Genomic DNA, 72089 nt, shown 5'->3' with positions numbered 1-72089 from the left:
CTGTAGTTCCTTTACCTGTTTCATCCCACTGTAGTTCCTTCACCTGTTTCATCCCACTGTAGTTCCTACACCTGTTTCATCCCACTGTAGTTCCTACACCTGTTTCATCCCACTGTAGTCCCCCCACATGGTGTTTCACCTCCTGGGTGACCTATACTGTGGTCATTGTTTGTTTTCCTGTTTTAGTCAAACTTACTTTTGTTCATACTTCTTTTCCTCTGTCTTCTTTTGTCTTTTTTAAATTATTAAAATAATCATTGTTAAAAAAACGTTGAATATAGAAATATAGGAAGCTATTTTGTCTCCCCCTCTCTTGCTAACATCTACTTCCTCCTCTCCTGAAGGACCTCCCTCGTTCCCCGGTGGCTCCACCCCTGGAGTCGTGTTTCCTGCGTCCGGCGAGGCCAGCCAACCGTCGCCCCCCCTCCCGCTGGGCAGCCCGTTCACCCTCCTCCTCCCCCCGAGGCTGGCACGACGTCACAGTGCGGAGGTTCACCTTCCCCATGTTGATTGGGACCAGTAAGACTGAAGCCACCTGTATGCTGGAGCTGGACGAGACTGGACCAGGAACAGGACTGGAACCATCGTCTTCTGCATGATAGAATCGTTGCCCGTTACCCTGTCCTCCTTTACTCCCTTAACTTGCTCAACTCTTCTCCTCTTCTCCTCCCTCCCCTCCTCCTCTCCTCCCTCCCCTCCTCCTCTCCTCCTCCCATCTGCTCCTCCCTACTCCTCTCCTCCCTCCCCTCCTCCTCTCCTAATCTCCTCTCTCCCCTCCTCCTCTCCTCCTCTCCTCTTCCCTACTCCTCTCATCCCTCCGCCTCTCCTCCCTCCTCCTCTTCTCCTCTCCTCCCTCCTCCTCTCCTCCTCCCTACTCCTCTCCTCCCTCCCCTCCTCATCCTCTCCTCTTCCCTCCTCCTCTCCTCCTCCCTCCCCTCCTCCTCCCTACTCCTCTCCTCCCTCCTCATCCTCTCCTCCCTCCCCTCCTCATCCTCTCCTCTTCCCTACTCCTCTCCTCCCTCACCTCTTCCTCTCCTAATCTCTACCCTCTCCTCCTCCTCTCCTCCTCCCTGAGCCTGTCCAGACTGGGTACCTCAGACCCCCCCCCCCTCCCTTCCCCCTTCGTAGGAAGGAGTTGTAAAGGAGGGGCTGAGACCCTGTAGCACCAGCTGACCAACCAGGAACAAAAAGAACTGGAACATAGAACTCTGGAATGAAAATGTGAAAATGACCTGGAATGTACTGTAACAATAACAACCATGACATCCTCAAAAACATTGTCATCAGAGGTGCCTGTACTTGATTTACTCGTAGTTCTAGCTGATATATGTGTAATATGTATACAATACATATATATATATCTCTCTATCTATATTTTAGTCTTATAATGGAAACCGTTTTGAGGTGTTGAAAGAAAACGTTAAAACCGTTATTATAATACTTGTACCAACATGAAGGTTTTACAAAATGTTTTGTCTTGTTTACGTTTTTGTTTATTTTGCATTACATATCATTTGTTATATTCTGTGTTGTGTAAATACTCGGGTAAAACTATTTTCTTATTAAGTTGACCATAACTTTATGTTACTGTTTGTTCCTTTCGAAGCTTGAAGTCAGACTACTCAGTTGTCCTGGTAGAAGAAACAAACGAAACAAACACTACTGTTTCATGATGTCATTTACGATGCTAAATGTATGTTTTTATTTCTACATGTTGACGTGAATGTTCAACTCTGTAAACGTGTAGGAGACAGGGAAAATAGCAACTGAATAACATTTTAAATTTTTTACATTTTAGTCATTTAGCAGACGCTCTTATCCAGAGCGACTTACAGTAGTGAATGCATACATTTCATACATTTTTTTTCCCCGTACTGGTCCCCCGTGGGAATCGAACCCACAACCCTGGTGTTGCAAACACCATGCTCTACCAACTGAGCCACACTTTTCTGCATATGTGGGGGAGGCAGTTGTTGAGTGGCCCCCTACTCCCACATTCAAAAAACATTTTTGGGGGGGGGTTGTTTGGTTGAATTATTATATATTTTTCTTTAATGAGCAAGGTTGGGTTGTTGATGTTGGGTTATTGGTGCTGGGTTATTGAGATATGACCCAGCGGGTCAGATCAGAAGACTGGAGGCGTAGTTTAGTACGGCGTGGCATTCCGATAGTTATTTTTAGCCACCCGTGTGAGTAAATGTCATTATTGTTAATCTGTTCTGTTGTATAGTTATCACATGTAAAAGTTGAACATGAGCTTCAATGAGGTTTACAGAAATGTACAAGTTCCCTAAAAGCCTATGCAAATCCAATTGCTAGAATAGATTCCACCTTATTATAATATGTAATGAATAATCTTCATATTCTAGAAGAATGTGTAAAATACAAAAAAAATGAACAATTTAATATGCGGTATGTAAACTTGCTCTGGGCTGGATGTGTCAATGTGTAATTCATACATGCATATTCTAGGACTAGACTTACTGTCTTACCTCAATTAGCCACGAAATCCCTAGTTTGAAAGTGACCGTTTTTTTTGGGAAGCTCTGCAGTGCCATTTTCCCAAAATTTTCCCCCCACGTGGGCCAGACCCCATGCAATTTGAGTTCTAGCTAATGATCTTCAGAGCCTCGCCATTTGAGTGACAGCTAGCAAGATGCACAGTGTCAGTGTCATGGTGCATATATGTGAGGTAGTATGCAATTTTCGGGGACCACTTTTGGCTTTTGAGCGCTACTTTCAGAACTACTGGCTAAAATGTATACAAAAGTACCCGGAGAATCTTTAACACGATAGACCGGAATGACATTTACTATCACGGGTGGCCAATAAAATCTAACTGAAAGCCAAGGCCCTAATAAGCCACGCTTCCTGAAAATAACCGAAGGATAACATCCCAGCATACCCAACTGATGATTAAATTAACCCATGTTTTGGGTAATCCCAAAACCCAAAGATGTTGTGTTTATTTATGCAACCCATATGTTCTGGGTCAAAAATAACCCAGCGTGTGTTCTGTCTAATATTTACCCAGCACTGGGTTACCAAAGAACCCAAATGTAGTTATTTTTAACACAGCATTTAAAAAAAATTTTTTTTGGCTATGGTCAAAGGTAGTGCACTAGGTAGAGAATAGGGGACCATTTGGGATGCAATCATATTTGCATGCCTTTGGAAAACACACTTTAGTGCACGTACATACAAGCTGCTGTTACTGCTGTCATAGTGCATGTACATACAAGCTGCTGCTACTGCTCTCATTTTGCTAGATCACCCAGCTTAGATATAAAAACTAAACTGAGGCTAGGATTTCATTATTTACCTTAATTTAATCAGGGAGTCACCGTTGAGACCAGTGTCTCTTTTATAAGGGAGCCCCAGGGAGTCCCCGTTGAGACCAGTATCTCTTTTATGAGGGAGCCCTATATATACAATAAAAAAAATATGTATCAAAATACAATATAACATAAATGTACACAATATACAGAAAACAATATACAGAAAACTAAAACAAACACATTGTTCATGATAGAAATACTCTTGTCCGCTGCCTGAACTGCCCGAGAGACTCTAACGCATCTATTCTACATTTATATTGGAGATTATTCCAAACATGTGGAGCAAGACTGCTAAAGGCTGACTTATCTAACTCTGTAGCCACCCAATGGGGTCTCCAGAGTTAACACTGTAGCCACCCAATGGGGTCTCCAGAGTTAAAACTGTAGCCACCCAATGGGGTCTCCAGAGTTAAAACTGTAGCCACCCAATGGGGTCTCCAGAGTTAAAACTGTAGCCACCCCATGGGGTATTCAGAGTTAACGCTGTAGCCACCCAATGGGGTCTCTAGAGATAACTCTGTAGCCACCCAATGGGGTCTCTAGAGATAACTCTGTAGCTACCCAATGGGGTCTCTAGAGTTAACGCTGTAGCTACCCAATGGGGTCTCTATAGTTAACACTGTAGCCACCCAATGGGGTCTCTAGAGATAGCTCTGTAGCCACCCAATGTGGTCTCTATAGTTAACGCTGTAGCCACCCAATGGGGTCTCTAGAGAAGTCTGTAGCTACCCAATGGGGTCTCCAGAGTTAACACTGTAGCCACCCAATGGGGTCTCCAGAGTTAACATTGTAGCCACCCAATGGGGTCTCTATAGTTAACTCTGTAGCCACCCAATGGGGTCTTCAGAGTTAACACTGTAGCCACCCAATGGGGTCTTCAGAGTTAACACTGTAGCCACCCAATGGGGTCTCCAGAGGTAACTACTGTAGCCACTCAATGGGGTCTCTATAGTTAACACTGTAGCCACCCAATGGGGTCTCTATAGTTAACACTGTAGCCACCCAATGGGGTCTCTAGAGTTAACACTGTAGCTACCCAATGGGGTATCTATAGTTAACGCTGTAGCCACCCAATGGGGTTTCTAGAGTTAACACTGTAGCCACCCAATGGGGTCTCTATAGTTAACTCTGTAGCCACCCAATGGGGTATCTATAGTTAACGCTGTAGCCACCCAATGGGGTTTCTAGAGTTAACACTGTAGCCACCCAATGGGGTCTCTATAGTTAACACTGTAGCCACCCAATGGGGTCTCTATAGTTAACACTGTAGCCACCCAATGGGGTCTCCAGAGTTAACCAACCCTGGGAACGGGTTTGATAACTTTTCATTTTAAATCTTAACAGTTTGTTAAGTATGTCGGAAGCTTGTGTAGCAGGGCTTTGTAAACCAGAAGAAGCTAATGATGTGATCTACGTGACCTTAAAGAGGTCCAGCCAACCTTTCGGTAATGAATACAGTGACGAGTAATAAAACTGTGTCCTGTGATGAAATGAAAGGCGGTATGATGAAATGTCATCCAGGGGGTTTAAGAGTAGAGACACTTTGATAAATATTATCACCATAATCAACAACAGTCAGAAAGGTTTCACAATATGCTTCCTGCTGATTTACAGAGAAACATATATTTGTTTCTGTTAATTTTTTTTTTTAAAGCCCACATTAAATCTTAATTTCTTAACAAGCTCATAGTTATGTGTGTTTTTTAAAACGATAAGTCATTGTCAAATCTAAATACCAAGGTATTGGTATGCAGGGACTCGTTCGATTATAGAACCGTCCGATGAGTACAGACGTAATCCAATCGCAATGGCACGTCTTAAAGGCGTTTAAGCGACGACCACATTGACAGTAATTAAAAGCTGCATTACGTCGACGTAAATAACCTTTAAATGGCGCATTGCCCAAATAACCCACGATTGTTTTGAATCTCTCTACATTAAACATGAAGTTACTCATTCTGTATTTATTACTGATCTTATTGTCTTTCTATTATTGTCTCTTTCGTTCTCTCTGCATTGTTGGGAAGGTAAGCATTTCACTGTTAGTCTACACCTGTTGTTTACCACGCATGTGACAAATAAAATTTAATTTGATTTGATTATGAGGGTGGTGATATCTTGAACTGCCATTTTGTTGTCAATTAATTCCAATAAACTAAAACTTTTACTATGATATAAATAAAGAGAGAAACAGTTGTTGCTTTGATATATATATATATATGTATATATATATATCATAGTAAACTGTTTATTTATATATATATATATATATATATATACACTGCTCAAAAAAATAAAGGGAACACTTAAACAACACAATGTAACTCCAAGTCAATCACACTTCTGTGAAATCAAACTGTCCACTTAGGAAGCAACACTGATTGACAATAAATTGCACATGCTGTTGTGCAAATGGAATAGACAACAGGTGGAAATTATAGGCAATTAGCAAGACACCCCCAAAAAACGAGTGGTTCTGCAGGTAGTAACCACAGACCACTTCTCAGTTCCTATGCTTTCTGGCTGATGTTTTGGTCACTTTTGAATGCTGGCGGTGCTTTCACTCTAGTGGTAGCATGAGACGGAGTCTACAACCCACACAAGTGGCTCAGGTAGTGCAGCTCATCCAGGATGGCACATCAATGCGAGCTGTGGCAAGAAGGTTTGCTGTGTCTGTCAGCGTAGTGTCCAGAGCATGGAGGCGCTACCAGGAGACAGGCCAGTACATCAGGAGACGTGGAGGAGGCCGTAGGAGGGCAAAAACCCAGCAGCAGGACCGCTACCTCCGCCTTTGTGCAAGGAGGAGCAGAAGAAGCACTGCCAGAGCGCTGCAAAATGACCTCCAGCAGGCCACAAATGTGCATGTGTCTGCTCAAATGGTCAGAAACAGACTCCATGAGGGTGGTATGAGGGCCCGACGTCCACAGATGGGGGTTGTGCTTACAGCCCAACACCGTGCAGGACGTTTGGCATTTGCCAGAGAACACCAAGATTGGCAAATTCGCCACTGGCGCCCTGTGCTCTTCACAGATGAAAGCAGGTTCACACTGAGCACGTGTGACAGACGTGACAGAGTCTGGAGATGCCGTGGAGAACGTTCTGCTGCCTGCAACATCCTCCAGCATGACCGGTTTGGCGGTGGGTCAGTCATGATGTGGGGTGGCATTTCTTTGGGGGGCCGCACAGCCCTCCATGTGCTCGCCAGAGGTAGCCTGACTGCCATTAGGTACCGAGATGAGATCGTCAGACCCCTTGTGAGACCATATGCTGGTGCGGTTGGCCCTGGGTTCCTCCTAATGCAAGACAATGCTAGACCTTATGTGGCTGGAGTGGGTCAGCAGTTCCTGCAAGAGGAAGACATTGATGCTATGGACTGGCCCGCCCGTTCCCCAGACCTGAATCCAATTGAGCACATCTGGGACATCATGTCTCGCTCCATCCACCAACGCCACGTTGCACCACAGACTGTCCAGGAGTTGGCGGATGCTTTAGTCCAGGTCTGGGAGGAGATCCCTCAGGAGACCATCCGCCACCTCATCAGGAGCATGCCCAGGCGTTGTAGGGAGGTCATACAGGCACGTGGAGGCCACACACACTACTGAGCCTCATTTTGACTTGTTTTAAGGACATTACATCAAAGTTGGATCAGCCTGTAGTGTGGTTTTCCACTTTAATTTTGAGTGTGACTCCAAATCCAGACCTCCATGGGTTGATAAATTGGATTTCCATTGATTATTTTTGTGTGATTTTGTTGTCAGCACATTCAACTATGTAAAGAGAAAAGTATTTAATAAGATTATTTATTTCATTCAGATCTAGGATGTGTTGTTTAAGTGTTCCCTTTATTTTTTTGAGCAGTATATATATATAAACAGTTTCCTATGATATATATATATAGAGAAACAGTTTCCTATGATATATATATAGAGAAACAGTTTCCTATGATATATATATAGAGAAACAGTTTCCTATGATATATATATAGAGAAACAGTTTCCTATGATATATATATAGAGAGAGAAAATAAAAATGGACAAACTAAAATAAACAAGTAAAACAGTACTAACCTTTGTTGAAACCATTTGACATGTCTATTTTCAGTCCCTCCAACCTCCATCCCCAAACTGCAGAGTTCATTGAAATGTCATTTACACACTATATTAATCAGTAATAGAACATGGACCTCTGGTCCTCTTCAGAGAGATAGTTAGTGACATTAATCAGTAACACAACATGGACATCTGGTCCTCTTCAGAGAGATAGTTAGTGACATTAATGAGTAATAGAACATGGACCTCTGGTCCTCTTCAGAGAGATAGTTAGTGACATTAATCAGTAACACAACATGGACCTCTAGTCCTCTTCAGAGAGATAGTTAGTGACATTAATCAGTAACACAACATGGACCTCTGGTCCTCTTCAGAGAGATAGTTAGTGACATTAATAAGCTCTTCATCAGAAAGAGGCAGAAAGCTGGATAAAATAAAACCACTCAAGATTACACAGCCATGAAAAATAAGATTACCATTTTCGATTGATTTCCGAACAACATTCCTCAATTTATTTGACCCCTAGAAATGACATTGTGACTTATAATACAATGACTTTAAAATCGAATTAAATAATGAGAAATACACTCAAAAGTGAATTAGGCCTCTCATCGTCTCGTCTCGTTTCAACACACTGGATGTTATTAACTGTTCAGCAGGATAAATAACAATCTTTCTTCAGCGTTTGACTTATTCACTGCCGGTTGTCATTTCAACTCAAGTCAGTCACGTTACTTATTTACAGGCTACAGCCTGACGGAAGTATTGCCCTGTAGTCTCTGCTGAATTCTCCAACTGGTAGCTATGAGCTAAGATATTACCCCCCCCCCACACACACACACACACACACACACACACACACACACACACACACACACACACACACACACACACACACACACACACACACACACACACACACACACACACACACACACACACACACACACGTATTGAAACTTGCTTTTAATAAACCGATGCATAAAATATAAACAAGATGTAAGTGTCGCATGTGTATTAGTGTACTACTGAGGCCAATATTCAGCTGTAGAATAAACCACGTCTAGATATTCTCTATGAATCACTCTCTCTGGAAACAAAATGGCTGTGACAGGTACATTCGTTCAGAATTGTGAAGTATGTTTCCTCAGTTGAAAAGTAATTCTGATAATGGTTTGATTTACTACGACAACAAGTCGACAGCGGTGCCTGATGCCAGTACAAAATAGGTAAACAGTAGTGCCTATGTAGGGAATAGGGTCCCAGTGTTGTAGTAGTGCACTATATAGGGAATAGGGTCCCAGTGTTGTAGTAGTGCACTATATAGGAAATAGGGTCCCAGTGTCGTAGTAGTGCACTATATAGGGAATAGGGTCCCAGTGTTGTAGTAGTGCACTATATAGGGAATAGGGTCCCAGTGTTGTAGTAGTGCACTATATAGGGTCCCAGTGTTGTAGTAGTGCACTATATAGGGAATAGGGTCCCAGTGTTGTAGTAGTGCACTATATAGGGTCCCAGTGTTGTAGTAGTGCACTACATAGGAAATAGGGTCCCAGTGTTGTAGTAGTGCACTATATAGGGTCCCAGTGTTGTAGTAGTGCACTATATAGGAAATAGGGTCCCAGTGGTGTAGTAGTGCACTATATAGGGAATAGGGTCCCAGTGTTGTAGTAGTGCACTATATAGGGTCCCAGTGTTGTAGTAGTGCACTATATATAGGGAATAGGGTCCCAGTGTTGTAGTAGTGCACTATATAGGGTTCCAGTGTTGTAGTAGTGCACTATATAGGGAATAGGGTCCCAGTGTTGTAGTAGTGCACTATATAGGGTCCCAGTGTTGTAGTAGTGCACTATATAGGGTCTCAGTGTTGTAGTAGTGCACTATATAGGGTCCCAGTGTTGTAGTAGTGCGCTATATAGGGTCCCAGTGTTGTAGTAGTGCACTATATAGGGTCCCAGTGTTGTAGTAGTGCACTATATAGGGTCCCAGTGTTGTAGTAGTGCACTATATAGGGTCCCAGTGTTGTAGTAGTGCACTATGTAGGGTCCCAGTGTTGTAGTAGTGCACTATGTAGAGTCCCAGTGTTGTAGTAGTGCACTATATAGGGTCCCAGTGTTGTAGTAGTGCACTATGTAGGGAATAGGGTCCCAGTGTTGTAGTAGTGCACTATATAGGGTCCCAGTGTTGTAGTAGTGCACTATATAGGGTCCCAGTGTTGTAGTAGTGCACTATATAGGGTCCCAGTGTTGTAGTAGTGCACTATGTAGGGTCCCAGTGTTGTTGTAGTGCACTATATAGGGTCCCAGTGTTGTAGTAGTGCACTATATAGGGTCCCAGTGTTGTAGTAGTGCACTATATAGGGTTCCAGTGTTGTAGTAGTACACTATATAGGGTCCCAGTGTTGTAGTAGTGCACTATATAGGGAATAGGGCCCCAGTGTTGTAGTAGTGCACTATGTAGGGTCCCAGTGTTGTAGTAGTGCACTATATAGGGCCCCAGTGTTGTAGTAGTGCACTATGTAGGGTCCCAGTGTTGTAGTAGTGCACTATATAGGGAATAGGGTCCCAGTGTTGTAGTAGTGCACTATATAGGGTCCCAGTGTTGTAGTAGTGCACTATATAGGGTCCCAGTGTTGTAGTAGTGCACTATATAGGGTCCCAGTGTTGTAGTAGTACACTATATAGGGTCCCAGTGGTGTAGTAGTGCACTATATAGGGAATAGGGCCCCAGTGTTGTAGTAGTGCACTATATAGGGAATAGGGCCCCAGTGTTGTAGTAGTGCACTATATAGGGAATAGGTTCCCAGTGTTGTAGTAGTGCGCTATATAGGAAATAGGGTCCCAGTGTTGTAGTAGTGCACTATGTAGGGTCCCAGTGTTGTAGTAGTGCACTATATAGGGCCCCAGTGTTGTAGTAGTGCACTATGTAGGGTCCCAGTGTTGTAGTAGTGCACTATATAGGGAATAGGGTCCCAGTGTTGTAGTAGTGCACTATATAGGGTCCCAGTGTTGTAGTAGTGCACTATATAGGGTCCCAGTGTTGTAGTAGTGCACTATATAGGGTCCCAGCATTGTAGTAGTGCACTATATAGGGTCCCAGTGTTGTAGTAGTGCACTATATAGGGTCCCAGTGTTGTAGTAGTGCACTATGTAGGGTCCCAGTGTTGTAGTAGTGCACTATGTAGAGTCCCAGTGTTGTAGTAGTGCACTATGTAGGGTCCCAGTGTTGTAGTAGTGCACTATGTAGGGTCCCAGTGTTGTAGTAGTGCACTATGTAGAGTCCCAGTGTTGTAGTAGTGCACTATGTAGGGTCCCAGTGTTGTAGTAGTGCTGTGTAGACGGACTAAAGAGGCACTGTACACTCCGCTTCGGGTTTAGATGGACTGTAGCGGATCTCATCCATAATCCTACTGAAGGTGTGGTAGTCTTGTCTGGACATGTTTTTAGTTGAGGTAGTCCCTGTTATTCTCTTCTGATGGCTTCAACACAGCTGCCATACAATCTTTTTTTTTTTTTTTTTTTTTTTTTTTTTTAGAGAGTGTGATTACAGTTTTGTGTTTTATTGCAGAAGCCAGGAGATCAACAGCTGAGGTATGTCATAAACATTGTCAGAACAAATGCTTTCAGGCGATGCTTTCAGTCAATGAAAACGGATGTCTGCATTCGAATGATACACGACTATTCCGTATGATGACAGCAGCAACACCTACAACAGACAATCTATGAATTTTACATGAGGCTTCCGCCCTGTTCTGCGTTTTTATGGATGATTCTACAGTTACCAGGTCATTTGTTTCAAAAACGTTATGACATTTTAATATCTGTTTAAATATCCCACAAATCATGTCTCCAATGTTTTCAGACTTTCTCTTTCCTCTTCTCTCTGTTTTCTCTCGCTCGTGTTGTGGGGTTGAAAGTGTCAACGGTTTTGAGACTTTCATGCTTTCACAGGTCCCCGATCTGTTAGGTTAAAATTACTCTGAAACACAAAAGCACAAACTGCAGCTGTGTGCAAAGTCTGTCACATCGAAAGACTCCTACTGACAACACAACAACACAACAACACAACAACACAACACAACGACACAACAACACAACAACACAACAGGCCCTCGGCCACGCGATAAGCCCGGGGTTGTCATGCCAACGTCACAAAAAAATCCTCGCGCAAGGCAGGCTGTCCGTGAGAGAGGCGGAGGTTGGGGTTGGTGCTGGGCCCATAGACAGACTGTATAAAAGGTTGAGCCAGAGGAGAATCCTGCTTTTCTTTCCCTCTATTTCTCCTGAGGCCCTCTGTTCCTCCTGAGGCCCTCTGTTTCTCCTGAGGCCCTCTGTTTCTCCTGAGGCCCTCTGTTCCTCCTGAGGCCCTCTGTTTCTCCTGAGGCCCTCTGTTCCGCCCGAGGCCCTCTGTTCCTCCTGAGGCCCTCTGTTCGTCCTGAGGCCCTCTGTTTCTCTTGAGGCCCTCTGTTCCTCCTGAGGCCCTCTGTTTCTCCTGAGGCCCTCTGTTCCTCCAGAGGCCCTCTGTTTCTCCTGAGGCCCTCTGTTCCTCCCGAGGCCCTCTGTTCGTCCCGAGGCCATCTGTTCCTCCTGAGGCCCTCTGTTCCTCCTGAGGCCCTCTGTTTGTCCTGAGGCCCTCTGTTTGTCCTGAGGCCCTCTGTTCCTCCTGAGGCCCTCTGTTTCTCTTGAGGCCCTCTGTTTCTCCTGAGGCCCTCTGTTTCTCTTGAGGCCCTCTGTTTCTCCTGAGGCCCTCTGTTCCTCCTGAGGCCCTCTGTTTCTCCTGAGACCCTCTGTTCCTCCTGAGACCCTCTGTTCCTCCTGAGGCCCTCTGTTCCTCCTGAGGCCCTCTGTTCCTCCTGAGACCCTCTGTTCCTCCAGAGGCCCTCTGTTTCTCCTGAGGCCCTCTGTTTCTCCTGAGGCCCTCTGTTCCTCCTGAGGCCCTCTGTTCCTCCTGAGGCCCTCTGTTCCTCCTGAGGCCCTCTGTTCCTCCTGAGACCCTCTGTTGGTCCTGAGGCCCTCTGTTCCTCCTGAGGCCCTCTGTTTCTCCTGAGACCCTCTGTTCCTCCTGAGGCCCTCTGTTCCTCCTGAGGCCCTCTGTTTCTCCTGAGGCCCTCTGTTTCTCCTGAGGCCCTCTGTTCCTCCTGAGGCCCTCTGTTTCTCCTGAGACCCTCTGTTCCTCCTGAGGTCCAGTTATGTCATCAGAGGCGTCAGGCCCATGAGGGGAGTGTAGGTTCATTTGTACAGTGACATTTAAAAAAAAAAATTATGTTTGTACTGTTTCCTCTGTTATTTGTTTATTTTAGGCCCACTAGGAAGTGAGGTGGTAACAATGGGTTCTGTAACTTACATCAAATACTTCAATACCATCCCTAGGAGTTGATCTATAGACCTGATCCTAGATCAGCAGCACTACTCTGAGATGCTTTATGAATTACAGACCCAGAGCTGTGGGTAATGAAGACCTGATCCTAGAATCAGCCCAGAGCTGTGGATAATGAAGATCTGATCCTAGATCAGCCCAGAGCTGTGGATAATGAAGACCTGATCCTAGATCAGCCCAGAGCTGTGGGTAATGAAGACCTGATCCTAGAATCAGCCCAGAGCTGTGGATAATGAAGACCTGATCCTAGATCAGCCCAGAGCTGTGGATAATGAAGACCTGATCCTAGATCAGCCCAGAGCTGTGGATAATGAAGACCTGATCCTAGATCAGCACAGAGCTGTGGATAATGAAGACCTGATCCTAGATCAGCCCAGAGCTGTGGATAATGAAGACCTGATCCTAGATCAGCCCAGAGCTGTGGATAATGAAGACCTGATCCTAGACCAGCCCAGAGCTGTGGATAATGAAGACCTGATCCTAGATCAGCCCAGAGCTGTGGATAATGATGATAATGTCAGTGTGTGTAAATGCTGTGGGAGCAGAGGACAAGTTTGAGGATTTCCACTCCCACATAAAGACTCTACTGTGGTCAGACAGACAGGACCGTTGACATGAAGGGAGACAGTTTGAACAGACAGGACCGTTGTAATGCAGGGAGTCCGTTTGAACAGACAGGACCGTTGTAATGCAGGGAGTCCATTTGAACAGACAGGACCGTTGTAATGCAGGGAGACCAGACAGGACCATTGTAATGCAGGGAGACCAGACAGGACCGTTGTGATGCAGGGAGACCAGACAGGACCGTTGTAATGCAGGGAGACCAGACAGGACCGTTGTGATGCAGGGAGACCAGACAGGACCATTGTAATGCAGGGAGACCAGACAGGACCGTTGTGATGCAGGGAGACCAGACAGGACCATTGTAATGCAGGGAGACCAGACAGGACCGTTGTAATGCAGGGAGACCAGACAGGACCGTTGTAATGCAGGGAGTCTGTTTGAACAGACAGGACCGTTGTAATGCACGGAGACCAGACAGGACCGTTGTGATGCAGGGAGACCATTTGAACAGACAGGACCGTTGTAATGCAGGGAGACCAGACAGGACCGTTGTGATGCAGGGAGACCAGACAGGACCGTTGTGATGCAGGGAGACCAGACAGGACCGTTGTGATGCAGGGAGACCATTTGAACAGACAGGACCGTTGTAATGCAGGGTGACCAGACAGGACCGTTGTAATCCAGGGAGACCGTTTGAACAGACAGGATCGTTGTAATCCAGGGAGACCGTTTGAACAGACAGGACCGTTGTAATGCAGGGAGACCAGACAGGACCTTTGTAATGCAGGGAGACCAGACAGGACCGTTGTAACGCAGGGAGACAGTTTGAACAGACAGGATCGTTGTAATCCAGGGAGACCGTTTGAACAGACAGGACCGTTGTAATGCAGGGTGACCAGACAGGACCGTTGTAATCCAGGGAGACCGTTTGAACAGACAGGATCGTTGTAATCCAGGGAGACCGTTTGAACAGACAGGACCGTTGTAATGCAGGGAGACCAGACAGGACCTTTGTAATGCAGGGAGACCAGACAGGACCGTTGTAATGCAGGGAGACTGTTTGAACAGACAGGACCGTTGTAATGCAGGGAGACCAGACAGGACCTTTGTAATGCAGGGAGACCAGACAGGACCGTTGTAATGCAGGGAGACCAGACAGGACCGTTGTAATGCAGGGAGACCAGACAGGACCGTTGTGATGCAGGGAGACCAGACAGGACCGTTGTGATGCAGGGAGACCAACCAGGACCGTTGTGATGCAGGGAGACCAGACAGGACCGTTGTGATGCAGGGAGACCGTTTGAACAGACAAGATCGTTGTAATGCAGGGAGACCAGACAGGACCGTTGTAATGCAGGGTGACCAGACAGGACCGTTGTAATCCAGGGAGACCGTTTGAACCAGGATGAATTACACTGTTGATGACTGAAAAGACAGGTTGCATCCCAAATGGCACCGTGTTCACTGCACTAGGGAATAGGTCCCTGGTCAACACTAGTGGACTATATAGGGAATAGGTCCCTGGTCAACACTAGTGGACTATATATATAGGGAATAGGGCTCTGGTCAACACTAGTGGACTATATATATAGGGAATAGGTCCCTGGTCAACACTAGTGGACTATATAGGGAATAAGTCCCTGGTCAACACTAGTGGACTATATATATAGGGAATAGGGCTCTGGTCAACACTAGTGGACTATATATATAGGGAATAGGTCCCTGGTCAACACTAGTCTATATAGGGAATAGGTCCCTGGTCAACACTAGTGGACTATATATATAGGGAATAGGTCCCTGGTCAACATTAGTGCACTATATATATAGGGAATAGGTCCCTGGTCAACACTAGTGGACTATATAGGGAATAGGTCCCTGGTCAACAGTAGTCTATATAGGGAATAGGTCCCTGGTCAACAGTAGTCTATATAGGGAATAGGTCCCTGGTCAACAGTAGTCTATATAGGGAATAGGTCCCTGGTCAACAGTAGTCTATATAGGGAATAGGTCCCTGGTCAACACTAGTGGACTATATATATAGGGAATAGGTCCCTGGTCAACAGTAGTGGACTATATAGGGAATAGGTCCCTGGTCAACAGTAGTGGACTATATAGGGAATAGGGGGGCATTTGGGACGCACAGGATATTCCCTGTTCTGGCTGGCCACATATAACTCAAGGGGGGATATTATCAAGACTAACAATATGTTTTCAGTAAAGCAAACATTTATGGAAAGTTTGAAATGACGACTGTTATAGTATGGCTGTTATACTGTGGCTGTTATACTGTGGCTGTTATACTATGGCTGTTATACTGTGGCTGTTATACTATGGCTGTTATACTGTGGCTGTTATACTGTGGCTGTTATACTGTGGCTGTTATACTATGGCTGTTATACTGTGGCTGTTATACTATGGCTGTTATACTGTGGCTGTTATACTATGGCTGTCGTAAAATAAATGGTTTGGAATAACTGAGAGTGGCTACATCTTCTGTTTCAGTTCGTCCACCTGTCCGTCTGTCCGTCTTTCCGTCTCTCTTTTGAAAAACAAAAAGATCCATCCATTTGCTGCTGACTGGACTTGTCTATTGTGCAGCTAATTTATGTTGGATGCACGCACACGCACACACACGCACGCGCACGCACGCACACACGCACGCACGCACGCACGCACGCACACACACACACACTTTCCCGTGCTGAGCTGGAAGAGCGGTGTGTCTCTGAAGTCCCTGAGCAGTGTGGTGTGAAGGATCATGGGAGGACAGCTGGCCCCCGTCTCAGTGTGGTGTGAAGGATCATGGGAGAACAGCTGACCTCCGTCTCAGTGTGGTGTGAAGGATCATGGGAGGAGAGCAGAGCTGGTCTCCGTCTCAGTGTGGTGTGAAGGATCATGGGAGGAGAGTAGAGCTGGTCTCCGTCGCTCAGTCTGTGTGACATCACAAAACAATGACTGAGGATTTGGACCATAATCCTTTGGGGGCTCTGGCAGCTGGGGGACTAGGGGGCTTGGGGACTGGTGGGGAGGGAAGGGGGGCTGCCCTATGTACATAGACATGGAACACTGGTCACTTTAATAATGGAACACTGGTCACTTTAATAATGGAACACTGGTCACTAATAATGGAACACTGGTCACTTTAATAATGGAATCACTGGTCACTTTAATAATGGAACACTGGTCACTTTAATAATGGAATCACTGGTCACTTTAATAATGGAACACTGGTCACTTTAATAATGGAACACTGGTCACTTTAATAATGGAACACTGGTCACTTTAATAATGGAACACTGGTCACTTTAATAATGGAACACTGGTCACTTTAATAATGGAACACTGGTCACTAATAATGGAACACTGGTCACTAATAATGGAACACTGGTCACTTTAATAATGGAATCACTGGTCACTTTAATAATGGAACACTGGTCACTTTAATAATGGAACACTGGTCACTTTAATAATGGAACACTGGTCACTTTAATAATGGAACACTGGTCACTTTAATAATGGAACACTGGTCACCTTAATAATGGAACACTGGCCACTTTAATGCTGTTTACATGCTGTTTTACTCATTTCATATGTATATACTGTATTCTAGTCAAGGCCATCCTATTCAACTATTGCTGTATATATACAATTCTATCATTCATATTCTTCAGATATATACATATTTTATCCACATACTGTCCATGTCTATACATCCCATCACACACATACATACATATATATATATATATATATACACATACATACATACATACATACATACATACATACATACATACATACATACATACATACATACATACATACACACACACATACATATATATATACATATATATATATATACATACAGTGCCTTGCGAAAGTATTCGGCCCCCTTGAACTTTTCGACCTTTTGCCACATTTCAGGCTTCAAACATAAAGATATAAAACTGTAATTTTTTGTGAAGAATCAACAAGTGGGACACAATCATGAAGTGGAACGAAATTTGTTGGATATTTCAAACTTTTTTAACAAATAAAAAACTGAAAAATTGGGCGTGCAAAATTACTTTACTTTCAGTGCAGCAAACTCTCTCCAGAAGTTCAGTGAGGATCTCTGAATGATCCAATGTTGACCTAAATGACTAATGATGATAAATAGAATCTATATACAGGGGGTACTGGATCAATGTGTGGGGGTACAGGTTAGTAATGAGACTATATACAGGGGGCACCGGTTAGTCGAGGTAATTGAGGTAATATGTACATGTACAGTAGGAAGAGGTAAAGTGACTATGCATAGATAATAAACAGAGAGTAGTAGCGGTGTATGTGAAGAGTGTGAAGGAATGGGAATGTGTGTGTGTGTGTGTGTGTGTGTGTGTGTGTGTGCGCGTGTGTGTGTGTGTGTGGCGTCAATATGTGTGTGTTTTGTGTGTGTGTGTGTGTCCGTGTGTGTGTGTTGGAGTGTCAGTGTAGTATGTGTGAGTGTGTGGTTAGAGTTCAGTGAATGTTCATGTACATCGAGCCTGTGCAAAAGAGTCTGCAAAACAATTATAATAATAACTGATGACAGGACAGTCCTTGGTCGGACAGAGTGACGTCTGGCAGCTGCTGACAGGACAGTCCTTGGTCGGACAGAGTGACGTCTGGCAGCTGCTGACAGGACAGTCCTAGGTCTGACAGAGTGACCTCAGCTCTACTATGGTCTATAGGCACTTCAAACTAAGGATTATTATCTTCTAGGATATTTAGCATGATAGCATGATTCCAGCTGAAAAGACACCTGAGACACAGTTTTAGAAACTTTAGGGTGTTTTCTGTCCAAAGCCAATAATTATATGCATATTCTAGTTTCTGGGCAGTAGTAATAACCAGATTAAATCGGGTACGTTTTTTATCCGGCCGTGCAAATACTGCCCCCTAACCCCAACAGGTTTAACAACACTATCAACAAGGCAGGTCCTACAGGCCCTAGTTTTGTCACACCTGGACTACTGTTCAGTCGTGTGGTCAGGTGCCACAAAAAAGGACTTGGAAAAATTGCAATTGGCTCAGAACAGGGCAGCACGGCTGGCCCTTAAAACTACATGGAGAGTTAACATTAATGACATGCATGTCCATCTCTCCTGGCTGTAACGCCCTGGCCATAGAGAGGTTTTTTTTTCTTTATTTTGGTTAGGCCAGGGTGTTACATTGGGTGGGCGTTCTGTGTTTTTTCTATGTTTTGTATTTCTTTGTTTTGGGCCGTGTGTGGCTCCCAATCAGGCACAGCTGAAGTTCGTTGTTGTTGATTGGGAGTCACACATGGAGCATGTGTTTCCTTTGGGTTTTGTGGGGGATTGTTTCTGTTTAGTGTTTTGCACCTGACAGGACTGTTTGGCTGTCGGGTTCCTTGTTTTGTTTTTGTATAGTGTTCTTGCTTAATTAAATTCAAAGATGAACACTAACTCCGCTGCACCTTGGTCTTCTCTCCAGTACGACAACCGTTACACTGGCTCAAAGTGGAAGAGAGATTGACTTCATCACTACTTGTATTTGTAAGAGGTATTGACATGTTGAATGCACTGAGCTGTCTGTTTAAAATACTGGCACACAGCTCAGAGACCAATGCATATCCCACAAGACATGCCACCAGAGGTCTCTTCACAGTCCCCAAGTCCAGAACAGACTATGGGAGGCGCACAGTACTACATAGAGCCATGACTACATGGAACTCTATTCCACATCAGGTAACTGATGCAGCAGTAGAATCAGATTTTTTTAAACGGATAAAAATACACCTTATGGAACAACGGGGACTGTGAAGAGACACAGGTACAAACACATGCATACGCACGCATTGTGATATTGTTTTAGCGTGGTGTTAAATACTTAGCATTGTAGATATGTAGTGGTGTAATGATGTTAATATATGTACTGTTTTTATCTTGTTTAATGTGTTTAGACGCCAGGAAGAGTAGCTGAGGCCATGGCAGCAGCTAATTGGGATCCCTTCCTAAAATACACATATCACATCCTCTATTCAATCTGTATAGCTGAAATGGCTAAAGGTAATTTCCCATCTGCAGCGTTTACAGGAAATGCAGTATCCGCTAACGTGGGAAACATTGCCTTTAAATTTAAATCACGCTGTAATGCTGAATTTCCGCGATACGGATTAAATAGAGCCCTAAAGCACAGCTCTGATCTGACTGGACAAGCCGTTGATATCATCAGGGCACCAGAAGAGAGCGTCTTTGAGGCCATGTTCCTACTTTCTGTCCTCTGCCTTTTTCTAAACAAGCCTGACCTGTTAGAAGAAAAAGCAAGGATTTTCAACTTGATCATATGAATTGTTTTAAACATGAACCACTTTTATTCTCAAGTCATAAAAACATACAATCTCAAGTTGGAAACATACATTCACGTCCAAACAAATACAAGCCCTGGTGTAGAAGTGTTCAAAGCTGACTGGACACCCTGGGATAGTTTTCACAGCTTTAAAAAGTGAACAGCTATCTAGCTTTCCTTCATCATTTAAACATTACCGATCAGTATCAATCTATCAGAGGAGCATTTTGTGAAAAGTAAAATGGGAGCTACAGGCTGATTCATCACGTCGATCAATCCTGAGCTCATCAATCAGAGGTTAGGTTACTGAGCAGTAAACAAGATGGAAGATACAGGCTTATAGACTGAGAGAACGTTCCAGAGGTTAGGTTACCGAGCAGTAAACAAGATGGAAGATACAGACTGAGAGAATGTTCCAGAGGTTAGGTTACTGAGCAGTAAACAAGATGGAAGATACAGGCTTATAGACTGAGAGAACGTTCCAGAGGTTAGGTTACCGAGCAGTAAACAAGATGGAAGATACAGACTGAGAGAATGTTCCAGAGGTTAGGTTACTGAGCAGTAAACAAGATGGAAGATACAGGCTTATAGACTGAGAGAACGTTCCAGAGGTTAGGTTACCGAGCAGTAAACAAGATGGAAGATACAGACTGAGAGAATGTTCCAGAGGTTAGGTTACTGAGCAGTAAACAAGATGGAAGATACAGGCTTATAGACTGAGAGAACGTTACCGAGCAGTAAACAAGATGGAAGATACAGGCTGATAGACTGAGAGAATGTTCCAGAGGTTAGGTTACTGAGCAGTAAACAAGGGTAAGATTCTGATTCTGGGTCCAGTTCACCTCAATATTGGCCCACCCATTACTACAAGCAAAATTACATTGTGGCATTAACAATTATTTGGAATATCCATTTTTACCCGTTTGGAAAGAAAATGTAGAAACAGAATGCAATGTTTGAGCTGGGGATTTTCATCAGATTGTTGTTTCTGTTTATTCCTTTTGTCTACATATAATAACTCAGTCAATCATTTCCCCATAAAATCTGATCTAAGATCTGTCCTCCCAACCCTAATCCCATCCCCAAACACCGCACATAAAAATCCCTGAGACTGATCTCAGGACCAGTACCGTATTCATATGCACCATGAGAGAGTATCTAAATAGTCTAACCTGGCTTCCTCTCCTCGTCTCCTCTCCTCTCCTTCATCTGCACTGGTATATAAACTGAATAGGTGAGAGATCAGAAATATCCCATCCGCCGTAGTCTATATGCTATAATTCATTCACCTATCCTGCGTTTTCAGAATAAATAAAGATGAGAGGAGACAAGGAGAGGAGACGAGGAGAGGAGACGAGGAGAGGACGCCACCTGAGAGTGTTTGACATGCAGCCCCTCCCCCCTCTCAAGCAGCTGTCTCACACCGCTGGCTGAACAGGACCTCCTCGACCTTAGGGTCAGCCAGGGTTGAAAGGTCACCGAGATCCTTCTCGTTCCGGGCGATCTGCCTCAGGACCCTCCTCATGATTTTACCTGATGTTGTTGGTTAAACATAAATAAAATTTAAAAAAAGATATATATATTATAAAATGTCAATTATAAAATGTCTGTAAAAGTCCAATCATCATGTGATGTAAACAGTGTAACCTACCAGAACGTGTTTTAGGTAGTCCAGGAGCGTTCTGGATGAAGTCTGGGGTGGCGATCGGACCAATCTTCTCTCTCACTGACAAGACATAAGAACAAAAATAAACATTTTAATGTCAAATATAATACCGCCAGGAAAAAAAAAACCTCTGGTGGTCCAGAGACTGTATCTGATAGTCATATTACGGTAATAGACATGATATCATAGCCAGATGCCATAACCTCGCATTCCTTCTACAAGGACAAACCTGGAATTCAAGGCAATAACAAACATACTGTAGATTTGACTTCAATTTCAGTCAATTTGATTCTTGTTTTTTTCTTCTTCTAGTTTTTCTCTTTCGTCTGAAAGCCCTACCTTGCCTCTTGAGTTCGTCCACCAGACTGCGGTTGAACTCTCTGCAGTCCTTCAGAGTAACGAAACAGTAGAGACACTCCCCCTTGACCGTGTGGGGTCTGCTGACCACTGCAGCCTCGGCCACCGCTCCATGCTCTGTTAGAGCTGATCTCCGCTGTGCTCAACAGGTGACCTGGAGGAAGACACCACACATGGGTTTTTATTACTGACTACACAGAGTTATCACTAAATCACAATACAAGGTTATTATAACCCCATCAGAGAGAACAGCTTGGTTTATCGCTAAATCAGAAACGGTCCAGAACAGAGTTCGCTGGAAATTCACTGATGAGGCCCTCTGCTCCACTAGTTAAAATCAATAGGTTAAGTAAGTCAATCACTCATCAATTAATTAATAGATCAATTGTATTTATACAACACTTTTCACAGCGACATTTATCACAAAGCGCTTTACAATAATCCAACCTACACCCCCAAAAAGCCAGCAGCAGCAGCACAGTGGAAAAACGATGGGAAAATAATTACCTGATACATTGATCATGTCATCTATCCTGCCTGTGATCCAGTAGTATCCATCTATCCTGCCTGTGATCCAGTAGCATCCATCTATCCTGCCTGTGATCCAGTAGTATCCATCTATCCTGCCTGTGATCCAGTAGTAGCCATCTATCCTGCCTGTGATCCAGTATCAAATCAAATCAAATTTATTTATATAGCACTTCGTATATCAGCTGAAATCTCAAAGTGCTGTACAGAAACCCAGCCTAAAACCCCAAACAGCAAGCAATGCATGTGAAAAAGGCACGGTGGCTAGGAAAAACTCCCTAGGAAAAACTCCCTAGAAAGGCCAAAAACCTAGGAAGAAACCTAGAGAGGAACCAGGCTATGAGGGGTGGCCAGTCCTCTTCTGGCTGTGCCGGGTGGATATTATAACAGAACATGGTCAAGATGTTAAAATGTTCATAAATGACCAGCATGGTCAAATAATAATAATCATTGTAGTTGTCGAGGGTGCAACAAGCACGTCCAGTGAACAGGTCAGGGTTCCGTGGCCGCAGGCAGAACAGTTGAAACTGGAGCAGCAGCATGGCCAGGTGGACTGGGGACAGCAAGGAGTCATCATGCCAGGTAGTCCCGAGGCATGGTCCTAGGGCTCAGGTCCTCCGAGAGAGAGAAAGAAAGAAAGAAAGAGAGAAAGAGAGAATTAGAGAGAGCATATTTATATTCACACAGGACACCGGATAAGACAAGAGAATACTCCAGATGAAACAGACTGACCCTAGCCCCCTGGCACATAAACTACTGCAGCATAAATACTGGAGGCTGAGACAGGAGGGATCAGAAGACACTGTGGCCCCATCCGATGATACCCCCGGACAGGGCCAAAAAGGCAGGATATAACCCCACCCACTTTGCCAAAGCACAGCCCCCACACCACTAGAGGGATGTCTACAACCACCAACTTACCGTCCGAAGACAAGGCCGAGTATAGCCCACAAAATCTCTGCCATGGCACAACCCAATGGGGGGCGCCAACCCAGACAGGAAGACCACGTCAGTGACTCAACCCACTCAAGTGACGCACCCCTCCCATGGACGGCATGGAAGAACACCAGTAAGTCAGTGACTCAGCCCCTGTAATAGGGTTAGAGGCAGAGAATTCCAGTGGAAAGAGGGGAACCGGCAAGGCAGAGACAGCAAGGGCGGTTCGTTGCTCCAGCCTTTCCGTTCACCTTCACACCCCTGGGCCAGACTACACTTAATCATAGGACCTACTGAAGAGATAAGTCTTCAGTAAAGACTTAAAGGTTGAGACTGAGTCTGCGTCTCTCACATGGGTAGGCAGACCATTCCATAAAAATGGAGCTCTATAGGAGAAAGCCCTACCTCCTGCCGTTTGCTTAGAAATTCTAGGGACAATTAGGAGGCCTGCGTCTTGTGACCGTAGCGTACGTGTAGGTATGTACGGCAGGACCAAATCGGAAAGATAGGTAGGAGCAAGCCCATGTAATGCTTTGTAGATTAGCAGTAAAACCTTGAAATCAGCCCTTGCCTTAACAGGAAGCCAGTGTAGGGAGGCTAGCACTGGAGTAATATGATCAAATTTTTTGGTTCGAGTCAGGATTCTAGCAGCCGTATTTAGCACTAACTGAAGTTTGTTTAGTGCTTTATCCGGGTAGCCGGAAAGTAGAGCATTGCAGTAGTCCAGCCTAGAAGTAACAAAAGCATGGATTAATTTTTCTGCGTCATTTTTGGACAGAAAGTTTCTGATTTTTGCAATGTTACGTAGATGGAAAAAAGCTGTCCTTGAAACAGTCTTGATATGTTCTTCAAAAGAGAGATCAGGGTCCAGAGTAACACCGAGGTCCTTCACAGTTTTATTTGAGACGACTGTACAACCATCCAGATTAATTGTCAGATTGAACAGAAGATCTCTTTGTTTCTTGGGACCTAGAACAAGCATCTCTGTTTTGTCCGAGTTTAAAAGTAGAAAGTTTGCAGCCATCCACTTCCTTATGTCTGAAACACAGGCTTCTAGCGAGGGCAATTTTGGAGCTTCACCATGTTTCATTGAAATGTACAGCTGTGTGTCGTCCGCATAGCAGTGAAATTTAACATTATGTTTTCGAATGACATCCCCAAGAGGTAAAATATATAGTGAAAACAATAGTGGTCATAAAACGGAACCTTGAGGAACACCGCAATTTACAATTGATTTGTCAGAGGACAAACCATTCAGAGACAAACTGATATCTTTCCGACAGAGAAGATCTAAACCAGGCCAGAACTTGTCCATGTAGACCAATTTGGGTTTCCAATCTCTCCAAAAGAACGTGGTGATCGATGGTATCAAAAGCGGCACTAAGATCTAGGAGCACGAGGACAGATGCAGAGCCTCGGTCTGACGTCATTAAAAGGTCATTTACCACCTTCACAAGTGCAGTCTCAGTGCTATGATGGGGTCTAAAACCAGACTGAAGCGTTTCGTATACATTGTTTGTCTTCAGGAAGGCAGTGAGTTGCTGTGCAACAGCTTTTTCTAAAATTTTTGAGAGGAATGGAAGATTCGATATAGGCCGATAGTTTTTTATAATTTCTGGGTCAAGATTCGGCTTTTTCAAGAGAGGCTTTATTACTGCCACTTTTAGTGAGCTTGGTACACATCCGGTGGATAGAGAGCTGTTTATTATGTTCAACATAGGAGGGCCAAGCACAGGAAGCAGCTCTTTCAGTAGTTTAGTTGGAATAGGGTCCAGTATGCAGCTTGAGGGTTTGGAGGCCATGATTATTTTCATCATTGTGTCAAGAGATATAGTACTAAAACACTTTAGTATCTCCCTTGAGCCAAGGTCCTGGCAGAGTTGTGCAGACTCAGGACAATGGAGCTTTGGAGGAATACCCAGATTTAAAGAGGAGTCCGTAATTTGCTTTCTAATGATCATGATCTTTTCCTCAAAGAAGTTCATAAATGTATTACTGCTGAAGTGAAAGCCATCCTCCAATTGCGAATGCTGCTTTTTAGTTAGCTTTGCGACAGTATCAAAAAGAAATTTCGGATTGTTCTTATTTTCCTCAATTAAGTTGGAAAAATAGGATGATCAAGCAGCAGTGAGGGCTCTTCGATACTGCACGGTACTGTCTTTCCAAGCTAGTCGGAAGACTTCCAGTTTGGTGTGGTGCCATTTCCGTTCCAATTTTCTGGAAGCTTGCTTCAGAGCTCGTGTATTTTCTGTATACCAGGGAGCTAGTTTCTTATGACAGATGTTTTTAATTTTTAGGGGTGCAACTGCATCTAGGGTATTGCGCAAGGTTAAATTGAGTTCCTCGGTTAGGTGGTTAACTGATTTTTGTCCTCTGACGTCCTTGGGTAGGCAGAGGGAGTCTGGAAGGGCATCAAGGAATCTTTGGGTTGTCTGAGAATTTATAGCACGACTTTTAATGCTCCTTGGTTGGGGTCTGAGCAGATTATTTGTTGCAATTGTAAATGCAATAAAATGGTGATCCGATAATCCAGGATTATGAGGAAAAACATTAAGATCCACAACATTTATTCCATGGGACAAAACTAGGTCCAGAGTATGACTGTGGCAGTGAGTAGGTCCAGAGACATGTTGGACAAAACCCACTGAGTCGATGATGGCTCCGAAAGCCTTTTGGAGTGGGTCTGTGGACTTTTCCATGTGAATGTTAAAGTCAGCAAAAATTAGAATATTATCTGCTTTGACTACAAGATCCGATAGGAATTCAGGGAACTCAGTGAGGAACACTGCATATGGCCCAGGAGGCCTGTAAACAGTAGCTATAAAAAGTGATTGAGTAGGCTGCATAAATTTCATGACTAGAAGCTCAAAAGACGAAAACGTCATTGTTTTTTTTTTTGTAAATTGAAATTTGCTATCGTAGATGTTAGCAACACCTCCGCCTTTGCCGGATGCACGGGGGGTATGGTCACTAGTGTAACCAGGGGGTGAGGCCTCATTTAACACAGTAAATTCATCAGGCTTAAGCCATGTTTCAGTCAGGCCTATCACATCAAGATTATGATCAGTGATTAGTTCATTGACTATAACTGCCTTGGAAGTGAGGGATCTAACATTAAGTAACCCAATTTTGAGATGTGAAGTATCACAATCTCTTTCAATAATGGCAGGAATTTATACTAGTGAGATTACTAAAGCGAACACCGCCATTTTTAATTTTGCCCAACCTAGATCGAGGCACGGACACGGTCTCAATGGGGAAAGCTGAGCTGACTACGCTGACTGTGCTAATGGCAGACTCCACTAAGCTGGCAGGCTGGCTAACAGCCTGCTGCCTGGCCTGCACCCTATTTCATTGTGGAGCTAGAGGAGTTAGAGCCCTGTCTATGTTCGTAGATAAGATGAGAGCACCCCTCCAGCTAGGATGGAGTCCGTCACTCCTCAACAGGCCAGGCTTGGTCCTGATTGTGGGTGAGTCCCAGAAAGAGGGCCAGTTATCTACAAATTCTATCTTTTGGGAGGGGCAGAACACAGTTTTCATCCAGCGATTGAGTTGTGAGACTCTGCTGGAGAGCTCATCACTCCCCCTAACTGGGAGGGGGCCAGAGACAATTACTCGATGCCGACATCTTTCTAGCTGATTTACACGCTGAAGCTATGTTGCGCTTGGTGACCCCGCTTGGTGACTGTTTCATCCTAACATCGTTGGTGCCGACGTGGATAACAATATCTCTATACTCTCTACACTCGCCGGTTTTAGCTTTAGCCAGCACCGTCTTTAGATTAGCCTTAACTTCGGTAGCCCTGCCCCCTGGTAAACAGTGTATGATCGCTGGATGATTCGTTTTAAGTCTAATACTGCAGGTAATGGAGTCGCCAATGACTAGGGTTTTCAATTTGTCAGAGCTAATGGTGGGAGCCGTCGGCGTCTCAGACCCCACAGCGGGAGGAGTAGAGACCAGAGAAGGCTCGGCCTCCGACTCCGACTCACTTAATGGGGAGAACCGGTTGAAAGTTTCTGTCGGCTGAATAAGCGACACCGGTTGAGCATTCCTACAGCGTTTCCCTCCAGAAGGCATGAGAAAGTTGTCCGGCTGCGGGGACCGTGCGAGGGGGTTTATACTAATGTTACTATCTGTACTTGCTGCTGGCACAGACGCTGTTTTATCCTTTCCTACACTGAAATTACCCTTGCCTAGCGATTGCGTCTGAAGCTGGGCTTGCAGCACAGCTATCCTTGCCGTAAGGCGATCGTTCTCCTGTATATTATAAGTACAACGACTGCAATTAGAAGGCATCATGTTAATGTTACTTAGCTTCGGCTGTTTGAAGTCCTGACGAACCATGTCCAGATAAAACCTCCGGGGTAAGAAAGTTGAATGAAAAAAGTTGAGTGAGGGTAAAAAGTAAAAAATATACGGTAATGAAAAAGTAAAAACCGTTAGGTAGCAAAGTAAGATCGGCAACAAAAACGCACAGCAGCGTAAACAAGTAGTAGCCATCTATCCTGCCTGTGATCCAGTAGTAGCCATCTCTATCCCTCCTGCAGCCTGGGGAAAAAGGACTGAATGAATGACCGAATGACTGAATGAATGACTGAAAGAATAAGCAATAATACTTAAGAGGCCATGTGTTATAACATGATATAACAGTGGTTATAGAGGACAGGACATAACAGGATAGGATCTAACAGGACAGGATCTAACAGGATATGATCTACCAGGATATGATCTAACAGAATATGACCTAACAGGATATGGTCTAACAGGATATGGTCTAACAGGATATGGTCTAACAGGATATGATCTAACAGGATATGATCTAACAGGATATGACCTAACAGGATATGACCTAACAGGATATGATCTAACAGGATATGATCTAACAGGATCTAACAGGATGGGATCTAACAGGATATGATCTAACAGGCTCTAACAGGATATGGTCTAACAGGATATGATCTAACAGGATATGATCTAACAGGATCTGATCTAACAGGATATGATCTAACAGGATCTAACAGGATATGATCTAACAGGATCTAACAGGATAGGATCTAACAGGATATGATCTAACAGGATATGGTCTAACAGGATAGGATCTAACAGGATATGATCTAACAGGATATGATCTAACAGGATATGATCTAACAGGATATGATCTAACAGGATATGGTCTAATAGGGTCTAACAGGATAGGATCTAACAGGATCTAACAGGACAGGATCTAACAGGATATGATCTAACAGGATATGGTCTAACAGGATAGGATCTAACAGGATAGGATCTAACAGGATAGGATCTAACAGGATAGGATCTAACAGGATATGGTCTAACAGGATATGGTCTAACAGGATATGATCTAACAGGATCTAACAGGATAGGATCTAACAGGATCTAACAGGACACGATCTAACAGGACAGGATCTAACAGGACAGGATCTAACAGGTGTCATGACGTTGGCCTGTGGGTAAGGTTTATGACCCCCCCCATAAATACCTTTCTCCCTTCCCCTCTCTTATTGACCCTACTGAAGGACTGCTGTCCTGTTAAATATAGAGAGTCTGGGAACATCAAACAAATGGGGAAAGGAACCATATTTACATAAAACCAGTTGGAAATATGCTTGATAACGTAATGAGTATGTATGTCAGGTTCGTTGTTATCTGGGACATTATGATTGATGACAGGACAACAAACTGTACCTGAGAAAGTATACACCCTCTAGTTATCAGAGTCACATGGAATTGTTATGCAATTGAAATGTTTGATATTGAAATTGTTTGTTAGGAGATTTCATAAGGAAAGTGCCCAGCTCGATCAGTGGTCCAACCCTGTGAAGAGACAGGGGTTATAAACGATGAAACACCTCCTTCCCCCCTCTCCACTATATAAGCCTTTGACGAAAAGACATTCACCAGTTCCAGTACGGGAGGTCTGCAGCCTCTACGTTAGAAGGACACATGTCAAGAACAGAACTAAGCCAACCTCGGCGTGAGCTATGGTATGAACTGGTATGAACTTTGAGCTTATTCACTACAGAAGTGATACTTCCTAGCCGTTGAGTTAGCAGCCTCTGCTAACGTGGGCTAGGAAATGACGGACGACGGATCCAGTCTAACAACCAGACGAAGATTCCACCACGTATCCAATTTACCACCAGAGACATTCTTCCAAGTACAGGAAGATCTGTTGGCCAACCCGGCCAGCATCTACGACCAATCTACCGAAGCGCAGCTCAGAGTAAATATTTATTGCATTTTCCTTTTCCAAATGGGCGGTAATTTAGAATGCATAAGATAATGTATTTACGATAGCATAGCTGCTCTTTCTCTGTTCCTAAATCTTCCCGCTCTTTCATTCAAGCCCAACCCCCTTTCCTTTGTGTAACCAGCTTTCATACAGGTTCCGTCCACCAGGGGTGAATTCTGTATGACATCATATGTATTCTGTGTATTTGTAATTCTGTGTGATTAGTTAGGTATTTAGTAAATAAATAATTAAACCCCAATTTAACAGTGCCTTCTCCACTGTTAGCCCAGAGTATACTCTGCTTCCTAAGAATTTAACATTGTTCAATGATCCGAAAAGGGTCTGAACAGACATTTTTGGCGCACCCTATGTGGACTCTGAAACTAGGCCGCACGTTTGGGTAATTTCGACAAATGGAGCCCCCGTGCGAGGAATCTAAAATAGGATGAAGCTTTCATTTTGATTCAGCCTATATAAAATTGAAAAGCAGATTACATAATATACCAAGTTGATTATATACATTATGGGAATTGTAGACCGGAATTATTGGTGCGTGTGTGCTCTGGAGAGTCGCCTCCGTGTTGTGCTCTGAGGTAATCAGTGGCGAGCATAAGCTATACAGTTCTGAAGGAGGGCTGATAAAGCTATCTGAGAAATAGCGCGTTTGGCCAAACGCTGGGCTATTTCTGCCTCGCGCGTGTTGGCTAGGTCATTATTAATTTCTCGAGCGAGGACAAAGAGCCTAGGCGATTGAAATTTAGGAGAGATTAGCTTGACCAGCGTATCTCTCTGTCTCTCTCGCGATTCAATGCGAGTAGACCACGGTGCATTTTGTTGTTTACCGCGAGTTCCGGTTAAAACATCGTCAAATATCGCCGAAAAGGGTTTGAACATAATACGTTATAAGTAAAACCTTTCCCTTGCCAAGGGAATCCTATGTGAGCATTTTTCAGGCATCAAGTAGCATTAGCTTGCTCGAGATGCTAAGCTAACAAAAGGAAAACAGCCATTTTGTTTTGCGCCACATTGTAATTCATCCGACTTGCGGAACGAAAGTCCCGCCCTGGGTACTTCCGTTTGAGTTCAACGTGTGCCAGCAGACTCCCCTATGAGAGTCACCAGTACTTTCCTTCAAATAATTAGTCAGGTGACACTTAAGTCGTTACTCGTGATATCCAGACGGATATTGATGTCTTATTCATTTGAACTAATAAGTGAAATGGCCAGATTTACATTCTCAAGTTTAAATAATATCCAAATTGATGAGTTTTCTAAATGAGACATTGTAATCTTTTTTTCCACATTAACCTAGATGAATAAACCTCTCAGGTTAATTAAAGTTTAAATCCCAAATAGCCTATACATGTTTGATTTATCATTAAAATTGATCAATCAGTAAAATTTGGTTTTTGCAAAACCCATTCAGTAATCCAGTACTGACAGAAGTCCCGCCCCAGAGGGAATCCCATGTGGCTTCGGCCCAAGGAAGAAGTGTACCATGGGGGGAGTGTTCCCAACATTTAATCTACTGTTTACACTTATGATATCCAATCAATGGAGATTGTATGGATTATCATCTCATTCAATTTAATAAGTTAAATTGTTGAACAAACCTTAATGTTCTTGCAATCAAATGAGACACTTTTAAACTTCCCATATTAACCTGGATGAAGCAACCTCAGGTTAATTCAAGTTTAATACCCAGGTAGGATTAAATCACTGGCATTGATTAATTAATTCAATTTGCTTTTGCAAATTCATTCACACCCAACTTCCACATTACTGGTACAGTACTGATGGTTCGTCAACATCTATAAATAGATTAAACTTGTCCTTGCAGCTTCCAATGAATTCCAACCCAAACATTGAAAAAAATAGGAACATTTTTCCTCAATTTTTCTAATAATGTGCAAGCTACCAAAGGAGGTGGTCACCACTCCTCCGCTAATTAGGGAACCTCCACCCATAAAAGGATTGATCTCTGACCTCAGCAGCGATACCAACCCTAATTATGCCATTAGTGAAAAATCAGCCGAAATTGCGAACGCTGTCCAAAATCAACCATCAAACACAGGCTTTGTGACGGTTCTCTCCACTTTAGCACTTATGTTTCGCCATCAAAGGTTGGCATCGATCCAATACCACAGTGCACAGCTGAAGCACGTGCAAGACATGGCTAACATGAGGGCACAGGTGGAGAGAACTGAGCAACTATTGACAAAAGCAGGAAATGAAAACATTCTGCTAGTCAAGGAACTGCGTTTGAAATCGGAACAATTAAAAGTAATTGCAAATACTTATGACGATGAACGAGCACAAGCTCTTCAACAAAATCATATGCTACAGGAACAACTCGATTTAGCCAAAACTATATACGATGATGTCCACGCCAAACTAGATAAATCTGAAGAGTTATCTACAAACAGGAGCGCTCAACTGGACAACATGCATGCTGTTTTGTTCAATGTTACTCAAAATAACACGGTGCTCCTCAAAGCGCTGCAGACCAAAGACGATCAGTTAATGAACACAGTGACAAAGTTGGATGATAAATCAGCAGAACTTATTGAAGTTGCTGACCAAATGAATGATGAGAGAACTCAGGTGATGAGGATGGAAATATTGATTTCTAAGCAAGCAGAGGAAATCTCATCACTGAATCTCTCGCTCCGTACTCGAGACCTCTATCTGCAAACCATGACAGATAAGTTTGAGACCGAAAGGAGCAGGTGTGACACTCACGTGTCCAAAATTGGTACTCTAAGCGCTCAAGTGGACTCTGCAATGCAGCAGAAGACCACCCTTAGGTACCATCTGGAGGAAATCCAGAATGGTCACGCTCTACAGCATGACTACCCATCCAAGCAACCGGAGTCCGGTACTCAAAGGAGTGAAGACGATAGGTTTCAGACATTGCCTCCATCATGTGTCCCTCAGTCTTCTCCTCTTGGCCATTCGGCACTGAGTAATATGGAGCCTCTTGGCCAACAAAGCCAAAGCTTGGCTTCTCCTCTTGGCCTTTCGGCCCCAATTTCTCCACAGGATGAAGCCAATCCTCTCCGCCCGCTTGGCGCGGAATACCTTGACAAACTCGTCAAGAATGTCCCCACCTTTGACCCCGTTCCAGGTCAGCCAAACGATACTGAGACGTTCCTAGCTGACATAGAGGACGCGTTGGGTGGCTACCCGAACGCTACGGGTTCTGACAGGGTTTACCTGTTGAAGCGAACGTCGAATAGACACGTGACGAGGTTCATTCGCCTACAACAGCAACACGTGCTAAATGACTACGCTAAACTTGCCACAGCTTTGAAATTAGAATTCAGTGGTTCTGCGACTCGCAAACACGATAGCTCACTGGCTAACACGGTCAAACAAGCTCGAAACGAACACCCACAAGCTTTCTATCATAGGCTTCGTTCAGCTTACTTTGGCCTACTCACGGAAACAGGAATGGAAGAGCTGTTACCATTCAAACAAATGTTCCTGTCGAACATGTATCCCACCTTCATTACCTACTTGGGCCCTGCAGCCCACGTTGGCTTGCCTATCTTACAACTCAGAGAGCTTGCAAGCACAGCTTTTGAGGCATCAAAAGTTCACAACGCTAAGAGCCCTGACCACTCGGTTTTGAAGTTTAACCAGGAGCACTCACTCCAGTTAGAGGGTGCATTATCAGGTATTGGAGCGTCGAGAGATGACGCACAACAACAGTTTCTACCACGAAACCATGATTCCAATAACCTCCGCGGTCAAAATAACTGTAAAGTACGTAGCCATCAACATGACTACCGCTACAATCGACCCGTTCGCTACGTTCCTGCACCCAACCCACAAAAAGTCTCAGAGCACAAGGGTAACAAAGGGTTGAAGGACGATCAAAACGTAGACCAATGTTCTCCAGAAGTCCCACTATGGGAAGAACTTAAGCGAGAACAATTTGAGAAAAGGGTAAAAGATAAGTCACAAGGACTAGACGGGGAATTACCGGACACCAGGTCCGCAGGAATTAACACCCATAGCAAGGACGTTAAAGTTCAAATTTCTCCCGCTCTCATTCAAGACCCTATCCAGGGCCCGCTTGATCAAGAAACAAGCCCCCGGGCTCTGTCTATAGACTCTGATACAAAAGTTGCGAAGAAAAAGGTCAAACGCTTCGTTAAAGCCAAGCCCACTCAAAATCGGAAAAGTCAATCTGCTTCCATCTTGAACAGACATGGCACATCACGTCGTGGCGAACGACCACTCCACTTTGTGGGGAATATGTCCACTAACCACGAATCTAAACGGCCATACCTGGAAACAGTCCTGGAGGACTGCTTAGCTTGTCATGCGCTAATTGATTCGAGTGCGACAATATCACTCATCTCTCAAACATTGTTTGATGATCTCAAAAGGGCTTTGAAGCCAACTAAACGTTGGTTAAAAGCGGAACGATGCGACACTACACTTCGAGGGGTCACTCAGACTACCTCGCCTCTCACATTGAGAGTCATGCTGAAACTACACTTCCAGGACGTATCGCTCGTTCATCCTGTGTATGTTACCAGCCTCGAAACTGTAACCCTGCTACTTGGAGCAGACTTGATGGATCGGTTACTCCCATTGATGGATTGGAAAACCAACCAGGTATGGTCACAGGCCACAGTGCCTTCTCCACTGACCACACTGTCTTCCCCTAACGCTAGCTGCAATGCAGTCATTCACGAGGGGTATCTGTCAAAAGCACCCCTTGGGAAAAAGACGTTTAGAAACCTCTTGTTGCAGAATCCGATCCAAGGAGATATTACGATATCTCGATACATTCCATCAGCCAATCTGATTGACCATTCTTTTCATGATTTCGAGCCAGCTGTCTCTGTGAATGAGCAACTTCCCTCCTTCTTGCAGTCGTGCAATACGGTAGTTGAGATGAACGTCTCTTGCCCTTCGGACACTTCCGCAAGCACTGCGGCCGTCTCAGCAAGAAAAACATTGATGCGCAGAGTACACCCTGCTTCCGATGATACACCTTCTGCTTTGTTGGGGACTGTCACCCCTTACAATGACACTAATGGCGTCAGTCCAGCAACTGACCCGATGACTCCCACTGGTGAAACACTTTGCGATATCACAGACCGATATCCTCGTCTCAGTTCGCAGGTACTGAAGAGGTTGCCACACGCGGACGCGGTGGTGACTGACAGACCTCGACAGCAACTGAGGGTGTTGACGCACAAACACCAGGAGATTTGGTTGAAAGGTTACAGCCATTCTCATAATAACGCGGCCACTGACAACTCGTACATAGGGTCCGACCTTTTCGTTTGCGCCTCGGACACCAACACCACCCGCTGGTGGGGGGGTCCCGAGACACAAAGGGGGGGAATAGTAGCCCAGACCCATGATGAGCCTCATCGAGGCCGGTGGGGGGTCAAGACTACGGACAACACCGTACGAGGCCGCCAGAGCATAAATCAAATCTAGTTGTAAACTCCCCTATGAGAACAGTGAGGAGCAGACAGGCCCCTAGACGGGGATTATCTTAGAACACATCTAAGATAGTTCTGAGGTGTACCACACTGGTCGTAAAGGAAGTCCAGTGGACTTGTCCACCTCCAAAACAAATGGCAACAATAGTCATTCCTTGCCATGTGTAGGTTCAACTACAATACAACTAGTAATATGCTCCAATCATGTGTTCCGGTAGATAATATTTCAGAATAAATCGGTAGGACAACTGGACCCCTTGAATACCAGTACCAATACCACAGTCAGTCCAGCAACACTCAGTAAGAGGATTAGTAACCTCACAAGTTAAATTGCTATTGATAATAGCGACATAGGAGTCACTCAGAGTGCAACACGGGGAAGGGAATCTCCAGTGCACTCTTCCAATGGTTAACACATGCCACTAATAAATAGAACCCTCCGTTCAGGAGAAAAGTTATTAGAAGTCATGAACCATGATCACACCACGTACGACTGGTCTAATACTTAGAGTACTTCCGTCGTGAGGTTAGCTCCTCCGTGGATAACATAGCTATGAAATAGCCTTCATACCTAACGCCACTACAATAGTGGAAGACACCGTGACTTGTAGAAAACTACTACAGACTCCCTCGACACCAATTCTGACTGACCTCCAGGCATTGACCTGAAAATTACCTGACTACGTCAGACTCATTCTGAACAAGTTGTAATCTGCCAGAATACTTGGTTTTCTTCCCTTGACATGCGCGATTGTGTAAAGGCACATGTACAACGGAACATCCAATTAGGATTTATGCTAGGATCACTTAAGGGTCCAAGCAAAATACCAGCCTTAGTAAAGTTGAACATTTACTTCTAGGCCTTTGACTCTACAGCACTCACCAGTTTTCTAACCAGAAGTCCATAGGTCATCCTGTAGACTGCCCAAAACTAGTGCCTTACAGCTGTAGACTTATCATATAGTTGTCAACTTAGAATAGTACCCTAAGCGCCACCCCGCAAATTAGGAAAGCACTAGATATGACATTAGACAATGCCATGATAGGGTCATTTTGCCAAGACCATGGACGTAGATAGAATACAGTCCAATTAGATGATTAAGGTGGCATAACTATTTTGTTTTGTTTATGCTTTCATTAATTTGTTTCATTTTCTTTGGCACATAGAAAGTGATAGAGCCATAAACAACTCCCCCATACAACCATCAGTTAGTGCCACAACGCCGCTCATTTGGGAGGAAATGTAATGATATATTTCATGAGTGTGTGTGCGTTGTTAACATCTGCCTAAGTTACTGCCCAGATATCCCAGTCTGGACGACCAGACGACGGGTCCGGAACGGCGATCCCAATCCGGACATCCGCTGCCGAGTCATGGAACGGACATCTTCATTTGCAGAGACCCTACCCGGGTCAACCACCAGAGGGGGGACTGCAATAGCAACCACCAATTGGACATCTGCTGCCCAGCCTTGGAGCGGACTTCTTCATTTGCAGACACCCTACCCGGGTCGACCGCCAGATGGGGACCACAACGATGATCCACAACCAGGACAACCCACGTTCATTTTTGTGTTGGTTTACAACATGCAGTTTAATCGCAAGATTGAACCCAACATGGGGGGACTGTCATGACGTTGGCCTGTGGGTAAGGTTTATGACCCCCCCCCCATAAATACCTTTCTCCCTTCCCCTCTCTTACTGACCCTACTGAAGGACTGCTGTCCTGTTAAATATAGAGAGTCTGGGAACATCAAACAAATGGGGAAAGGAACCATATTTACATAATAAAACCAGTTGGAAATATGCTTGATAACATAATGAGTATGGAGGTCAGGTTCGTTGTTATCTGTGACATTATGATTGATGACAGGACAACATAAACTGTACCTGAGAAAGTATACACCCTCTAGTTATCAGAGTCACATGGAATTGTTATGCAATTGAAATGTTTGATATTGAAATTGTTTGTTAGGAGATTAAATGTAATTTTAGCTTCCAAATGAGAGACTTGGGTTTTCATAAGGAAAGTGCCCTGCTCGATCAGTGGTCCAACCCTGTGAAGAGACAGGGGTTATAAACGATGAAACACCTCCTTTCCCCCTCTCCACTATATAAGCCTTTGACGAAAAGACATTCACCAGTTCCAGTACGGGAGGTCTGCAGCCTCTACGTTAGAAGGACACATGTCAAGAACAGAACTAAGCCAACCTCGGCGTGAGCTATGGTATGAACTTTGAGCTTATTCACTACAGAAGTGATACTTCCTAGCCGTTGAGTTAGCAGCCGCTGCTAACGTGGGCTAGGAAAGGACGGACGACGGATCCAGTCTAACCAGACGAAGATACCACCACGTATCCAATTTACCACCAGAGACATTCTTCCAAGTACAGGAAGATCTGTTGGCCAACCCGGCCAGCATCTACAACCAATCTACCGAAGCGCAGCTCAGAGTAAATATTTATTGCATTTTCCTTTTCCAAATGGGCAGTAATTTAGAATGCATAAGATAATGTATTTACGATAGCATAGCTGCTCTTTCTCTGTTCCTAAATCTTCCCGCTCTTTCATTCAAGCACAACCCCCTTTCCTTTGTGTAACCAGCTTTCATACAGGTTCCGTTCACCAGGGGTGAATTCTGTATAACATATGTATTCTGTGTATTTGTAATTCTGTGTGATTAGTTTAGGTATTTAGTAAATAAATAATTAAACCCAATTTTGTATTGCTGATTCAACTTGTTAGCCAGGGTTCGTGAAGATAACCAAGAATTTACAACTTTCATTATGAGACTGAAAATAAGTTAAGGGTTAATATTGACTGCTATCGATGTAAAATATTACTAAGTATTTTAAGAGTTTATTCGGAAGATAACAGCTCTATAAACGTTCTTCCGTGGTGCCCCGACTTTCTAGTTAATTACATTTACATGATTAGCTTAATCAGGTTGTTACGAAGCCCTTTGGCCCTGCAGTCTAGGGGGGGATGTCAACGAGACCGTAACATAAATCATGCAAATTATAACAGTGATAAGAAACAGTGAGAACCAATAACCACAGACAACTACAATCTACCGTCAAACTCTAATGGTTTATTTATAAACACACGGTAATGGGGTGTGAGAAAAGGGGCTGAGCTGGACCCAAGCAAAGAAACAATAATCCAAAAACACCCCTAAGCTAGACTAGCCTACCTCAATAACAGCTAGCTAACTAACCAAAAATACAGTGGGTGGTCCGCCCAGTTCTAACTAGGGTACTTAGACACAGTATTCCTACGGGTAGTGTATGCCCATGGGCGACTTGTCTTAGTACCCCCTTTTCTCACCAACAAACAAACAGTCAACACTTCAACAAAAACAATACTCACAGGTGGGATGGACAAAGTGACATGTAGTTGCAAACCAAAAGAGAGATCAATACAGAAAGAGCGAGAGGGACACAGAGAGCGCGATTGAGAGAATGAACACAAAGATTGATCACAGAGTGATAATGAGCTGGGGAGAAAACAACTGACTGGGTTTTTAAACCAAGGGAAAGGGACTGTGATAGGTTGAGGGAAAAGGAACAGGTGTCTTCTGATTGGGGACTGATTGATGACTGATTGGGGAGTGATGATTGTCACCTGTGAGGAGGAGAAGGAGAGAGAAACGAAACCACACACAGGATACATACACAGGATACCTGTATCCGTAACACCCCCACCCTTAAAAGAGCAACCCCAGGGGGGATTGCGACCAAAGTATTTACTATAAATCCCCACAATATCAACAAACAAAATCAATCTTTCAAAACATGCAAAAATCATTATTTTTACACACGAGACAAAGCATCTGCGAATACATTATCTGAACCCTTTTTGTGGCAGATCTCCAAATTATAATTCTGCACAATAAGCGCCCAACACATAAGGCGCTGGTTCTGGTTGTACATACGGTGGAGAAACACTAAAGGGTTATGGTCCGTATATACAATCACAGGTAGGGCACTAGAACCTATGTACACCTCAAAATATTGCAGAGCTAACAACAACGCTAGAGCTTCTTGCTCGATAGTGGCATAGTTTGTCTGACATTTGTTACATTTCCTGGAAAAATAACACACAGGATGATCCAGTCCACTCTTGTCCTGCTGCAGTAGAACAGCACCAGCACCTCTGGCACTAGCATCTACCTCAAGTTTAAATGGTTTTTCAAAATTCGGAGCAGCAAGTACAGGGGTATTACATAACAGTGCTTTAGCAGTCTCAAAAGCTACCTTACAGTCCGGGGACCACTCAAATGATCTTGCTGGACTGAGCAAATCGCAGGATACCTGTTAGACCATACACAGGATACCTGTATCCGTAACACAGGTAATATTAATTACAGAGAAATAATTTTATAAGTTTGCATGTCATGTCACTTAATCCGGCATAGCCAAAGACACGACACAGGATAGGATCTAACAGGATATGGTCTAACACGATATGATCTAACAGGATAGGATCTAACAGGATAGGATCTAACAGGATCTAACAGGATATGGTCTAACAGGATATGGTCTAACAGGATATGATCTAACAGGATATGATCTAACAGGATCTAACAGGATATGGTCTAACACGATAGGATCTAACAGGATAGGATCTAACAGGATCTAACAGGATATGGTCTAACAGGATATGATCTAACAGGATAGGATCTAACAGGATCTAACAGGATATGGTCTAACACGATAGGATCTAACAGGATATGATCTAACAGGATGGGATCTAACAGGATCTAACAGGATAGGATCTAACAGGATCTAACAGGATGGGATCTAACAGGATATGATCTAACAGGATATGGTCTAACAGGATCTAACAGGATATGATCTAACAGGATATGATCTAACAGGATATGATCTAACAGGATAGGATCTAACAGGATATAATCTAACAGGATATGGTCTAACAGGATAGGATCTAACAGGATATAATCTAACAGGATATAATCTAACAGGATATGATCTAACAGGATATAATCTAACAGGATATGATCTAACAGGATAGGATCTAACAGGATATAATCTAACAGGATATGGTCTAACAGGATATGATCTAACAGGATATGGTCTAACAGGATATGATCTAACAGGATATGGTCTAACAGGATCTAACAGGATAGGATTTAACAATGGGAATTCCAAACCACCCGTTGTCGTTGTATAATGAATGAATTAAGTACCACGTTAGCATCAAAGTCGCTATCTGAATGTAATTGTGGTTGTCTATGAACATGATTGATCTAATGTAATCAATCACAGAATGTAATCAATCACAGAATGTTGTAAGAAAAGGGTTGAGTGTCTTACCGTCTCCGGTCACGTAAAAACCTGGACATTTCTTGAAGTATGTGTTCTCAAACCGCTCCTGGTTTCCGTACACGGTGCGCATGATACCAGGCCAGGGCCGACGGAACACCTGCAACCACATACTTCTGAACATTATGCATCGAAAACAGCCAAATATATCCAAATCTGATTTTAGTAACCACATTGTGGGCCTGTTACTATACATCGATCATGACGGATTTGACGAATATCCACTTTATTAAATCTCATTTGTTGAATGTGAGCCAATTCGGCATCCTTCTATCCTCCACGGTCAGCTTTCCATTGACCTCCTTACCGCACCTATTACAGACCAAGGCTCTTAGTTTAGAGATATTATGGTAATATTAATACCTGTACATAATGAAATACCTGCAACAACATTACAAACCATGGCTCTTAGTTTAGAAATATTACGGTAATATTACTACCTGTACATAATGAAATATCTGCAACAACATTACAGACCATGGCTCTTAGTTTAGAAATATTACGGTAATATTACTACCTGTACATAATGAAATACCTGCAACAACATTACAGACCACGGCTCTTAGTTTAGACATAATACGGTAATATTACTACCTGTAGGTAACTGGTTAGTCACCTACAGGTATATAACTGGTTAGTCACCTACAGGTATATGACTGGTTAGTCACCTACAGGTCTATGACTGGTTAGTCACCTACAGGTCTATGACTGGTTAGTCACCTACAGGTATATGACTGGTTAGTCACCTACAGGTCTATAACTGGTTAGTCACCTACAGGTCTATAACTGGTTAGTCACCTACAGGTCTATGACTGGTTAGTCACCTACAGGTCTATAACTGGTTAGTCACCTACAGGTCTATAACTGGTTAGTCACCTACAGGTCTATAACTGGTTAGTCACCTACAGGTATATAACTGGTTAGTCACCTACAGGTCTATAACTGGTTAGTCACCTACAGGTCTATAACTGGTTAGTCACCTACAGGTCTATAACTGGTTAGTCACCTACAGGTCTATAACTGGTTAGTCACCTACAGGTCTATAACTGGTTAGTCACCTACAGGTATATAACTGGTTAGTCACCTACAGGTCTATGACTGGTTAGTCACCTACAGGTATATAACTGGTTAATCACCTACAGGTATATGACTGGTTAGTCACCTACAGGTCTATGACTGGTTAGTCACCTACAGGTATTTGACTGGTTAGACTGGTCTTATCCGGTGTCCTGTGTGAATTTATATATGCTCTCTCTAATTCTCTCTTTCTCTCTTTCTTTCTTTCTTTCTTTCTCTCGGAGGACCTGAGCCCTAGGACCATGCCTCAGGACTACCTGGCATGATGACTCCTTGCTGTCCCCAGTCCACCTGGCCATGCTGCTGCTCCAGTTTCAACTGTTCTGCCTGCGGCTATGGAACCCTGACCTGTTCACCGGACGTGCTTGTTGCACCCTCGACAACTACTATGATTATTATTATTTGACCATGCTGGTCATTTATGAACATTTTAACATCTTGACCATGTTCTGTTATAATATCCACCTGGCACAGCCAGAAGAGGACTGGCCACCCCTCATAGCCTGGTTCCTCTCTAGGTTTCTTCCTAGGTTTTTGGCCTTTCTAGGGAGTTTTTCCTAGGGAGTTTTTCCTAGCCACCGTGCTTCTTTCACATGCATTGCTTGCTGTTTGGGGTTTTAGGCTGGGTTTCTGTACAGCACTTTGAGATATCACCTGATGTACGAAGGGCTATATAAATACATTTGATTTGATTTGATTTGATTTAGTCAGTGAGGTACATGTACACCAGCATAAAACAGCTTCTGGACCACCAGGCAGCCATATTTCCTAGTTAGTAGTGACTTGGTGTGGATAAATGGCACTGAGCAGTGTCTAATGAAATAGTAAACCTTTAGGGCCTTACAGCTGATCCAGGCTTCAGAGGAGTAGCAGCAGGAAGTGGCGTCAGAACATGACCGCCCTGGAAGACAACAACACATCATGACTGCAACACAACAAGGTGACTTCCTGAGTACCAAAATAAACAACGAAATCCAAATCAGCCGAGACTTCCGCTATGGTCGTACGAACGGGATACACAATAGGAACATAAAGTTCCACCGGGCAGACGGACCTCATGTTCCGATACCGTCTGCCCGATGGGAGAGAACAGCTCGTGGCTGGGGGGGGGATGTGGGGTCCTTGATGATGGGATGTGGGGGGTCCTTGATGATGGGATGTGGGGTCCTTGGTGATGGTGATGGGATGTAGAGTCCTTGGTGACGGGATGTGGGGGGTCCTTGGTGATGGGATATGTGGGGTCCTTGGTGATGGGATGTGGGGTCCTTGGTGATGGGATGTAGAGTCCTTGGTGATGGGATGTGGGGGGTCCTTGGTGATGGGATGTAGAGTCCTTGGTGATGGGATGTAGAGTCCTTGGTGATGGGATGTGGGGTCCTTGGTGATGGGATGTAGAGTCCTTGGTGATGGGATGTGGGGTCCTTGGTGATGGGATGTAGAGTCCTTGGTGATGGGATGTGGGGTCCTTGGTGATGGGATGTGTGGTCCTTGATGATGGGATGTGGGGTCCTTGGTGATGGGATGTGGGGTCCTTGATGATGGGATGTGGGGTCCTTGGTGATGGGATGTGGGGTCCTTGGTGATGGGATGTGGGGTCCTTGGTGATGGGATGTAGAGTCCTTGATGATGGGATGTGAGGGGTCCTTGGTGATGGGATGTGGGGTCCTTGGTGATGGGATGTGGGGGGTCCTTGATGATGGGATGTGGGGTCCTTGGTGATGGGATGTGTGGTCCTTGATGATGGGATGTGGGGTCCTTGGTGATGGGATGTGGGGTCCTTGGTGATGGGATGTGGGGGGTCCTTGATGATGGGATGTGAGGGGTCCTTTGTGATGGGATGTGGGGTCCTTGGTGATGGGATGTGGGGTCCTTGGTGATGGGATGTGGGGGGTCCTTGATGATGGGATGTGAGGGGTCCTTTGTGATGGGATGTGGGGGGTCCTTGGGGACGGGATGAGGGGGTGATGGAAAATAACCAGTGTTTTGCAGGAAGAGGATGATGCTCAACACAGTGGAGATACACACACACACACAAACACACACACAGAAACACACACAGTCACAGACACACACACACTCACGGTCTCAGTCTGCCAGAAGGTGTCCACGACGGGACATCTCTTCTGACCAACAACCTCGTAGTACCAAAGCCACGCCTCCGGGTTGATGGGCTCGCCTACAGTTCCCAGGATCCTCAGCGAAGACAGGTCGTATCTGCAGGAAGTGACAGGGTTAGTGAGTAAAGGGGTGCGTTCGACATTGCCGATGAGACTGATCAACAAATCCCATTGCATCATAAATAACTACTCAATAATATTTGTAAATCAGTCAGTCACAATTGGCCCATGATGAAGGGGAGGGGTCCATGATGAAGGGGAGGGGTCCATGATGAAGGGGAGTGGTCCATGATGAAGGGGAGTGGTCCATGATGAAGGGGAGTGGTCCATGATGAAGGGGAGTGGTCCATGATGGGGAGGAGTGGTCCATGTTGATGAGGAGTGGTCCATGATGAGGAGGGGTCCATGATGAAGGGGAGTGGTCCATGATGAAGGGGAGTGGTCCATGATGAAGGGGAGTGGTCCATGATGAAGAGGAGTGGTCCATGATGATGGGGAGTGGTCCATGATGAGGAGGGGTCCATGATGAAGAGGAGTGGTCCATGATGATGGGGAGTGGTCCATGATGAGGAGGGGTCCATGATGAAGGGGAGTGGTCCATGATGAAGGGGAGTGGTCCATGATGAAGGGGAGTGGTCCATGATGATGGGGAGTGGTCCATGATGATGGGGAGGGGTCCATGATGAAGGGGAGTGGTCCATGATGAAGGGGAGTGGTCCATGATGAAGGGGAGTGGTCCATGTTGATGGGGAGTGGTCCATGATGAAGGGGAGTGGTCCATGATGATGAGGAGTGGTCCATGATGAAGGGGAGTGGTCCATGATGATGAGGAGTGGTCCATGATGATGAGGAGTGGTCCATGATGATGAGGAGTGGTCCATGATGATGGGGAGGGGTCCATGATGAAGGGGAGTGGTCCATGATGATGAGGAGTGGTCCATGATGAAGGGGAGTGGTCCATGATACATCATGGTTTTGATGCTCTCCAACACGGTCAAGAAGTGCTGACACTATACAGATCAGGTTCACTGAGAGTGCTGTTTATTAATGCTGGTGCAGATGGTGCAGATGGTGTAGATGGGTGTAAATACACTGCTTTATTTCTGCTTTATTTCTGCTATATTACTGCTATATTACTGCTATATTACTGCTATATTACTGCTATATAACTGCTGTATTACTGCTATATAACTGCTGTATTACTGCTATATTACTGCTTTATAACTGCTATATAACTGCTATATAACTGCTTTATAACTGCTTTATTACTGCTATATAACTGCTATATAACTGCTTTATTACTGCCACAGTACTAGGGTTCAGATCAGTGCTCGTCTTCTAACGGTTGGAGGAGTTTGCACATTTTAGACCATTCCGTTGTTCCTGAAGTTGAATGTCCACCCACCCTGCGCACAGCGTGATGCCAAATGAACTCGCCCACTGTGAGAAGACATAGCGCGCGGATGGTGCGTGCATTCATGTGTGCGTTCGTATGCGTTTGTGTGTCTCTTACTTTTGTAGTGGCTCTTTCCCGTACTTCATGAGAAGGCGTGGGAGCTGTGTAGAACTTGGTCACTCTGTACTTCTCAATCACCTCCCAGAAACGCCCCGCGTGAGGGTGGACTGGAATACCCTCAAACTGGAGAACACACACAGTAATCAGATGGATTATTTTTTGTAACATGATACAATATGATATATCTGTCTGCAGAACTGCATAATGCAGACAGATGTAATGCAGACCGATATAAATGCAGACTGATATAATGCAGACAGATAGTAATGCAGACAGATGTAAATGCAGACAGATATGAATGCAGACATATGTAAATGCAGACATATATAATGCAGACAGATGTAAATGCAGACATATATAATGCAGACAGATATAATGCAGACAGATATAAACCCTGCCAGCCAGACTAGATGTCTTAGTCTTTTACTGCTTTACATTAACATATGTCAGAAACCAGTTCTATGTTAGTAATACTGACCCGTTCTATACCAGTTCTATACCAGTTCTATACCAGTTCTACTGACCAGTTCTATACCAGTTCTATACCAGTTCTACTGACCAGTTCTATACCAGTTCTATAACAGTTCTATACCAGTTCTACTGACCAGTTCTACTGACCAGTTCTACTGACCAGTTCTATACCAGTTCTATACCAGTTCTACTGACCAGTTCTATACCAGTTCTACTGACCAGTTCTACTGACCAGTTCTATACCAGTTCTATACCAGTTCTACTGACCAGTTCTATACCAGTTCTATACCAGTTCTATACCAGTTCTACTGACCAGTTCTACTGACCAGTTCTATACCAGTTCTACTGACCAGTTCTATACCAGTTCTATACCAGTTCTACTGACCAGTTCTATACCAGTTCTACTGACCGGTTCTATACCAGTTCTATACCAGTTCTACTGACCAGTTCTACTGACCAGTTCTATACCAGTTCTACTGACCAGTTCTATACCAGTTCTACTGACCGGTTCTATACCAGTTCTATACCAGTTCTATACCAGTTCTACTGACCAGTTCTATACCAGTTCTACTGAACAGTTCTACTGACCAGTTCTATACCAGTTCTACTGACCAGTTCTATACCAGTTCTATACCATTTCTACTGACCAGTTCTATACCAGTTCTACTGACCAGTTCTATACCAGTTCTATACCAGTTCTACTGACCAGTTCTACTGACCAGTTCTATACCAGTTCTACTGACCAGTTCTATACCAGTTCTACTGACCAGTTCTATACCAGTTCTATACCAGTTTTATACCAGTTCTATACCAGTTCTACTGACCATTTCTACTGACCAGTTCTATACCAGTTCTACTGACTAGTTCTATACCAGTTCTATACCAGTTCTATACCAGTTCTACTGACCAGTTCTACTGACCAGTTCTACTGACCAGTTCTACTGACCAGTTCTACTGACCAGTTCTATACCAGTTTTATACCAGTTCTACTGACCAGTTCTACTGACCAGTTCTATACCAGTTCTACTGACCAGTTCTATACCAGTTCTATACCAGTTCTATACCAGTTCTACTGACCAGTTCTATACCAGTTCTACTGACCAGTTCTATACCAGTTCTATACCAGTTCTACTGACCAGTTCTATACCAGTTCTACTGACCAGTTCTATACCAGTTCTATACCAGTTCTACTGACCAGTTCTACTGACCAGTTCTATACCAGTTCTACTGACCAGTTCTACTGACCAGTTCTATACCAGTTCTACTGACCAGTTCTACTGACCAGTTCTATACCAGTTTCTATACCAGTTCTACTGACCAGTTCTATACCAGTTCTATACCAGTTCTATACCAGTTCTACTGACCAGTTCTAACTGACCAGTTCTATACCAGTTCTACTGACCAGTTCTACTGACCAGTTCTATACCAGTTCTATACCAGTTCTACTGACCAGTTCTATACCAGTTCTATACCAGTTCTACTGACCAGTTCTATACCAGTTCTATACCAGTTCTACTGACCAGTTCTATACCAGTTCTACTGACCAGTTCTACTGACCAGTTCTATACCAGTTCTACTGACCAGTTCTATACCAGTTCTATACCAGTTCTATACCAGTTCTACTGACCAGTTCTATACCAGTTCTACTGACCAGTTCTATACCAGTTCTATACCAGTTCTACTGACCAGTTCTATACCAGTTCTACTGACCAGTTCTATACCAGTTCTATACCAGTTCTACTGACCAGTTCTACTGACCAGTTCTATACCAGTTCTACTGACCAGTTCTATACCAGTTCTACTGACCAGTTCTATACCAGTTCTACTGACCAGTTCTATACCAGTTCTATACCAGTTCTACTGACCAGTTCTATACCAGTTCTATACCAGTTCTATACCAGTTCTACTGACCAGTTCTACTGACCAGTTCTATACCAGTTCTACTGACCAGTTCTACTGACCAGTTCTATACCAGTTCTATACCAGTTCTACTGACCAGTTCTACTGACCAGTTCTATACCAGTTCTACTGACCAGTTCTACTGACCAGTTCTATACCAGTTCTACTGACCAGTTCTATACCAGTTCAACACCAGTTCTACTGACCAGTTCTACTGACCAGTTCTATACCAGTTCTACTGACCAGTTCTATACCAGTTCTATACCAGTTCTATACCAGTTCTACTGACCAGTTCTATACAAGTTCTATACCAGTTCTATACCAGTTCTATACCAGTTCTACTGACCAGTTCTACTGACCAGTTCTATACCAGTTCTACTGACCAGTTCTACTGACCAGTTCTATACCAGTTCTATATCAGTTCTATACCAGTTCTACTGACCAGTTCTACTGACCAGTTCTATACCAGTTCTACTGACCAGTTCTATACCAGTTCTACTGACCAGTTCTATATCAGTTCTATACCAGTTCTATACCAGTTCTACTGACCAGTTCTATATCAGTTCTACTGACCAGTTCTACTGACCAGTTCTATACCAGTTCTACTGACCAGTTCTATATCAGTTCTATATCAGTTCTATACCAGTTCTATACCAGTTCTATACCAGTTCTACTGACCAGTTCTACTGACCAGTTCTACTGACCAGTTCTATACCAGTTCTACTGACCAGTTCTATACCAGTTCTATACCAGTTCTATATCAGTTCTATACCAGTTCTACTGACCAGTTCTACTGACCAGTTCTATACCAGTTCTACTGACAAGTTCTATACCAGTTCTACACCAGTTCTACTGACCAGTTCTATACCAGTTCTATACCAGTTCTATACCAGTTCTATACCAGCTCTACTGACCAGTTCTATACCAGTTCTACTGACCAGTTCTACTGACCAGTTCTATATCAGTTCTATACCAGTTCTATATCAGTTCTATACCAGTTCTACTGACCAGTTCTATACCAGTTCTATACCAGTTCTATACCAGTTCTACTGACCAGTTCTACTGACCAGTTCTATACCAGTTCTATACCAGTTCTATACCAGTTCTATATCAGTTCTATACCAGTTCTATACCAGTTCTACTGACCAGTTCTACACCAGTTCTACTGACCAGTTCTATACCAGTTCTTCTGACCAGTTCTATACCAGTTCTATACCAGTTCTACTGACCAGTTCTATACCAGTTCTATACCAGTTCTATACCAGTTCTATACCAGTTCTACTGACCAGTACGCTGGTACCCCCGTTGGCCAGGGGTCCATAGGTGATGTAGGAGTGTCCGGTGATCCATCCTATGTCAGCGGTACACCAGTACACATCGTCTGGCTGGTGGTCAAACACATACTTAAAGGTCAGAGAGGTGTAGAGCAGGTAGCCTGCTACCGTGTGGAGAACACCCTGTAGAAGAGGAAGACACAGGGTCAACACACACAAACACTTAGAAACACACATTTAAAACACAAAGGGTTAACACAGGACCCCCCCCCCCCCCCCCCCCCCCCCCCCCAGTGTGTGTGTCCTACAGTGTGTGTGTCCTACCTTTGGTTTGCCAGTAGATTCACTGGTATAAAGTATAAAGAGAGGATCCTCTGCATCCAACCACTCAGGTTCACACTGCTCTGAGACCTGTCCCATCACCTCGTCCCAACACACATCACACGCAGCATCCCACGGGGTCTGGACGACAGGAAATACAACAGGACTCAGGTTCACACTGCTCTGAGACCTGTCCCATCACCTCGTCCCAACACACATCACACGCAGCATCCCACGGGGTCTGGACGACAGGAAATACAACAGGACTCAGGTTCACACTGCTCTGAGACCTGTCCCATCACCTCGTCCCAACACACATCACACGCAGCATCCCACGGGGTCTGGACGACAGGAAATACAACAGGACTCAGGTTCACACTGCTCTGAGACCTGTCCCATCACCTCGTCCCAACACACATCACACGCAGCATCCCACGGGGTCTGGACAACAGGAAATACAGCAGAAATACAACACAGTCAGAATACAGTAGAAATACAGCAGGAAAGACAGCAGAAATACAACACAGTCAGAATACAGTAGAAATACAGCAGGAAATACAGCAGAAATACAACACAGTCAGAATACAGTAGAAATACAGCAGGAAATACAGCAGAAATACAACACAGTCAGAATACAGTAGAAATACAGCAGGAAATAAAGCAGAAAAACAACACAGTCAGAATACAGTAGAAATACAGCAGGAAATACAGCAGAAATACAACACAGTCAGAATACAGTAGAAATACAGCAGGAAAACAACACAGTCAGAATACAGTAGAAATACACCAGGAAATACAGCAGAAAAACAACACAGTCAGAATACAGTAGAAATACACCAGGAAATACAGCAGAAAAACAACACAGTCAGAATACAGTAGAAATTCACCTGGAAATACAGCAGAAATACAACACAGTCAGAATACAGTAGAAATACAGCAGGAAATACAGCAGAAAAACAACACAGTCAGAATACAGTAGAAATACACCAGGAAATACAGCCGAAAAACACCACAGTCAGAATACAGTAGAAATACACCAGGAAATACAGCAGAAACACAACTTAGTCAGAATACAGTAGAAATACACCAGGAAATACAGGGGGTGAGAGGACAACATATACAGTTCATTCGGAAAGTATTCAGCCTTATTCTAAAATTGATTAAATCATTTTTTTTACCTCATCAATCGATACACAATACCCCATAATGACAAAGCTAAAACCGATATTTTTACATTTTTGCAAATTTCTTAAAAATAAAAACCGGAAATATCACATTTACATAAGTATTCAGACCCTTTACTCAGAACTTTGTTGAAGCACCTTTGGCAGCGATTAAAGGATCCTCAGGAGGCTGAAGATGTCACGGTTGTCGTCGGTAATGGAGGACCAAAACGCAGCAGGTATGTGTATGCTCATCTTGATGTTTATTTACTTTCAAAATGAATATCAAAATAACAAAACCACGAGAACGAACGAACGAACGAACGAAATGAACGAATAACAACAACAACAACAACAACAACAACAACAACAAACAGTCTGACAAAGCATAAGGCTCAACACAGAACAATCTCCCACAAAATACAAGACAAACACACCCAACTAATATAGGACTTCCAATCAAAGGCAACACCAAACAGCTGCCTTCAATTGGAAGTCCAACCCCAATTAACTCAACATAGAAACACACACACCAGACTAACCATAGAATACATGAAAACCAAACAGTGCCCAAAAACCCCGGAATACTTAAATCAAATGCCCCTTCAACAAACACACCACCCCGAACCACATAAAACGAATACCCTCTGCCACGTCCTGACCAAACTACAATACCAATTAACCCTTATACTGGCCAGGACGTGACAGAAGAAATGTGGCTTGTCACCTAAATCCCTCACAAACTTTTCTGGAGCTCTGTCATTGTGACCATCGGGTTCTTGGTCACGTCCCTGACCAAGGCCCTTCTCCCCCGATCGCTCAGTATGGCCAGGCGGCCAGCTCTAGAAAGAGTCTTAGTGGTTCCAAACTTCTTCCACTTAAGAATGATGGCGACCACTGTGTTCTTGGGGGACCTTCAATGCTGCAGACATTTTTTGGTACCTTTCCCCAGATCTGTCAACTGTGGGACCTTATATAGACAGGTGTGTGCCTTTCCAAATCATGTCCAATCAATTGAATTTACCACAGGTGGATTCCAATCAAGTTGTAGAAACATCTCAAGGATGATCAATGGAAACAGGTTGCACCTGAGCTAAATTTCGAAATCTCATAGCAAAGGGTCTGAATACTTATGTCATTTGTAAAAATGTCTAAAAACCTGTTTTCACATTGTCATTATGGGGTATCGTGATGTCATTATGGGGTATCGTGATGTCATTATGGGGTATTGTGATGTCATTATTGGGTATTGTGATGTCATTATGGGGTATTGTGATGTCATTATGGGGTATTGTGATGTCATTATGGGGTAGATAGATGAGGAATAAAAATGATCTTCATCCATTTTTGAATAAGGCTGTAACGTAACAAAATGTGGAAAAAGTCAAGGGGTCTGAATACTTTCCCAATGCACTGTATACCGGAGACGTTCGTGGTGCAGCTCAAGAGAAAAAAAGATATGGGATTTGCAATAGGCACTCCCAAACTGACAGTACACAGCTCCATACCTGCAGTTTGATAGAAACATCCCCACTTTTTGTCCTCAGTGCGTGATGTTTAACTACTAGACATCTTGTAACGGTCGCTGATGCTCTGTGGAGAGAAGAAGAGGAGAGTTGTAAGAATTGTCAGCCAATCAGGGATTGACATTATGGGTTTCCCTATTGCCTGGGGCAAGTGAACTGAGCAGTAACCCAGCAAGTTGAACCTGCGATAGAAAATAAAGTAAAAAGTGCAAAGAATTTCAGTAGCCTAAAATGGATCTTTCTGGTTCCTCTCCATTGTTTAAGTGAAAGATAGACAATAATTAATGGCATTTATTGCAGTTCGAGCAAGTTGAGCCTGCTCAGAGATTTATTTTACGATAAGAAACAAAATACAAAGAATTCCACTACTGATCTGTCAGATTTGTGTAGGTGAAAGGCAATAAGTATTCAGAATCCTTGACTTTTTTCTCCTGACAAGTGCCTTATTAGACTTTAATGTCACTCCCTGGCAATGATGACCATGTATATAGAGCACATATAAAATAAAATAAATATAAAAATATAAAATATAAATATATATATAAACACAGCAAAGAAATAAATGTCCTCTTACTGTCAACTGCGTTTATTTTCAGAAAACTTAACATGTGTAAATATTTGTATGAACATAACAAGATTCAACAACTGAGACATAAACTGAACAAGAACACTGGCATTCCTGCCTTGCAGGAAATCACGCACAGAACGAGCAGTATGGCTGGTGGCATTGTCGTGCTGGAGGGTCAGGTCAGGATGAGCCTGCAGGAAGGGTACCACATGAGGGAGGAGGATGTCTTCCCTGTAACGCACAGCGTTGAGATTGCCTGCAATGACAACAAGCTCAGTCCGATGATGCTGTGACACACCACCCCAGACCATGACGGACCCTCCACCTCCAAACCGATCACGCTCCAGAGTACAGGCCTCGGTGTAACGCTCATTCCTTCGACGATAAACGCGAATCCGACCATCACCCCTGGTGAGACAAAACCGCAACTTTTTGCCAGTCCTGTCTGGTCCAGCGACGGTGGGTTTGTGCCCATAGGCGACATTGTTGCCGGTGATGTCTGGTGAGGACCTGCCTTACATCAGGCCTACAAGCCCTCAGTCCAGCCTCTCTCAGCCTATTGCGGACAATCTGAGCACTGATGGAGGGATTGTGCGTTCCTGGTGTAACTCGGGCAGTGATTGTTGCCATCCTGTACCTGTCCCGCAGATGTGATGTTCGGATGTACCGATTCTGTGCAGGTGTTGTTACACGTGGTCTGCCACTGCGAGGATGATCAGCTGTCCGTCCTGTCTCCCTGTAGCTCTGTCTTAGGCGTCTCACAGTACAGACATTGCAATTTATTGCCCTGGCCACATCTGCAGTCCTCATGCCTCCTTGCAACATGCCTAAGGCGCGTTCACACAGATGAGCAGGGACCCTGGGCATCTTTCTTTTGGTGTTTTTCAGAGTCAGTAGAAAGGCCTCTTTAGTGTCCTAAGTTTTTATAACTGTGACCTTAATTGCCTACCGTCTGTAAGCTGTTAGTGTCTTAACGACCGTTCCACAGGTGCATGTTCATTAATTGTTTATGGTTCATTGAACAAGCATGGGGAAACAGTGTTTAAACCCTTTACAATGAAGATCTGTAAAGTTATTTGGATTTTTACAAATTATCTTTGAAAGACAGTGTCCTGAAAAAGGGACGTTTCTTTTTTTGCCGAGTTTAGTAGCCTAAATATGCTGCTGATATGCTGTCATATGTCTCCTGGCTGCGATTGACATACGTGTTGTTTCACACATCAGAGAACATATACATGGAGATCGCTAAGGGAATCAGACAGATGGGGTTTCCCTACAGAATCAGAACCTTCAGCGTTGCCCAGAAACTACACAGCTTGGAAAGCAGGCAACACTCTTCTACAACAGCTGATACGGTCTGGCTCTCTCTCTGTGTGTGTGTGTGTGTGTGTGTGTGTGTGTGTGTGTGTGTGTGTGTGTGTGTGTGTGTGTGTGTGTGTGTGTGTGTGTGTGTGTGTGTGTGTGTGTGTGTGTGCCCCAGGTCCTATCTCAGTGGTTAAGTCATCATTATAAGAGGATAAGGTAAACAGTCAATTGAATCCGTCATAAAGAGAGAGAGAGACACAGAGAGAAAGAAAATATCATTAATATTGTAGTTGTTGTTAATCGTAATCCCATGTACACTACTACTATTATTATTGCTGTTGGTCCCACCATTTATTTATTGGATGACAGACAGAAAGAGACAGCGCTGTAAACAGGACGACTTACTTCTCCTTGCACTTTTCCAGAGCTTCATCTGCTATCTGCTTCAGGTTGATCCATTTCTCCCCTCTGTATACACCATCTGGAGAGAGAGGTAGGGCAGGAGAGAGAGGGGGGAGAGAGGGGGGAGAGAGGGGGAAGGTAGGGCGGGAGAGAGAGAGAGGGGGGAGAGACCCAAGCCAACATGTAATTACTTTACAACTTCTGATAACAACAGATGACACTCAGTGCACCAGGATGTTGCCTAGCTAGAGTCGAAAGTCCACATACATGGTGTCATTTTATTGGGCATCGGCCACGTCGTACATGAATGGTGTCATTTTATTGGGCATCGGCCACGTCGTATATGAACGGTGTCATTTTATTGGACATCAGCCACGTCGTATATGAATGGTGCCATTTTATTGGGCATCGGCCACGTCGTACGTGAATGGTGCCATTTTATTGGGCATCAGCCGGTTGCCAAACTGTCTTACCTGCAGTCACCAGGATACTACACTGGGAAACTACACACACACACACACACACACACACACACACACACACACACACACACACACACACACACACACACACACACACACACACACACACACACACCCCAGCAGGTCAGCTCAGTGAGGTTTTATAACAGAACAAGAAGACAACATCTATTGAAGCCCTTTAACAGAACATTGTGATTAATGGTTATTGTTCATACACTTGATGCATGAAAAAAAAAAAGTTATTTGATGTTAGCCTGGTGCTCGATCTGTTTTAGTCAAGACCTGGGTAAAAAAAAACAGCTGAAGTTAAAGGAGTTGACTAAAGTATATATTATTCTGGGACCAGGTTGGCCTTCGATGACTTTCCAATGTGGCTGTCACAAGAGAGGGGGGGGGGGGGGCCTGATCCTTTACAAACCGCCACTTGTGAAGTGGACAAGGTTAATAGTTCACAGGATCAGAGAGATACTCAGTTTAGCATTATAAATCTGTCATAGCAACGTCCGCTGAGGGTTATTCAGAGCAATCCACTTCATTACAGTACATTAATTCAGGACTCAATGGACTCTGGATCTATATGTTTAATAGTGCTCAGCAAAACAAAAAGGGATTACAAAACCACTTCTATCTATAGAATGTGCCTTGTGAAAGCCAAACTAAATGAGACAAAGCAATACAGCCAGGATAGAGAACAGGATACCCCAGGATAGAACTAGGATACCCCAGGATAGAGCCAGGATACCCAGGATAGAACTAGGATACCCCAGGATAGAACTAGGATACCCCAGGATAGAGAACAGGATGACCCAGGATAGAACTAGGATACCCCAGGATACCCCAGGATAGAACTAGGATACCCCAGGATAGAACTAGGATACCCCAGGATAGAACTAGGATACCCCAGGATAGAGCTAGGATACCCCAGGATAGAGAACAGGATGACCCAGGATAGAACTAGGATACCCCAGGATAGAGAACAGGATACCCCAGGATAGAACTAGGATACCCCAGGATAGAGAACAGGATACCCCAGGATAGAACTAGGATACCCCAGGATAGAACTATGATACCCCAGGATAGAACTAGGATACCCCAGGATAGAGAACAGGATACCCCAGGATAGAGAACAGGATACCCCAGGATAGAACTATGATACCCCAGGATAGAACTAGGATACCCCAGGATAGAACTATGATACCCCAGGATAGAACTAGGATACCCCAGGATAGAACTAGGATACCCAGGATAGAACTAGGATACCCCAGGATAGAACTAGGATACCCCAGGATAGAGCTAGGATACCCCAGGATAGAGAACAGGATACCCCAGGATAGAGAACAGGATACCCCAGGATAGAACTAGGATACCCCAGGATAGAACTAGGATACCCCAGGATAGAACTAGGATACCCCAGGATAGAACCAGGATACCCCAGGATAGAACTAAGATACCCCAGGATAGAACTAGGATACCCCAGGATAGAACTAGGATACCCCAGGATAGAGAACAGGATAAACCCAGGATAGAGCCAGGATACCCCAGGATAGAACTAAGATACCCCAGGATAGAACTAGGATACCCCAGGATAGAGCCAGGATACCCCAGGATAGAACTAAGATACCCCAGGATAGAACTAGGATACCCCAGGATAGAACTATGATACCCCAGGATAGAACTAGGATACCCCAGGATAGAGAACAGGATACCCCAGGATAGAACTAGGATACCCCAGGATAGAACTAGGATACCCCAGGATAGAACTAGGATACCCCAGGATAGAACTAAGATACCCAAGGATAGAACTATGATACCCCAGGATAGAACTAGGATACCCCAGGATAGAACTAGGATACCCCAGGATAGAACTAGGATACCCCAGGATAGAACTATGATACCCCAGGATAGAACTAGGATACCCCAGGATAGAGAACAGGATACCCCAGGATAGAGAACAGGATACCCCAGGATAGAACTAGGATACCCCAGGATAGAACTAGGATACCCCAGGATAGAACTATGATACCCCAGGATAGAACTAGGATACCCCAGGATAGAACTAGGATACCCCAGGATAGAGAACAGGATACCCCAGGATAGAACTAGGATACCCCAGGATAGAACTAGGATACCCCAGGATAGAGCCAGGATACCCCAGGATAGAACTAGGATACCCCAGGATAGAACTAGGATACCCCAGGATAGAGCCAGGATACCCCAGGATACCCCAGGATAGAGCCAGGATACCCCAGGATACCCCAGGATAGAGGTAGTGACACTGCAATAACCAAACTATCTCTGTAATTTTAATTTAATATCACATTCGTGAAACTTTAAACAAGCATCATAAAACAATGATCCAACAGAAATGCGGTCATTATATTTAAGCGGGCCAAAAATAGCCTCTGCATGCAAACTAAAAATTAACCTTGGGACAACCCAGACATGGGGTATTTATAAATTCAGACGATGCAACGCTATACACACACTATAACTTTTTCATGATTCGCAAGGTTACGACTGAAATACTGTCTGGCTCTGCAGGCTAGTGAAATTACTGCATGCTTACTATAATGCTGGCCCAAATCCCATGCTGACAGTTATAGTGTACTTGGCCCATATTTAAACCCACCCTGGGCTGGTGAAGGACTAGCCTGGTTTGCCTGTTTAAACCCACCCTGGGCTGGAGAAGGACTAGCCTGGTTTGTCTGTTTAAACCCACCCTGGGCTGGTGAAGGACTAGCCTGGTTTGCCTGTTTAAACCCACCCTGGGCAGGTGAAGGACTAGCCTGGTTTGTCTGTTTAAACCCACCCTGGGCTGGAGAAGGACTAGCCTGGTTTGCCTGTTTAAACCCACCCTGGGCTGGTGAAGGACTAGCCTGGTTTGTCTGTTTAAACCCACCCTGGGCAGGTGAAGGACTAGCCTGGTTTGTCTGTTTAAACCCACCCTGGGCTGGAGAAGGACTAGCCTGGTTTGTCTGTTTAAACCCACCCTGGGCTGGAGAAGGACTAGCCTGGTTTGCCTGTTTAAACCCACCCTGGGCTGGTGAAGGACTAGCCTGGTTTGCCTGTTTAAACCCACCCTGGGCTGGTGAAGGACTAGCCTGGTTTGCCTGTTTAAACCCACCCTGGGCAGGTGAAGGACTAGCCTGGTTTGTCTGTTTAAACCCACCCTGGGCTGGTGAAGGACTAGCCTGGTTTGTCTGTTTAAACCCACCCTGGGCTGGTGAAGGACTAGCCTGAACCCTATTCCCTACATAGTGAACCATAATGGAGCCCTATTCCCTCCATAGTGAACCATAATGGAACCCTATTCCCTACATAGTGAACCATAATGGAACCCTATTCCCTACATAGTGAACCATAATGGCACCCTATTCCCTACATAGTGAACCATAATGGAGCCCTATTCCCTCCATAGTGAACCATAATGGAGCCCTATTCCCTACATAGTGAACCATAATGGAACCCTATTCCCTACATAGTGAACCATAATGGCACCCTATTCCCTACATAGTGAACCATAATGGCACCCTATTCCCTACATAGTGAACCATAATGGCACCCTATTCCCTACATAGTGAACCATAATGGAGCCCTATTCCCTACATAGTGAACCATAATGGAGCCCTATTCCCTACATAGTGAACCATAATGGAACCCTATTCCCTACATAGTGAACCATAATGGAACCCTATTCTCTACATAGTGAACCATAATGGCACCCTATTCCCTACATAGTGAACCTTAATGGAGCCCTATTCCCTCCATAGTGAACCATAATGGAACCCTATTCCCTACATAGTGAACCATAATGGAACCCTATTCCCTACATAGTGAACCATAATGGAACCCTATTCCCTACATAGTGAACCATAATGGAACCCTATTCCCTACATAGTGAACCATAATGGAGCCCTATTCCCTACATAGTGAACCATAATGGAACCCTATTCCCTACATAGTGAACCATAATGGAGCCCTATTCCCTACATAGTGAACCATAATGGAACGTTATTCCCTACATAGTGAACCATAATGGAACCCTATTCCCTACATAGTGAACCATAATGACACCCTATTCCCTACATAGTGAACCATAATGACACCCTATTCCCTACATAGTGAACCATAATGGAACCCTATTCCCTACATAGTGAACCATAATGGAACCCTATTCCCTACATAGTGAACCATAATGGAACCCTATTCCCTACATAGTGAACCATAATGGAGCCCTATTCCCTACATAGTGAACCATAATGGAACCCTATTCCCTACATAGTGAACCATAATGGAACCCTATTCCCTACATAGTGAACCATAATGGAGCCCTATTCCCTACATAGTGAACCATAATGGAACCCTATTCCCTACATAGTGAACCATAATGGAGCCCTATTCCCTACATAGTGAACCATAATGGAACCCTATTCCCTACATAGTGAACCATAATGGAACCCTATTCCCTACATAGTGAACCTTAATGGAACCCTATTCCCTACACAGTGAACCATAATGGAACACTATTCCCTACACAGTGAACCATAATGGAACCCTATTCCCTACATAGTGAACCATAATGGAGCCCTATTCCCTACATAGTGAACCATAATGGAACCCTATTCCCTACATAGTGAACCATAATGGAGCCCTATTCCCTACATAGTGAACCATAATGGAACCCTATTCCCTACATAGTGAACCATAATGGAACCCTATTCCCTACATAGTGAACCATAATGGAACCCTATTCCCTACATAGTGAACCATAATGGAACCCTATTCCCTACATAGTGAACCATAATGGAACCCTATTCCCTACATAGTGAACCATAATGGAGCCCTATTCCCTACATAGTGAACCATAATGGAACCCTATTCCCTACATAGTGAACCATAATGGAACCCTATTCCCTACATAGTGAACCATAATGGAACCCTATTCCCTACATAGTGAACCATAATGGAGCCCTATTCCCTACATAGTGAACCATAATGGAACCCTATTCCCTACATAGTGAACCATAATGGAACCCTATTCCCTACATAGTGAACCATAATGGAACCCTATTCCCTACATAGTGAACCATAATGGAGCCCTATTCCCTACATAGTGAACCTTAATGGAGCCCTATTCCCTACATAGTGAACCATAATGGAGCCCTATTCCCTACATCCCCCCCCCCCCCCAGGCAATAGGTTAACCCATAATGTCAATCTCTGCACTGACCACGATGGAGTGGACAGCTCCTATCCTGGCGCAGGCCAGCATGGTGTACACCAGCTCCGGAATCATAGGGAGGTAGATGGCCACCCTGTCTCCCTTCCTCACTCCTGTTAACACACACGCCAGAAGACAAACAGGTGGAAGAAATATTAAGGAATCTGAGTATCCAAAACCCATGTAAAATGGTGTGTGTTTTTGACACTTTTACTGTATTACAAATGTTTTAGAGAGGGAAAGTGGAAAAGTGCTGTTTTTATAAATCCCCCCCCCCATCTTTGAAAGAGCCAGACGGTTTGGTCTTACCCATATGCTTCAGAACGTTGGCACACCTGCACACCTGTCCCAGCAGCTGGCTGTAGGTGATGGCCATGTGGTGATCAGGTGAGTTCCCCTCCCTGGAGAACAGACATGAAACATTATCATGTAAATTCCAAATACGTTACTTCTGATTAAACCATTTAGTTTATACGACATCTGTAACAGGAAGTGTGTGTATCAGTGAGCTGACCTGAGATTACATGTGGGCCCCTAGTCAGTTTGATACAGTCATGTCACTGATTTCCAGTCTTTACATTTACTTTTAGCAGACTCTCTTATCCAGAGCAACTAGGGTTAAGTGCCTTGCTCAAGGGTACATCGGCATATTTTTCTCTTGGCTCTGGGGTTTGGAACAGCCACCTTTCGGTTAGGTTACCTTACCCCCTATGTTAACTCAATCAAAATATTGCAACACATTCTGTTGTTTCCAAACAGCAAGCGGACGGACGGACGGACGGACGGACAGAGAGATAGATAGATAGATAGATAGTGTATAGTGTATATAGATAGATAGATAGATAGATAGATAGATAGATAGATAGATAGATAGATAGATAGATAGATAGATAGATAGATAGATAGATAGATAGATAGATAGATAGATAGATAGATAGATAGATAGATAGATAGATAGATAGATAGATAGATAGATAGACAGACAGATAGAGTTGAAGTTGGAAGTTTACATATTACACTTAGGTTGGAGTCATTAAAACTCGTTGTAGACCTCCACAAGTCTGGTCCATCATTGGGAGCATTTTCCAAATTCCTGAAGGTACCACGTTCATCTGTACAAACAATAGTACGCAAGTATAAACACCATGGGACCACGCAGCCGTCATACCGCTCAGGAAGGAGACGCGTTCTGTCTCCTAGAGATGAACGTACTTTGGTGCGACAAGTGCAAATCAATCCCAGAACAACAGCAAAGGACCTTGTGAAGATGCTGGAGGAAACAGGTACAAAAGTATCTATATCCACAGTAAAACAAGTCCTATATCGACATAACCTGAAAGGCCGCTCAGCAAGAAAGAATCCACTGCTCCAAAACCGACATAAAAAAGCCAGACTACGGTTTGCAACTGCACATGGGGACAAAGATCATACTTTTTGGAGAAATGTCTTCTGGTCTGATGAAACAAAAATAGAACTGTTTGGCCATAATGACCATTGTTATGTTTGGAGGATAAAGGGGGAGGCTTGCAAGCCGAAGAACACCATCCCAACCGTGAAGCACGGGGGTGGCAGCATCATGTTGTGGGGGTGCTTTGCTGGGACTGGTGCACTTCACAAAATAGATGGCATCATGAGAAAGGAAAATTAGGTGGATATATTGAAGCAACATCTCAAGACATCAATCAGGAAATTAAAGCTTGGTTGCAAATGGGTCTTCCAAATGGACAATGACCCCAAGCATACTTCCAAAGTTGTGGCAAAATAGCTTAAGGACAAGAAAGTCAAGGTATTGGAGTGGCCATCACAAAGCCAGCCCTGACCTCAATCCCATAGAACATTTGTGGGCAGAACTGAAAAAGTGTGCGTGAGCCAGGAGGCCTACAAACCTGACTCAGTTACACCAGCTCTGTCAGGAGGAATGGGCCAAAATTCACCCAACTTATTGTGGGAAGCTTGTGGAAGGCTACCCAAAACATTTGACCCAAGTTAAACAATTTAAAGGCAATGCTACCAAATACTAATTGAGTGTATGTAACCTTCTGACCCACTGGGAATGTGATGAAAGAAATAAAAGCTAAAATAAATAATTCTCTCTACTATTATTCTGACATTTCACATTCTTAAAATAAAGGGGTGATCCTAACTGACCTAAGGGAATCAGGGAATCTTTACTAGGATTAAATGTCAGGAATTGTGAAAAACTGAGTTGTATGTGGGTGAGAATAACCTCTTGGAAATGTAGACTTTTTAAAATGAAACTGAATGATGATACAATAACACACATACGTATATACACACACACACACACACACACACACACACACACACACAACTGATAAGATTTTGACAGCAACCCCACCTGACATCACTGAGTGGGCAAAACATTAGGAACACCTGCTCTTTCCATGACAGACTGACCAGGTGAATCCAGGTGAAAGCTATGATCCCTTATTGATGTCATTTGTTGAATCCACTTTAATCAGTGTAGATGAAAGGGGAAGAGACAGGTTGAAGAATGATTTTTAAGCCCTGAGACAACTGAGACATGGATTGTGTTTGTGTGACCATTCAGAGGGTGAACGGACAAGACAAAATATTGAAGTGTCTTTGAACAGGGTATGGTAGTAGGAGACAGGAGAACCGGATTGACTGTGTCAACAACTGCAACGCTGCTGGGTTTTTCACACAACAGTTTCCCCGAGTGTATCAAGAACGGTCCACCACCCAAAAGGACATCCAGCCAAATTAACACAACTGTGGGAAGCATTTCAAACACCTTGTAGAGTCCAAGCCCCGACAAATCGAGACTGTTCTGAGGTCAAATCAAATGGGGGGGGGGGTGCAACTCAATATTAGGAAGGTGTTCCTAATGTTTTGTAAACTCAGTGTACATGTCAGACTCGATGTTGTTTACAGTTCAAACACCTTATCTTCTGAAAGCCTCAAGGTGTTGGGTGTTCATTTCCTGTCCACTATCAGTATGAACTTTAGCCTCTACCTCTGTGAGAAACAGCTATTTATTGTCTGTGAAGTTTAATCTTCACAGGTTGACTAAGTAAATATTTGCTCGATTAAAAACCTAATTCTTATACATATACAGTATACACTGTCGTAAGAACGGGACCAAGGCGCAGCGTGTGTAGAGTTCCACATCTTTATTCCACAGTGAAACTTCAAGCAAAAACAAATAAACAAACAAATAAACAAACAACTAAACGTGACTACGTGGTGCACAAACACAAAACAATATCTCACAAACACAGGTGGGAAAAATAGCTACTTAAATATGATCCACAATTAGAGACAACGATTACCAGCTGCCTCTAATTGGGAATCATACAAAACACCAACATAGAAAATATAAACTAGAACACAACATAGAAATATTAAACTAGACTACCCCCTCGTCACACTACACCATAGAGAAAGAAGGGCTCTCTATGATCAGGGCGTGACAAGACACTTTGGCAAACTAGGGGTGTTGCTAAAGAAACGGTCTGGATAGAGAGGGCTGGGTCCTTTGAGCTCAGTTAGTAGAGGATGGTGTTTGTTATGTCAGGGAGTAGTGGGTTTGATTCCCGGGACCACCCATACATGAAACGTATGTTAAGTCGGTTTGGATAAAAGCGTCTGTTAAATGGCATAATATATAGGGCTCGCTCCTTTGTATTAGGGTGACGTTACAGGGCTATACAGTACAGAAGACAGCCCATGGACTGGGATGCTTCACGTAGCTGTGCTACAAATAAATCAAATCAAACTTTATTAGTCACATGCGCCGAATATAACAAGTGTCGACCTTAGAGTGAAATGCTTTACTTACAAGCCCCTTAACCAACAGTGCAGTTAGCAGTGGTTAAGTGCAGTTCACAGTGGTTAAGTGCAGTTCACAGTGGTTAAGTGCAGTTCACAGTGGTTAAGTGCAGTTCACAGTGGTTAAGTGCATTTCACAGTGGTTAAGTGCAGTTCACAGTGGTTAAGTGCAGTTCACAGTGGTTAAGTGCAGTTCACAGTGGTGGTTAAGTGCAGTTCACAGTGGTTAAGTGCAGTTCACAGTGGTGGTTAAGTGCAGTTCACAGTGGTTAAGTGCAGTTCACAGTGGTGGTTAAGTGCAGTTCACAGTGCATTGCCTCATTGGTGAACTGCTTTCTTTTTCAATGAGTATAATTGTTGCCTTTTTAAATTTTTTTATTATTTAATCAGGTAAGTCATTGAGGACACATTATATTTTACAATAACGACCTGACCAAGATAAAAGCGATACAACAATAACTGTTATTTTGTCTTACCAGTAAAATGCCACTCGTTCACCAAGGTTCTCGTCCTTCACGTTCCTGTCCAGGACGTTGTAACACATGTTTGTTTTGGCTCCTTCCCTGCATTTCACATAGATATTCCCTCCCTGCATTTCACATAGATATTCCCTTTGGTCACATCGAAGTTATACTGCAGACTGTGACCTGTAGGAGGATTCTTCCAATAGAAATCACTAGCAGCCTCTTTCCAGAATACTGCAAGAAAACAGTAGCATTAGGATGTTGTTTAGAGTACACACACACACACACACACACACACACACACACACACACACACACACACACACACACACACATACACATACACACATACACATAGACACATACACATAGACACACACACACACATACACACACACACACACACACACACACACACACATACATACATACACATACATACATACATACACATACATACATACACGCATATACATACACATACATACTGTGGCAAACCTCTTCAAAGCTAGGAGCGTTTGTCACAAATTAATTGAGAAACTGTCACCAAAGTCAGCCCAGAATTAAAGTTCTTTCGAACATGACAGTACCTGTGTGTTTGTTTCTCTGTCCTGGTCCACCCAGGCCGCAGGTAAGGTCAAGGATAGCAGGGTTCGGTACACAAATCTGGTTCTCGGTAGGTCCAGGTCTAAACGCCAACAGGTAAGTCCAAAACAGTCCAGCTCGTACACGGTAAATCCAGCCAATGTAGAATGTCTCTCTCTCTATGGTTCATAGATCCTTCCCGCTCTCTCTCCCTCTTCCTGGTTTTTCTTGACCTTTTATCTGTGGGTCGGCTCCACCTTCTGAGGGTTCCCCTTGCTTCTGGGAATTGTAGTTTTGGCAGTCGGCCATTTTGTGATCTGTAGTTCTGATCGGGGTGGCCATTTTAGTGATCGGGCAGAGCCCGTTTATTAGTTCTGCCCTCACATATCTGCCATTTATCACTCGACCCCCTTCTTTGCCACACATCTCCCCCCCTAGATCCGACCCCCTAGGTCGGGCTACCGCAGCAAAATATGCGTGCATGCGGGATAACCCATCCACATTTCCCATTTCCTTTCCTGCTCTGTGTTTCAAGTCAAAGTGAAACGGTTGGAGACTCAAAAACCACCGCATCACCCGAGCGTTCTTCTCTTTAGCCCTATGCATCCAGGTGAGTGGTGCATGGTCACTGATGAGGGTGAAGTGGCGCCCCAGCAGGTAGTATTTCAGGCTTTCCAGAGCCCACTTTACTGCCAGCGCCTCTTTCTCAACAACTGAGTAGTTGGTTTCCCGTGGTTCCAGCTTCCTGCTTAAAAACAGGATGGGGTGTTCCACCCCTTCTACCTCTTGGGACAGCACTGCTCCCAAGCCGACCTCTGAAGCATCCGTCTGAACCACAAACTCTCTCTCAAAGTCTGGTACCACCAGCACTGGATTACAGCAGAGGGCCTCCTGTAATGTCCTAAATGCTTTGGTGGCCCTTTCATCCCACTTGACCATGTTTGGCCCTCTGGCTCTAGTCATGTCGGTGAGTGGGGCGGCCACTGTGGCATAACTTGGGATGAACTTCCGGTAGTACCCGGTCAGCCCTAGGAAGGCTCGAACCTGCTTCTTATTTACTGGTTTCGGCCATTCTCTAATTGCCTCCACCTTCTTACGTTGGGGTTTGATTAATCCTCTTCCCACGGTGTATCCCAGATACTCCGTTTCCTCTAACCCCACATAACACTTGGCAGGGTTCGCCGTGAGCCCTGCCTTTCTAAGGGCGTCTAACACCGCCTGTACCCGGGGTAAGTGGGATTCCCAATCTGGGCTGTAGATCCCCACGTCATCTAAATAAGCTGCGGCGTATGCTTGGTGCGGTTTTAGGACCTTGTCCATGAGCCGTTGAAAGGTGGCTGGGGCCCCGTGTAGGCCGAATGGCATGACGGTGTATTGAAACAAACCGTCAGGGGTTGCAAATGCTGTCTTTTCTTTGGCCCTGGGGGTCAGAGGAATTTGCCAGTACCCTTTTGTCAGGTCCAGGGTCGTAATGTACCGAGCTTTACCAATTTTCTCCAGTAGTTCGTCTACTCTGGGCATGGGGTAGGCATCAAACTTGGAGATTTCATTTACCTTCCGAAAGTCGTTACAGAACCGCAAAGACCCATCGGGCTTGGAGACCATCACAATTGGGCTAGACCACTCACTATGTGACTCTTCGATCACTCCAGCTGTCAACATTTTCTCCGTCTCTGCTCTAATCGCTGCCTGTCGAGCCTCGGGTACCCGATATGGCCTCATGCTCACTTTTCTCCCTGGTAGGGAAACGATATCATGAGCTGTAACCTCAGTTCGGCCGGGTACTTCTGAAAACACATCTCTGTTTTTCTGGATCAGGGTCTTTACTTCCTGTACTTGTGCTGGGGACAAAGTAGGTGAAATATTTACTTCAGCTGTCTCCTGAGTGTGTGTGGGGTACGTGACCATTAGTGTTTCTCTCTCTCTCCATGCTTTTAACAGGTTTATGTGATAGATCTGTTCCTGGGGCCGTCGACCTGGCTGTCGGATCCGATAATTAACTTCTCCTATTCTCTCCAGTACTTCATATGGTCCTTTCCATGTGGCTAGTAGTTTGCACTCTACCGTGGGGATCAGCACTAACACCTTATCTCCCGGTTGAAATTCCCTCAGGGTAGCCTGCCGGTTATAAGTGTGCCGCTGGTGCTCTTGTGCTTGTCTCATGTGCTCTCTGACGATGGGCATGACTGTGGCTATCCTGTTTTGCATTGCCGTGACGTGCTCTATGACACTAGTATACGGGGTGGATTGGTGTTCCCAGGTTTCCCGGGCAATGTCTAAGATTCCCCGGGGGTGCCTCCCATATACCAGCTCGAAGGGAGAAAACCCCAGCGAGGCTTGAGGAACCTCTCTAATGGCAAACATCAGATATGGCAACATGCAATCCCAGTTTTTCCCATCCTTGTCGATTACCTTCCTGAGCATTGACTTCAGGGTCCGGTTGAATCTCTCAACCAGCCCGTCCGTCTGTGGATGGTAAACTGATGTCCTCAACTGTTTCACCTGCCACAATTTACAAAGGTCTGCCATAAGGCGGGACATAAAGGGGGTCCCCTGGTCAGTAAGGATCTCCTTTGGGACCCCAACCCTGGTGAACAATAGCACTAGTTCCTTGGCGATATTTTTGGAAGCCATTGTCCGAAGGGGAATGGCTTCTGGGTAGCGAGTGGCATAATCTAGAATGACCAGAATGTATTGGTGCCCTCTGGCAGATTTGGGTAGTGGGCCCACTATGTCCATCGCTATCCTCTCAAATGGCGTTTCGATTATGGGGAGTGGCACTAACGGGCTTCTAAACGCTGGTCGGGGAGCTGTTACCTGGCACTCCGGGCACTCTCCACAATGCCGAGCCACTTCAGCCTGAATTCCTGGCCAGTAAAACCTCCTTACAATCCGGTCTCGGGTTTTATCGATACCAAGGTGTCCACCCAGAATGTGCCCATGAGCTAGATCCAGTACTGTCTTTCTGTACCGGGTGGGGACCAACAACTGTTCCACCACATCAACCCCTATTTTTGAGACTCTGTACACCAAACCATTTTTCATGATGAAGTGGGGAAAACTATTAGGCATCATCCTATCATTTATGGGAGTACCATCTATGACATGCACGTCTGCTCTGGCTTGCTGCAGGGTTGGATCCTGGTGTTGGGCCGTCCCGAAATTAGTCATGGACCCTGCCAGGTCTGCTGGTTCTAGATAGTCGTCCTCTGGATTCAGATCGACCCCAGCCCCACTAGTACTGGGCTGTTCATTATCAACGAGGTTTGCCACTTCATCCTCATCCTCCCCTACTAGTACCTGTGGGCTTGGCCCCTGGGAGACCTCTTTTCTTGGCCTTGGTTGAAGGCCCCATGCTTCTTCCTGCTTGGTCAGGGTTGTTGGCTTCTCAAATATGCCGTTCTTTTGACCTAACTTCGCAAAGTTAGGAAAGTATCTACCCAATATTACATCATATGGCATCTTTGGGACCACGCCGACCTCATAATCCAGCAGACCGTCCTCTGTTTGTATGCTCACTAATGCTGTGGGGTACAGACGGGTATCCCCATGAATGCACGTAACACTGATATCCTGACTTGTATCCAGTTTATGCGTCGGCACTAGGTTTGCAACGACCAGGGTTAGCATACTGCCGGAATCCAGTAGTGCTTCAACCTCCTTCCCTTCAACCTTCACCCTGCACATATGTTTGTTTCTTGATCTTTCAAGTACAGTGGTTACCACGGGACATGCATACCATATCTCATCTTCTTTTTCACCGAGGTTACATTGCATTGGCTCTTCTTTAATAGGGCAGTAGGCTGCAATATGTCCTGGTCGATTACAATTGTAACAGATAATAGGGTTCCGGGGGGAGACCTCCTCGACCCCCAGTCCCGGTTTCCGGTTTTTCCCTTAGTGTCTCGGCCCGATTCTGATTCTTTCCTCATGGCCCCACGCTGCTCTCCTCCCCCTCCCCCTGTTGGCACAGTCTTAACCTGTCCGCTGGTTCGCCCAGGCCTGGGGAATGGGAATCTTTCCTCCTGCGCCTGCTCAGCTGTTCCTGCCGTACAATACCGTTCAACCAGGCCCACGAGATGGTCGGCGGAAAGTACCTCATTCTGGCCAACCCATCGTCGCACTTCTTGGGGTAGACCTCGCTGAAACTGGTTGAGTACGATGGTCTCGACGACCTCGGCGGACGAACGGGTCTCCGGTCGCAACCATTTCCGTGCCAGGTGAATCAAGTCGAACATCTGTGTTCGGGGGGTTTTCCCGGTCTGTAGGACCACTGGTGGAAGCGGTGTGCCCTCACGGTATCGGTCACTCCCAGTCTAGTCAGAATCTCTCCCTTGAGTTTATCGTAATCCTGTGCATCCTTCAACTCCAGGTCAAAATATGCTTTTTGAGCATCCCCTGCCAGGTATGGTGCCAGAAGCCCTGCCCATTCTTCTTTCGGCCACTTCTCCCTCTCTGCCGTCCTTTCGAAGGTGGTAAGATATGCTTCCACATCATCCTGCGCTGTCATTTTTTGAAGAAAATGATTGGCCCACCTTTGGGTATTTGCAGCTGGTAACTGAGTCCCAATTTGGTCCGCTAGCCCCTTTAGGCCTTCTCTTAACTCCCGGGTGTTTCTCTCTTGCTCTTCTCTGAGCAGCTGGTTGGTGTGGTGCTGGACCTGTAACGTGTCCTGATACATTCGCATTGCATCCTGATGAGCTATTTGTTGAGCTCTAGTTGCCTCTTGTTGGGCGGCCACCGCTTGTAACAGGGCCTGTATGACTCCCTCCATACTCATTTTCCTGAAAAAAACTGTCCTAACCAAACAAAGCCACAAAAAAAACAAAAAAAAAACCTGACTCCCCTTTGGAGTGCTAACTAAACTTTTTTTTTTTTTTTTTTTTTTCTACCTAACCAGCGGTATGGTTAATCCAGTGCCCACATTCTCCACCACGTGTGGCAAACCTCTTCAAAGCTAGGAGCGTTTGTCACAAATTAATTGAGAAACTGTCACCAAAGTCAGCCCAGAATTAAAGTTCTTTCGAACATGACAGTACCTGTGTGTTTGTTTCTCTGTCCTGGTCCACCCAGGCCGCAGGTAAGGTCAAGGATAGCAGGGTTCGGTACACAAATCTGGTTCTCGGTAGGTCCAGGTCTAAACGCCAACAGGTAAGTCCAAAACAGTCCAGCTCGTACACGGTAAATCCAGCCAATGTAGAATGTCTCTCTCTCTATGGTTCATAGATCCTTCCCGCCTCTCTCTCCCTCTTCCTGGTTTTTCTTGACCTTTATCTGTGGGTCGGCTCCACCTTCTGAGGGTTCCCCTTGCTTCTGGGAATTGTAGTTTTGGCAGTCGGCCATTTTGTGATCTGTAGTTCTGATCGGGGTGGCCATTTTAGTGATCGGGCAGAGCCCGTTTATTAGTTCTGCCCTCACATATCTGCCATTTATCACTCGACCCCCTTCTTTGCCACAATACATACAAACAAACACACACACATACATATCCTGCCTGTTTGGCCCTGTCCAGGGGTATCATCGGATGGGGCCACAGTGTCTTCTGATCCCTCCTGTCTCAGCCTCCAGTATTTATGCTGCAGTAGTTTATGTGTCGGGGGGCTAGGGTCAGTCTGTTACATCTGGAGTATTCTCCTGTCTTATTCGGTGTCCTGTGTGAATGTAAATATGCTCTCTCTAATTCTCTCTTTCTTTCTTTCTCTCGGAGGACCTGAGCCCTAGGACCATGCCTCAGGACTACCTGGCATGATGACTCCTTGCTGTCCCCAGTCCACCTGGCCATGCTGCTGCTCCAGTTTCAACTGTTCTGCCTGCGGCTACGAAACCCTGACCTGTTCACCGGACGTGCTTGTTGCACCCTCGACAACTACTATGATTATTATTATTTGACCATGCTGGTCATTTACGAACATTTTAACATCTTGACCATGTTCTGTTATAATATCCACCCGGCACAGCCAGAAGAGGACTGGCCACCCCTCATAGCCTGGTTCCTCTCTAGGTTTCTTCCTAGGTTTTTGGCCTTTCTCAGGAGTTTTTCCTAGGGAGTTTTTCCCAGTCACCGTGCTTCTTTCACATGCATTGCTTGCTGTTTGGGGTTTTAGGCTGGGTTTCTGTACAGCACTTTGAGATTTCAGCTGATGTACGAAGGGCTATATAAATAAATTTGATTTGATTTGATTTGATACACACAAACAACCACACACACACAAACAAACACAAACAAACACAAACAAACAAAGAAACACACACACACACACATACACACATAAACAAACAAACACACACACACACACACACAACCAAGCTATTGCAGATGAGTCATGTGATAGGACATAACCACACACAGCTTCAGTTATTCTGCGAGCAACAAGCACGCGCGGCAAACAGCCTTCTTAACCGTCCGGCTCCTCAATAGACTTCTTGTAAAGTTCCAGATAACAGTTGAAGTCAGGCACATGAGCATCCTTCAGCAGACCCTCCGGAGGATGGTACATCTGGTCCTCTGAGTGGTGAGAGTCAGGGACCACCATCGTTGATAGACAGACAGAGAGACAGACAGATGTACTGTAGAGAGATCTATTTGACTGGAGAGAGAGTGCGAGAGAGAGTGCGAGAGAGAGAGAGAGAGAGAGAGAGAGAGAGAGAGAGAGAGAGAGAGAGAGAGAGGGGAGAGGTGAGACAGACACTGTCAACAGTAGGGCTTCAGCCATTGGACAAGTACACTGAGCCTGTACTCTGGCCACACCCCTGATACCAGGGTTCTGTGTTGAATCCACATGCTTACTGCCAAAGGAGCCAATCAAAATGCTTAAAATGGCACTCCCACCTTTTCATTGGCTGATCGGGTCCTGGTCCGTTTATCGGATTATTTTCCAAGCGTTGTGTAAGAGGAGGGAAACATTGGAAGGCAGGGGGAATGCTGGGCTGATCGATAGGCAGATAGACAGCACAGGGAGGACAGTGTATTCTCTATTCCTGGAAAAAGGAGAAAAAAAACTCCCCCTCTCTCTCCCTGTCCACCTCCCTCCCCCTCTCTCTCCCTGTCAAATCAAATCAAATCAAATCAAATGTATTTATATAGCCCTTCGTACATCAGCTGAAATCTCAAAGTGCTGTACAGAAACCCAGCCTAAAACCCCTTAACAGGAAGCCAGTGTAGGGAGGCTAGCACTGGAGTAATATGATCAAATTTTTTGGTTCTAGTCAGGATTCTAGCAGCCGTATTTAGCACTAACTGAAGTTTGTTTAGTGCTTTATCCGGGTAGCCGGAAAGTAGAGCATTGCAGTAGTCGAGCCTAGAAGTAACAAAAGCATGGATTAATTTTTCTGCGTCATTTTTGGACAGAAAGTTTCTGATTTTTGCAATGTTACGTAGATGGAAAAAAGCTGTCCTTGAAGCAGTCTTGATATGTTCTTCAAAAGAGAGATCAGGGTCCAGAGTAACGCCGAGGTCCTTCACAGTTTTATTTGAGACGACTGTACAACCATCCAGATTAATTGTCAGATTCAACAGAAGATCTCTTTGTTTCTTGGGACCTAGGACAAGCATCTCTGTTTTGTCCGAGTTTAAAAGTAGAAAGTTTGCAGCCATCCACTTCCTTATGTCTGAAACACAGGCTTCTAGCGAGGGCAATTTTGGGGCTTCACCATGTTTCATTGAAATGTACA

At 44.5% G+C, this 72089-nt stretch overlaps 1 protein-coding gene and 1 pseudogene across 3 annotated transcripts in view; one reads left to right on the top strand and one right to left on the bottom strand.

Moving 5' to 3' along the window:
* Window positions 1-692, top strand: part of LOC115170208 (microtubule cross-linking factor 1) — a 126844-nt gene extending 126152 nt beyond the window's left edge. For 2 of the 3 annotated variants that reach the window (XM_029726601.1, XM_029726600.1), the window contains one exon: window positions 345-692. In XM_029726601.1, coding sequence (XP_029582461.1) covers window positions 345-599 — 255 coding nt within the window. In that variant the 3' untranslated portion in view covers window positions 600-692. The remainder of the gene's footprint in view (window positions 1-344) is intronic. The other variant, XM_029726602.1, reaches the window with a different exon arrangement.
* A 20366-nt stretch (window positions 693-21058) lies between these two features.
* Window positions 21059-71015, bottom strand: LOC115169222 (acetyl-coenzyme A synthetase, cytoplasmic-like; annotated as a pseudogene).
* Window positions 71016-72089: the final 1074 nt, after the last annotated feature.

Source organism: Salmo trutta, chromosome 31 (genome assembly GCF_901001165.1).
Source record: "Salmo trutta chromosome 31, fSalTru1.1, whole genome shotgun sequence".
In the NCBI taxonomy this organism is placed as follows: Eukaryota; Metazoa; Chordata; class Actinopteri; order Salmoniformes; family Salmonidae; genus Salmo; species Salmo trutta.
The sequence above is the reverse complement of the archived record's forward strand: the minus strand, read 5'-3'. Positions and strand labels throughout refer to the sequence as shown.